At 39.5% G+C, this 72,089-nt stretch overlaps 4 protein-coding genes and 1 long non-coding RNA gene across 11 annotated transcripts; 2 read left to right on the top strand and 3 right to left on the bottom strand.

Annotated features, from left to right (window-relative positions):
• Positions 1-21,223: 21,223 nt before the first annotated feature.
• Positions 21,224-26,072, top strand: LOC107761565 (serine/threonine-protein kinase AtPK2/AtPK19). The gene is made up of 7 exons (XM_016579796.2): positions 21,224-21,427; positions 22,510-23,459; positions 23,692-23,774; positions 23,845-23,965; positions 24,182-24,355; positions 24,743-24,850; positions 25,485-26,072. The coding sequence occupies exons 2-7, from the start codon at positions 22,818-22,820 to the stop codon at positions 25,761-25,763; spliced, it is 1,407 nt and encodes a 468-aa protein (XP_016435282.1). The 5' UTR covers positions 21,224-21,427; positions 22,510-22,817; the 3' UTR covers positions 25,764-26,072.
• Positions 26,073-26,393: 321 nt separating this feature from the next.
• Positions 26,394-29,916, bottom strand: LOC107761566 (thioredoxin H4-1-like). Its single transcript, XM_016579797.2, has 5 exons — positions 29,778-29,916; positions 28,670-28,736; positions 27,499-27,624; positions 27,042-27,164; positions 26,394-26,811 (listed from the first exon to the last, which is right to left on the bottom strand). Exons 2-5 carry the CDS (start codon positions 28,688-28,690, stop codon positions 26,662-26,664), a joined length of 420 nt encoding a protein of 139 aa, XP_016435283.1. The 5' UTR covers positions 28,691-28,736; positions 29,778-29,916; the 3' UTR covers positions 26,394-26,661.
• An 11,826-nt stretch (positions 29,917-41,742) lies between these two features.
• On the bottom strand, positions 41,743-46,237 carry LOC107761564 (putative inactive receptor kinase At5g58300). Of its 7 annotated transcripts, none has more exons than XM_075252092.1 (3): positions 46,027-46,237; positions 42,648-44,079; positions 41,743-42,556 (listed from the first exon to the last, which is right to left on the bottom strand). In XM_075252092.1, the coding sequence occupies exons 2-3, from the start codon at positions 44,071-44,073 to the stop codon at positions 41,910-41,912; spliced, it is 2,073 nt and encodes a 690-aa protein (XP_075108193.1). In that variant the 5' UTR covers positions 44,074-44,079; positions 46,027-46,237; the 3' UTR covers positions 41,743-41,909. The 7 variants fall into 7 exon arrangements, with proteins under 7 accessions (XP_075108193.1, XP_075108194.1, XP_075108192.1 ...); XM_075252093.1 differs by having other exon boundaries at positions 42,648-44,076; positions 46,027-46,236; XM_075252091.1 differs by having other exon boundaries at positions 42,648-44,339; positions 46,027-46,235.
• Positions 46,238-55,849: 9,612 nt separating this feature from the next.
• On the bottom strand, positions 55,850-56,311 carry LOC107761561 (uncharacterized). The gene has a single exon (XM_016579787.1). The coding sequence runs from the start codon at positions 56,309-56,311 to the stop codon at positions 55,850-55,852; it is 462 nt and encodes a 153-aa protein (XP_016435273.1).
• A 9,160-nt stretch (positions 56,312-65,471) lies between these two features.
• LOC107792441 (uncharacterized) lies at positions 65,472-66,510 on the top strand. The gene is made up of 2 exons (XR_001649531.2): positions 65,472-65,910; positions 66,090-66,510. It is a non-coding gene; the product is annotated as an uncharacterized LOC107792441 (long non-coding RNA).
• The last annotated feature ends 5,579 nt before the right edge of the window (positions 66,511-72,089 follow it).

Below are 72,089 nucleotides of genomic sequence, written 5' to 3'. Positions count from 1 at the left end.
GATGAAAATTAATTTGGAGAATTTTTTTATTAACAAAAGAATTGTTTACTTATTTCATGATATTGGGCTTACAGCCGTTCTACATGATCCATGCTTAATTATATTATTGGTATATTAATTATAGCCCATAGTAAATGTCCGAGTCGACCCCCCCGTCACTACTTTTTCGAGGTTAGGCGGAGATACTTATTTGGTACGTGTTGATTTACGTACTCATGCTACACTTGCTGCACGTTTTTATGCAGGTGCATATATGTCTAGTGGCCTTGTAGGCGTAGAGGCGCGGTTATGGCGGGGATTTAGGTGAGCTGCATTCTATACTACGATCCGCAGCCGTAAGAGTCTCCTTTAGAGTACTTACATTTTTCCTATCCAATTTGTATTCCGGACAGCTGTTGTATTTTATTTTAGATTCCTAGTAAATGCTCATGCACTTGTGACATCGGGTTTTGGGATGATTATGGGATGTTATGTATTGGAATTGTTAAAAATATTATTAATTATTTTGTAAATTCATCTTTTACCATTTAATTGAAGGGAATATGATTTCAAAAATATTAAAATGAGAACCAAATGGAGTATTTATTATTGGCTTTCCTGACAGCGGTGTCCGATGCTATCACGACCTTTAATGGATTTTGGGTCGTGACAATATGGTATCAGAGCACTAGGTTCACTTAGGTCTCACGAGTCATGAGCGAGTCTAGTAGAGTCTTGTGGATCGGTACGGAGACGTCTGTACTTATCATCGAGAGGCTACCAGGCTGATAGGAGCACTTCCCTTCTTGATCCCTCATCGTGCGATTCGATTCCTTTAAGGCTTATGCCTTCATTTCCTTCCTATTCAATCTTACGCGACGCGAAGCGCTTGTTATAAATTGAAAATCGAGGAATTTTAATGGTACTACAGATGTGGTGCATGATGTTTCTCCCTGCATATTTGATTGAGCTATTGTCGTCGCCTTGCGGAAGGTCGTTCTATCGTTGCAGCTCGGTATCAGTATTACCTAAGTTTTTGAGGTTTGGCATAGATTGTTATGACGATTGGTGCGTTGCTATCACACCATGTTTGTGTAATAGTAGGATGCTTGTATATGAGTCGAAGTAGTGAATGACTTAGAAAGGAGGTTTACTCAGTGCATGATTCAGAGATCCAGTATTTTATTTCCGGCGAAGGAAAGGCAATTGGACTATGAATATTCAGGTTTGGGTTGACGGAGTAACGAGACTTGGTATTTCGAGCATGGTGGAATTTTCATCTGTGATTTGGTGTCATCGCCCTTGATTGAATGTGTTAAGTTCGCCGGTGTTATGGTCTTCATCAATTTGCCTTCAGGGTAGGGTATTGTGAAATGGTGTCGGGGAAGCGACTATTAGAGATCGCAGTGTGCGGTGGTTCAAGATTAAATCGGTGGTCCGGGTGTTGAGGGCTCAAGGAAGATCATCTTCGGAAAGGTTTAAAGTTGGTAGCGATCTGTTGGTTCAGGTGCTACAGAGATGGATTTTGATTTAAGGCAATAACTGGGTAGCGAAGGATGAGTAAGAACATGTGGGAGGTGTCTTGCGGTAGTTAAACTTCTAGAAGGCCAAGTGTGAGAAACAGAAGTCGAGTAGTTGCTTAAAGGAGAGGGTTTGACCAAAGTGGGAGAGTGGCAGAGTAGCATATGGGTTCTGTGGTAGGATGACTATACGCCTTGGGAAAAGTTTAGAGTGATTGGGGTTCATGGTGGACAGTGACTAAGTCTTCGAACTTAATTTGGAATATTGGCTGCTATACGGAGAAGGGTTGGATAAGACGGAAAAGAGTTGCATAATATGAAGAAGGATACATCATGACTTTGGATTGGGATGTGTTATCGCACGTTTAGTTAATGCCAATGGGGAGTGAACGGGCTTGTACAATTGGTCAATGAGCACAAGCTCAGGATGGTTTGTTGGCTTCGTGGTAATTGTACTCGGTGCAACGTGGTTGGAGGATGTCGGCATGGAATTTCCACAGATGGGATATCTCCTGTGAGCAGATTAGCGGTTACGTGGTGTTGATGAAGTTTCTATGAAGAATTTTACTGGTTATCCAGTAAGAGGTCGAATATGTGAATATGGCTAGTGATTCAGAATGTTCATGAAATGTTTAACATAAGGATTTCGAGGAAATTTGGCGGGTTGATTGTGCAAGATCATGTCAATTGATAAGGAATCTTGGTGGGTTCCAGGGTTATGCAATGGTAGCTTCAGGCTAAGTGGGAGAGTCGCACCGTCTATGATTGAATTGTGTAATTGTCAACTAGTGCGGTTTCTGGTTATCAGTGTATTGATGGGTTGCCATGACTAAGGGAAGAGAACATCAGCGGTAATTTGAGCAAAGGATTTGAGGAATGTGTGCTATATTTGGCCTTATCGATTCGTGTTCAGGTTTGGGGAAGACTCAAAGTCTAGGCTTCGTGTGGAAGTGGTGTATAAGGAAAATGATTCAGCCGAGTGCTTCTTTGAGAGGGCGTTCATGTGCTAGTGGAGCCTTGGAGATTGATTATATTCGTGACCAAGTCAGAGTGGGTGACTCTCAACAATGGTCCTAGTAGGTTCAAAATTTAAGGTGCGGTGCCTAAGGATTTCGAGCTCGTGGTATGGTTAAGTACCGAGTTTTGGCAGCGAATTATGGAAAAGGGGACTTGGAATATTCTATGTTATCGTCGGTTTGCGGTGTGAAAATTGAGGAATGGGAGAAAATAACTTCGGGTTCATAGAGGGGTTTCCAGAATGGGTGTACCAGTTGAATACGCGAATATGCGCACAAGGAGAGTATGAGATGGTTCGTGGGTTTTGGGGAAAAAGTGGTCTCGTGAAATGGGGTCAATTAGGATGAGTGCGGATTGAGTTCGTTATATTAATAAATGAGCTGCTGTTATTTCTAAGGAAGATCCGGAGTAAATTAGGAGAAGTCGAGTTCGGTTAGCAATGGTTGAATTGGCATGATGATGGCAATGATCAGCTCCTTCAGCGTGTTGAGTTGTACATGTAATTTGTGGCGGTATGTGCGAGGCTTGACGACCGTCGTAATTGATTTTATTTGGGGGAATTCGAGTATTATGGCATGTTTTGTGTAGATGGAACCTGGAAGAATTATGATGGTTTAGACCACTACTCGAGGTTTGTATTTTGCTGGGGTTTGGGAATTCAGTCACGTGTGGCAATGGTTCTCCTGAAATGAGTTAAGTGAAAAGTTTCTATATGATGAAGTGTGTACCCTATTGGTGGTTCGGGAGTTATGAAGGAATTCCGGTACTCTTGCGTATTGGTATAATAGGTGCAGCGAGTGGCATGGGAATTGGAAGTTGAGGATCAAGGTTGCAGTTGATGTCGACAAGAATATCACGAGCTCGGATGAGTAGGGAAGAATTCATATGTTTAGCGTAAGCTGGTATTATTTTTTTTGCGTCACCTGAGATCGGTGTCCTGTGTAAGAGGCTCTGTGTACTGAGTTGCGGATTCTTGATTTGCTTTACAGCATTAGAGTGGCCGGCAGTATGGAGGTGTAGATTTGTTACCTGGTGCGGAAGGTCTTAGGGGAGTATCCCACGGGAAAATTGTATAAGTGTGACATGTAGTCACTGGATTGATTAAATATTTAAAACCAAGTATGAAGATTGTGGTACTATCGCTAATGTGAGAATTTATGCGTGAAGGGCACTCAGTTTGTTTGATTGTGGACTGTGGAAGTTTGTTCCGGATTTAACGACTGTTACTTATGTGTCGTAAATAGGTCAGTGTGGGTCCTTGAGAGGCTATTTAGCCAAGCATGGTATGATCAAAATCGGTTTGAGATTCGTGGATGAATCTAAATGTGAATGTGGGCTCTATATCAGGCCGGATGTGCTTATCTCAGCGTAGCATTATTTTTGGAAGGGTCTTTGGGCCTTGGATGTTATTTCTGTCGTCAATTATTCCGTGTAATCTATATTATACCAGGTGGGTTGTGAGGTGGTTTGATTATTCACACTCGTATTGAGATCCCGTATGGTTTGTAGTATTATGTGAGCAGGATGGCTCTCGAGATGTAGATCATATATCGCACCTTAGTCGTGCTTGAGTTTGATAGTGTATGACGCTACCCGTCTCCCAGGATTTGTATTATGCGCTCGGCGTGCTTATGGTTGATATTTGGGCATTTCGTGAGTATAAGCGTTACGGCTCGATGTGTGTTTTCCTTAGATTATTATGTGTGGATCGGGTGGTACGCAACCACGAATATGTTTATTGGATCAGGTGGTACACTGCCACAGGTATCATGGTTGGATCGGGTTGCACGCCGCAACGGTATCATGTGTGGATCGGGTTGCACGCCGCAACGGTGTGTTATTGAGTACAGTTTCCCATATCTATTATTGCGTGTTTTTCTTCTTATTTCCTGAGGAAGGTTCATAACATCCTTTTGGTTGTTTAATTAGTTACGTGGGTTGAGTAGTACTTTCCAGAGTTCGTTTGCTTATGTGTCACATTCAAGTCTGTATCTTTTAGCACATTGTGGCATCATATGAGGCTTTTGCAGTGTCTGAGGTGGCTTATTGCCTGAGCAGTTTGTACTGGGGTGAGACGCGATTATTGGACTTGGGACCAGTGCAATCAAATTATATTAAGCATACTAAAGATTAAATATTGTTATTCAGTCCAGAATGAGGTAATGATTCTTGTCGGGACGAGAGACTCCACAAATTGTAATTTGGCAGGTGGCTATGAGTTCCACACATCTTCTATGTCGTGGAAGTATTGCGAGAGTTTAAGCAAGGCTTAATTGGTCATGAGGTACACTACGGGCTTCGGTCAGTGGAAATTTTAGCTGATGTGATTTGGAAAGATTGTCTTGGGCAAGTGAATTACGGGGTTCATGGTAAGAATTCAGTGAGAGTATATAATCATGTATTGGTACGTCGTGTGGTGATTGAAACGGTGTTTGTATGTTAGAAGCAGGCCTAGTAGAGAATTTCAGACGTTAGAATTTCACCCTAAGGCTTATTTGCCTAAATAAAGGGGAGGATCTTCAGATTTGCTCAAGCTAATATGCTCAGCTGGATTGTGGTAGCACAGGCAGGTGCACGGGGTGTTAAACAGTGATTTCAGACAACTCTAGAATAGTTCTTAGCACGTTCGAGGACGAACGTATGTTTAAGTGGGAGAGAATGTAACGACCCGACCGGTCGTTTTGACCTCTAGCGCGTCATTCAGCAGTTTGAGACCCTGAGCATCTTCACTTCAGGTATTATGACTTGTACGTATGGTCGGAATTTAATTTCGGAAAGTTCGGAGTTAATTTGGAAAGAAAATTCTAATTTAGGAAGCCTTAAGTTGGAGAAATTGACTAAAGTGTGGTTTTTGAGTTAACGACCTCGGAATCAGGATTCGAAGGTTTCAACAAGTTCGTATGATAATTTTTGGACTTGGACGTATGCCCGAAGCGGGTTTTGGATGTCCCGGGAGCGTTACAGAGCATATTATGAAAGTTGGCATTTTGGAAGAATTTCCTAAATTTGAGTTGAAGTGCATTTCAATGCTATCGATGTCCGTTTGGGATTCTGAGTCTGGGAATAGCTCTGTATGGTGATTATGGTATTGGAGCGCGTCCGGATGTGGATTTGGAGGCCCGTAGGTCATTTCAGGGTCATTTGGCGAAAGTTAGAATTTTGAAAGGTTTTGAGAAGTTTGACCGAGAGTGGACTTTTTGATATCGGGGTTGGATTCTGATTTCGGAAGTTGGAGTAGGTCCGTAATGTCAAATGTGACTTGTGTGCAAAACTTGAGGTCAATCGGACGTAATTTGATGGGTTTCAGCATCGAATGTAGAAGTTTGAAGTTCTAAGGTTCATTTAGCTTGGATTTGGGTGCGATTCATGATTTCGATGTTGTTTGATATGATTTGAGGCCTCGAGCAGGTCCGTGTTATGTTGTGGGACTGGTTTGTGTGATTGGACGGGGTCCTGGGGGCCTCGGGTGTGTTTCGGGATGGTTTCGGATCATTTCAGGATGTTTTGGACTGTTGTTGCTAGTATCTGGTTTCCTTCATCGCGAACGCGAAGGGTGTACCGCGTTCGCGAAGAGGAATTTGAGGCAGCTGGGTTTTGGCCTTCGCGAACACGAAGAAGAAAAGTGGAGTGGGGCCTGGCCTTCGCGAGGCTTTGATCGCGAACGCGAAGAAGGGCCTGGCCTGGGCAGATTGTTTTAAAGACGGGATTTGGCCATTTTCCCTCCATTTTTCATTTGGTTGGGTGATTTTTGAAGCTCTTGGGAGGGAGATTTTCGTCATCTATGTCAAGGTAAGTGATTCTCATCTATTGCAAGTTAAATACTTGGATTATATACGGATTTAGACATGAAAATTTGTAGAAATTTGGGATTTTGAAGAAAAACCTAGAAATTGGTATTCTTGGATTTTGATCATGAATTTGGGGATGAAATTGGTAATAAATTATATATTTGAGTTCGTGAGGCTATGGGTAATGGTTATCTTCGAAATTTTTTGGAAACCAGGCACGTGGGCCCGAGGGTGCTTTTATCGACTTTTCGAGCGGAGTTGAAAATTTATTGTAAATTGATTAATTATGAGTATTAGAGCATATTTTGATTGGGTTTCATCTTATTTGACTAGTTTTGGAGCGGCGAATATCGGTTTGAGTTGTTGGAGCGGCTTTGGAGCCGGTTATGGAATTTTGGAGCGAGCTAAGTCTCCTTTCTAACCTTGTAAGAGGAAATTTCGGGGCTACGTACGCACGAAATGACGAGAGTCCGTACGTAGCTACTAGCTATGCTTATATCCGGGTAGTTTTAGGTTTACATCCTACCTTGTTGATATTGTTATTTGATTTGTGGTTATTGTTTACCTTGAAAGGAAGCAAGATTGAGGCTTGTGTATTAATTGTCTTGAGAAGAATTTAAATCGAGGAAATTAAGTTTTCAAAAAGTTTTCATTTGGACTTCGTATTTTCGAAAAGAAATTTAGGAATATTATAATAACTTAATAAATTTATATTTGACCGCGTCGCATGTATGATCCGCGAGCGGGGTAAAAGCTTCGAATCGAATTGTCTTTATGTTGAAAAGAATCAAGAAACGGATTATGATTTACTGATAATTTATATTTGACCGTGTCACATGTATGATCCGTGAGCGGGGTAATAGATGCATGATTTATTGATAAATTTATATTTGACCATGTCGCATGTATGATCCGCGAGCGGGGTAATAGATGCATCTATTGTTCGTGTCGTTTGACCCTCGGCAGTGCATAGTTTATATTTATATGTTGGATCGGGCCGTACGACCTCGGTATGACTTGCGCATGATTGTATTAATTGCTTTGGAAATTATAATAATTGATACTACTTCATTGGCGTGAGATATAAATCGTTAAATGATGAAAATAAATTTGGAGAAATTTCTTATTAACAAAAGAATTATTTACTTATTTCATGATATTGGGCTTACAGCCGTTCTACGTGATCCATGCTTAATTATATCATTGGTATATTAATTATAGCCCATAGTAAGTGTCCGAGTCGATCCCTCGTCACTACTTCTTCGAGGTTAGGCGAGATACTTATTGGGTATGCATTGATTTACGTACCCATGCTACACTTGTTATACATTTTTGTGCAGGTGCATATATGTCTAGCGGCCTTGTGGGCGCAGAGGCGCGGTTATGGCGGGGACTTAGGTGAGCTGTATTCTATACTATGATCCGCAGCCGGCAGAGTCTCCTTCAGAGTACTTACATTTTTCCTGTCCAATTTGTATTTCGGACAGCTGTTGTATTTTATTTTATATTCCTAGTAAATGCTCATGCACTTGTGACACCGGGTTTTGGGATGATTATGGGTTGTTATGTATTGGAATTGTTAAAAATATTATTAATTATTTTGTAAATTCATCTTTCACCATTTAATTGAAGGGAATATGATTTCAAAAATATTAAAACGAGAACCAAATGGAGTATTTATTGTTGGCTTGCCTTACAGCGGTGTCCGGCGCCATCACGACCTTTAATGGATTTTTGGTTGTGACAGAGATGATAGTCTATGCCTGCTGAATAATATGAGCAACCCCTACCTTAAGGGAGTTGCGAAGTATTATTTATGTTGCACGGGGTAATCCTTTAGGCTAAAAATCTTAAGACCCCCCCTCCCTTTTTTATGTATTTTACACTCAGTGGTGACACGGGCTAGTCAAACAGAGTTATTTGCAAATAGGTGCCCTAACGCACCTCAAAATCGTTAGGTAGCGACCCTTCTCTTTTAATACCTATTTAAAAGAGCTGTCACACGTCGAAACCCGCTTTCGTGAGAAAATGGGGCGCGACACCATGGCGACTCTGCTGGGAAAATACTTAGGCTTTTACCACAATGAACTTGACTTATGTGGATTACTTTCTTTTTCTTAATTTGGTTTAAACTGCTGTTACATGCACATCCTTTCCTTTATTCGCCTTTATCTGTTTTAAATTGTTATGACATGCACATCCCTCCCCTTATTCTCCTTTATTTGCTATGACATGTATGACCTATATCCATATCCTCCACCTTGTCTAAGACTGCTATATTATGACTCTCTCATCCCTATTTCCCTACCTGGTTCATTACGTTCTCGCACATATTTTCATGAGCTAAACTGACTTCTCTCTTTTGTCTCTCTTTTCTTTTCTCTTCATGTTCACTTTTGCTATTTTATTTACTGCTTTTACGTACTTTTATCTTGAAAATACTTGGCAGTGTGTTATTATTTTTGCATAAAGCATGCTTCGCATCATACTCCACTCGTGCCAATTATCAACATAGTTGTGCTTGATGATTATCTGTGCTTTCCTGAAATCACCCTTTTTAAATCGAAAAGGCTTATTTATTTGCGGTAGACTAGTCGATCAGCGGTGCAGTCAACAGTCCCATGCCTTTCCCTCTCAATTTGTCCACTTGGGAGTACCGGTCTAGACCCTTCTAGAAACCCTACTCCAATTTGAAATGTACATGCATCATGCTAAACCTAGTACGGGTTGAAGCGTTGTTAACGTAACAACCCGCTAAGATGAACCTTGACCAAAGTCCGACGGGATTTCCACAATCCCAATGGACACTATCATATTATATGCATTACTTGGAGAAAATGTGCCAATGTGTTGATCATTATTGCGTAAGTAGTCAAATCTGGAGAGGGGAAGGGCTAACCTTTGTTTGTTTGCAGAAAATGAAGCACGAAATCCCCAGGTTTGGTATGGTCCAGAATATCCCGCCTATGCTACTTGACTGGTGGAAAGACCTTGCGCCTTGTGACAAGAATCATATGAGGAGAGTACTTGGTGACCTTCCATCTTTGTTGAACATTCAACCAAATAGGGAATTGATTGAGGCCGCTACCATATTCTAGGATAAGAAACGAGCTATTTTTCGGTTTGGAAATATAGAAATGATTCCTCTCCTAGAAGAAATAGGAGGTTTCGTCAAGTTACCATGGTATAGTCAGGGACTGCTAGTACCAGAGAATCGCACTCCCTGTGGTTTCCTGAAAATGTTGGGTTTTATGAAGAATGACGAACTGCTATGTCTAAAGAAATCATACATCCCTTTTGAGTTTCTTTACGAGCTTTATGGGCATAGCAAGTCATATTATCTTCATCATGATGAACTAGCCATTACTTCTTTGGGATGGGTGCATCAACGGGTTTATGTTTTCATTGTCTGCTTCATGGGGTTGTTGATCTTTCCAATGAAAGGAGGAAGAATTCATACTCGCTTAGCCATGGTTACCAGGACCTTAATGGATGGTATCGAAGGACAAACTTATACTATCATCCCAATGATCTTAGCTGAGATGTACTGCGCTCTAGATCGGTGCAAGCATGGATTCAGACACTTTGAGGGTTATAATCTATTGCTACAAGTCTGGCTACTGGAACACTTTCAGAGGGTTGAGTATCGTCAACAGCTTCTGGAAATGCTGTAATTTGGGTGCGTTTCTTTAGCAATATGACAGATGAGTAGGTGCATTGGATGTTTGAATGGTTTCCTAGTAGTAAGTTCATCATCAGATCTAAGGGGACTACTCACTTAGTGCTGATCGAGCTGCGAGGTATCTACCCTTATGCTCCTATAAGGGTAAAGAGACAAGCTTGAAGAAAACAAGTCATACCTCGGGTTTCTAATATGGTCCAGTACAAGGCAGATTTCAAGGTAAATGTCATTCTGTTCAAGTTCGAAGCACAAGACATGCGGAACTAAAAGATCATTGTGAAAGGAGAAACTATTGAGACAGACAGGTATCACGCCGGTCATATGTACTACTATCTATCATGGCTGGAAGACGACGTAGCGGGGGACATCAATCCAGGAGTCAATCTGAAGGATAGGATCATAGATGAAGTGGCTGAGGCACAGGTTAAGTACAAGAGGCTGCGTAAAAAGGTGTTCGAGTCCGAAGCTAAACCTTTGGAGCAACACAAAGTGAACATGGAGGCGATAAGGGAATGGAAGGAGATTGCCACTAAGTCAACAGAAAGATTGGAATACCTTGAAAAATGACTGATGGAGCTAAAAGGGAAGATGAGAAAGATACTCTCGGATTGTAAAGGCATAGACGACGATGAAGGAGGAAATCTGGCAAAAGCTTATTTACTGTTAGATATGTGCGATCTAGGAAACCTGATTAATGGGGTCAAAAGAGCCAAGCATGGAGAAGGTCCTTCAAGGACCCAGTAGATTAGGAGATGATGCTCTTTACTACTTTCTAGCTTAGATTAGATTTCGATGTAATAAGGCTAAATTCCATTAGTGACTTTATTATTATTGTCGATTTAGTGAAAGTTTGTTTTGGATCATTTTCGCATTAATGAAATGAAGCAAATGTTGGCACCAATTTTCACCAAGTCTATGTGTCGCTTAGGCCTACCTCAGGCACAATGGGGTCCCCAAATTAGGATGTGAATTATTGCATGACTTTGTGAAACATGTTTAAATATTGCGAATAATCTTTTATTTCACCTTACTCACTTAGTTATCTTTTACTTTTTCTTTCTTTTCGATTACTCTCGTTCCCAAAGGTTGGTTCATGCATACTGGCATCATCAGCATACCACACTAGATCCAGAGGCCCTCCACCTCCTCCTCCACCGAGTGACCCGAAAAGCAAAACAAGGGCAAAGGGAAAATGGATGATTTAAGTGGTATCCGGAAAGATAACGCTGCTGTGGCGGAAATTGTTGAAACTTCAGATGGCAGAAGTACTCCGGGGTAGAATGAGTTGGTCTTACGTATGGAGCAGAAAATCCTGGAACTACAGGGGAGCTTGAGCAGGTCCGAAATCTGGCAAACCTATCCCTTACTCTTAATGTTCCTGACATCAACCAGCAAAACCCGACTACCCAGAACCAAACACCACCACAAAACACACAAAATCAGAATCCACCACCTATAGTTCTGAATCCTCCCGCACAACACCAGTATTATAATCCCGCACCTCCCCAGAACCTTAACCCACCACCAGTGCAAACTCCTCAACAACATCACCATAATTCAGCTCATACCCACAAGCCACCAATTATCACACTACCCAAAATGCACCACAAACTACTCCCGATCCACAAAACTCGACCAACGACCACCCGTATACCCAAGTTCCAGGAACTCATCAAAGCAATGCGATATATCTGGAAGGACCTACTCATTAGAAACAAGGCAGAGGAACTCAAGAAGCTCACAGGGAGAGGTGGGAAAGGCGTTGAAGGTATAAACTATGAGGACATATTTATTTAGCCGGACGTGGAACTGTCAGAGGGTTACAAACCTCCCAATTTAGAAATGTTCGATGGTACTGGTGATCCGAAGGTGCATCTGAGAACATACTGCAACAAGCTTGTAGGAGTGGGTAAAAATGAACAAATCCGCATGAAAATGTTCATGCAAAGCCTTATAGGAGACGTTTTGTCTTGGTATATCAGTCAAAACCCAAAGAAGTGGGTTAATTGGATGAGTATGGCATCAGACTTCATGGACATATTTAGGTTCAATATAGAGAACGCGCCGGACATTTTCTACATTCAAAACCTTAAGAAGAAGCCGACAGAAACCTTACGCGAGTATGCTACTCGTTGGAGATCATAGGCCGCAAAGGTAAGGCCAACACTTGAAGAAGAATAAATGAACAAGTTCTTTGTTAGAGCTCAAGATCCGCAGTATTACGAAAGGTTGATGGTCATAGAAAATCACAAGTTCTCCGACATCATCAAATTAGGGGAAAGAATAGAAGAAGGAATTAAGAGTGAGATGGTAACTAATTTCGAGGCACTACAAGCCACGAATAAAGCCTTACAATCAGGAGGTATCTCAAAGAAGAAAGAAGTAGGTGCAGTGATGGTAACCTAGGGCCCTAAGCCTCCCCTAACATACCAAACACCTCCACCCATATATCAACCATCACCACCAAAATACCAATACCCTGCCACCACCTACCATACATAGAACACTCAACCTACGTATTACCATTCGCCTCCACCCGCCCGCCAAAAATACCCAAAGCCACATCCAAATTTCGACCGTAAACCACCTAGACAATACACCCCAATTGGTAAACCCATAGCCCAACTATATGAGAGACTGAAGGCCACCGGTTATGTCACCCCTATTCATACCGTTGTTGTGGAAAATCCTTCCCAATGGATCAACCCCAACAAAACACGTGCTTATCATTCAGGCATGAAAGGTCATACCATTGAAGAATGCCGCACATTGAAAGACAAGATTCAGATGTTGATCGACACTAAGGTTATACAAGCAAATAAAGTTGCACCAAATGTTCGCAACAACCCTCTCGCGGATCACAGAGGTGAGGGGGTAAACGTGATAGAATCTGATGAGGAGTGGGATCGGGAAGGGTATATTGGACTCATTCGAGAGGGAGACACTCCTAAAACATCTCCAGTCACCCTCACGCTAGTTGTGGTACAAACCCAGGTGCCATTTGAAGTTGAGGTAACCACACCCTTCACTGTAATGGTAGCTACCACACCATCTTACAAGTCTGATGATGTCCCGTGGGATTATGTTGTACAAGTAAGAAGAAAAGGAAAAGCCAAAATGGAAGAAATAGGTGTCGCCCAAGGTATGACCAGAACTGGTAGAATTTACACACCCGAGAATCTGGGAGGAATGAGTAAGGAAGCTGTACCTAAGCTGCCTGTTGTTGAGACTGGCACTGACGATATTTGGAGGAAGATACAAGCAAGAGAGTACTCTGTTGTTGACCACCTAAACAAGTCTCCTGCTCAGATATCCATCTTATCATTGTTGCAAAACTCAGACGCACACATGAATGCTTTGATGAAGGTGTTAAGTGAAGCTTATGTACCCGCCGGCATCACTAGTGGAGAGATGACTAACATGGTTGGACAGGTATTGGAGAGCCACAAAATCACTTTCCACGAAGATGAGTTACCATCAGAAGGACTTAGTCACGACAGAGCGTTGCACATCACAATGCAATTTGAGGACAAGTTCATCGCTAGGGTCTTGATAGATGGAGGTTCGAGTCTGAACATATGCCCACTGACCACTCTAAAGAGATTGGGTAAAGGCCTGCACGAGATATGAATGGAAAGCATAAATGTGAAGGCGTTTGATGGATCTCAGAGAGCCACTATCGGAGAAATCAACTTCGATCTATAGATGGGTCCGACTTGGTTTGATGTTGAGTTTCAAGTGCTAGATATATCTGCTACTTACAATCTACTGTTGGGATGACCATGGATACATGCAGCTGGGGCAGTGGCTTCAACTCTGCACCAGGCTGTGAAGTTCGAGTGGAATCATCAGGAGGTGATCATTCTTGGATATGGAAGCAACCTCATCTACACCAATCAGACTGTTCCAATCATCGAAAATAAGAGGAAGTTGGGTGGAGAAACATATCATCGCATTAAATGGGTTAACGCGATTGAAAAGGACCGATGGTGGAGCAAGAAGATAGAAAGCATATTGTTGTGGACGGGATATGAACCAGGCAAGGGTCTTGGCAAAAAGCTTCAGGGAACCACCAAACCCGTACAACCACAGTATAATCGCATGTCCGTTGGACTCAAATATGAATATACATGGAAAAATATCAGGATTGGACACCACCATGGCACACCCTTTATTAGCTGCTGGAACAACACATACCACCCCTGCACCAGACATTCCATGAGGCTGACATGATGTGGGGATCTGAGGAAGATGAGATTTTGGACGGTATGAGGAAGCTGTTTCTGGACGAAGAAGACATAGACTGCAGTGCAATTGTTAAGGAGGAGGAGGAAACCCTTACCATTCAGACAATGGAAGAGGGAGTTGTTCTCAAGAACTGGACCGCTGCACCATCCCGGGCTCGCCGAGTTCCTGGGTAGCCTGGAAAATTAGCATGAATTATTTTCAAATAGTTTTGAGCATTCAAGACATTTTCAGTATTTTGTTTTGAAATAATTACTCGAGCCATCGAGTCGTACTTGTTGACATTTTAAAAGTTTTATTAATGCATTACTACTTTTCGTATTTATTACTATTTTTCTATATTCTTTTCAACATAATTATTACATATCATAATGAACCTACGATTGTGACATGTAATGAGACAACGCAACATAAGGACAGTGATTCGGAAGATCTGGAGGATGATATAATACCTGAGGAAATCGTCAAAGAAGTAGAGAATTTTGAAAACAAACTGAAGTCTAATTTGGAAGAAACTGAGGCCGTTAACTTAGGGGATTCTGAAATAGTCAAGGAAACTCGTATAAGCATTCATCTATCACCGTCAGAGAAAGAAGAGTATATCAGATTCCTAAAGGAGTATGAGGACATATTTGCATGGTCCTACGATGATATGACTGGTTTGAGCACATCCATAGTAGCTCACAAGCTACCCATCAATCCCATGTGTCCACCGGTAAAGAAGAAGCTCAGAATGTTCAAGCCAGATATGAGTTTGAAGATAAAAGAGGAGGTCACCAAGCAAATCAAAGCCAAGGTTCTCCTAATGGTCGAATACCCGACCTAGTTAGCCAACATTGTGCCAGTTCCAAAGAAAGATGGGAAGGTTAGAGTGTGTGTCGATAACCGAGATTGAACAGAGCAAGTCCTAAGGATGATTTTCCGCTACCTAACATACACATACTGATTGACAACTGCACCAAGCATGAACTCCAATCCTTTGTGGATTGCTTCGTAGGATACCATCAGATTTGGATGGATGAAGAGGATGCCGAAAAGACCGCCTTTATCACACCGTGGGGGATATATTGTTACAAAATGATGCCATTTGGTTTGAAGAATGTTGGGGCCACCTACATGAGGGCTATAATGACTATCTTCCATGACATGATACACAAGGAAATAGAGGTGTACGTGGACGATGTTATCATCAAATCTAAAAGGAGTTCAAATCACATAGCAGACTTGAAGAAATTTTTCGACCGGCTTTGAAAATACAATTTGAAGTTGAATCCTGCAAAATGTGCCTTCGGAGTCCCTGCTGAAAGATTATTAGGTTTCATCATCAGTCGCTGAGGTATTGAGTTAGACCCATCAAAAATCAAAGACTCGATTTTTCTCCTAAATTTATTCTGAATTGATTTTGCATGCTTTTCTTTCCTTATTTTTGTGTTTGATTAATTATATTTCCTTGTTTCTTAGTTCAATTTTACTACTATATAAATCCTTTCCATAACCCCTTTTAACGGATCTGAATCACTATTATCCTCTCATACGCTCACTCACTCGATACTATTCTGAATCTATTATTCTTGGCCGGCTGAAAGCCCAGGCCATCGGAACTCTCTCTAACGACCTCCCTAGTGCGAGCACTGCTCAGGGCTCATTTGAGGCTCCTGTGAACTCTAACGCACTAGCATTTGGGTCTTTTGGTTGTTCTCTTTGCTGGTGATATTCGAGTTGTTTCTGACACTTAGCCTTCTCTTCTATTTTTGTTTGTTGAATCTACAAACTAGTAAGTATCTTGACTTTGCAATTCTATCCTTTTTTGCTTGTTTCCAGTGCTTCGCAGATCCATGTTGTTCTAACCAATATGAATCCAATATTGTGTTGTAATCATTGGCAATTTTACTTGCATTGTAGCTATTCTGTAATTCTAAATCTCCTAGTATCACAACCTGCCTAATTCTTTAAACTCCTATGTGTTCAGCTTGAATGACTTTGTATCTTTAAGTTTGCTTTGTTGTTCTGTTGTTTATTGTGAGTTTGTCTTATGCCTTGTTTTGGATTCTCGCACTGAAATTCCTAGGGAATTCTCTCTTACCCAGAATTTGCCTTAATGAACTTTTAGTGATAATTCCTTTATGTGAACTCTGTTTTTTACCTGCTTACATGAACCATATTTGTTGTCGCAATGTTTTTACCAAACCTGTTGCTTTGTTATGGTGCTTGGTCAATCCTGCATTCTTTGGTATTGCTTATGCTTCTAGTTGAATCCTAATCCATTTAGGTTCTATGATCATGCATAGTCGACTAACTTAAGTTCTGAGTCTGCCTGTTCTATTTAACTTTAAGATAATATGTCTTCCTGCCATGACACTTTTGGACTTTGAGATCTTTGTGTTATACTCAGCATGATTAGGCTTCTCATCGATTACTTGCTTGCCTGTTTGTCGTATGTAATTATCATTTCCTGAATATGACTCTGTCTGACCATTCATGACTTAGACTCCTAGGTTTTAAAATCCTTTTAGGCCAATGCTCTATTCTGAACTCATTCTGGAAAAATTAGCATGTTCACCTCGTATGTGCCTTGTATGTTCACCTTGTTAATCTAAAATGGCATGTCTCCTTAACTCTCATAGTGTTATGTCTATCTTTAGCATGCTATGAACTGCTTAATGATATAACCTATGTTGCATTTACCATGTTTTAAGTCGAGACTATTGACTCTCCTGATTTCCTGTTCTTTGTTTAATCAATGATGTCACTTTTGCTTCTGAAATGCCAATGTGTTTATGAATCCTGCTAAACATCATACAACCCTGTCTCTATGAGGTATTGCTTTAGAACTATTTGGTTGGTTTCCATGTATGGTCTATTAATTTATTTGGTAAATTGGTCAATATTGGGTTGGATATGGGTCCATGTGTGGCTTTGGGCTGTGCAAATGTGCATACTCTCCTGTTTTTGGGAAGTGTTTGGATTCGGGCCTGCTATCCGAATGAAAGAGTCTACTGAAGGCCTAGGCAGTGCTGGGGCTAACTCTTCTTAAGTCGACCCTATTTGTTGGGCATGTAATCATCTTGGTTATGTAATATTCGAAGTCTGTTTCTTTCCTTTCCTTTTTTTTTTTAAATCTTTGGTCATGTAATAATTTGAAAACAAACGATGGAGGAGATTAGTGAAAAAGGCTGGGGTATTTTAACGCTAGCATAAAAAAGGTATAAAACATGCCTATAGGGTCTATGTGTTCTATTTGCTATTTCGTTCAGTATGCGTTATATGTTAATTAGCTTAGTGTGTTGTACACTAATAGAAAGCATGCTTATAGGAATCATGCACACACTTCACTTAACTTGTCAAAATATGTTGGCTCAATTTCTATATGTACTACTAGATGCTTCTAGATAGCATGCCTATAGGATACAATAACACATGTTTTGCTAATGTCCACCTAAATACCATGTCTATAAGGTTTCAATTAATTAACCAATCAACTGCTTCTATTGCTCTTAGCACACCGCTCCTTTAGACATCATGACTATATGATCTTAATCAATCAATTGACTACTTCTGTTACTTTTATTATACTTTCCCACCTAGATGACATGCCTATAGGGATGAAGTATTATAAAATCAAGTTCAATTGTCAATCATGCCTATGTGATATTATCACTCGTCTAGAAAGCATGTTTATAAAATCAAACGTCATTAATTCTGAGCTTTCAACAGTTTTACTGCCCCATTGCATAAACAATTTAGAGATTATGCCTATAGGAGCTCTTTAACACCTTTAATCTACGAAATCATTATTCAGAAACAATAATGATGTTTGTGTGATGCTGGAGATCAAAATCGCCTAGAAATTATGCCTATAGGATTTGACAACTCTAATGCGTATTAATTCCCTAAAATATGTACGGCCTAAACTGTCCGCGTGCATTGGTTGTTTATGTGTGGAAGCTAATTTGAGCCTTTAATTGTCTTTACGTGAAGGCCTATCTATTTTGAATGCCGCCTAGTTTTTATCATTTTGAGCAAGCTAAGCTGAGTCTAGAACCACCTAATAGAGGTCCAAAGCCCCCTGGACCATAGGCATGGGACGGGTTGTGCATGCATAGGGTACGATTTAGAATTGAATTAGAGAGCCTTTAAGTAAACAACTTCCACATAGTAATTGGGTAGCAGGAGATGATAGTCTGTGCCCGCTGAATAATATGAGCAAGCCCTACCTTAAGGGAGTTGCGAAGTATTATTTATGTTATACGGGGTGATCCTTTAGGCTAAAAAACTTAGGATCCCCCTCCTCCCCCTTTATGTATTTTACACTCAATCATTTAACATAAATCAATGTAGTTGTATCCTTGTAGTCATTAAGATTTATGCCGATTAACGTATGTCCTAATAAGACTCATCGACTTCTAAATTTTTCTTTATTTATTTGATCACCTAGCCTAATTTCATAATCCACATAACTTAAAGTTCGGCCAGGACCCACAGCTGTGGACCTCGAAGAGTGCCTAATACCTTCCCTTTGAGGTAATTTGAGCCCTTACCCGATCTTTGGTGATACAGGCTAGTCAAATAAAGTTATTTACAAATAGGTGCCCTAACGCACCACAAAATCATTAGGTGGCGACCCTTCTCTTTTAATACCCATTTAAAAGAGTTGTCACACGTCGAAACCCGCTTTCGCGAGAAAACGGGGCGCGACACCTATATAAGTCCTTCTAATTTAATTGAGATTTTATTCATTAAAATTCAGATAATATTATTGAGAACAATAGAATAAAATTTAAAATAAAAATTATTTCAAGAGTAATAAAATATTATATTATATTACAAAAATAAATTAGTAGACAAAAATATTAAACAAAGTAATATGCTAATAATATTTTTTTATTAACAATGCAATTATACTAAACATTGGATGATATAATAAAGAAAAATACATCACAAAAAAGTTATTATAAGTCCCTTTAATTTAATAGATATTTTATTCATTAAAATCCAGACAATATTATTGAGAAGAATAGAATAAAACTTAAAATAAAAAATTATTTCAAGAGTAATAAAATATATATATCTTCTATTATATTACAAAAAGAAAGTAGCAGACAAAAATATTAAACAAATGAATATACTAATAAAAAAAATTATTAACATTGTAATAATACTAATATATTGGATAATATAATAAAATAAAATACAGAAGAAAAAAGTTATTCAGTGTCTATATAAGTCCATTTAATTTAATAGAGATTTTATTCATTAAATTTCAGATAATATTATTGAGAACAACAACATAAAATTTTAAATAAAAAAATATTTCAAAAGTAATAAAATATATATCTTCTCTTATATTACAAAAATAACGAGAATGAACAAAAATACTAAACAAGGTAATATGCTAATAAAATTTCTATTAATAATGTAATAATACTAAATATTGGATAATATAATAAATAAAAATATAGAGCAAAAAAGTTATTCAATAACTATATAAGCCCCTTTAATTTAATAGAGATTTTATTACTGGGTATATCGTATTGACAAATAAGATGACAATTGAAATTTATTAAAGCAATACGATCTAATATGTTCAAACAAGCCCAATCATAATTTAATTTAATTAATATTGACCGTGCATCGCGCGGGTATGACAACTAGTGAAAAAGGAAAAGAAAATTCCTTCTTTTTGTTTCCACTAAAACAATAAATTTCATGTTGAACATGGGTGGCTCGACTATAAGGTCAAGCAATCACTTGGGGCCCCAACTTTTTGGGGGCCTCATTTTTTCTTAAAGATTATTGTATATGTATTACTATAAAAAAAATGTGTACATTTAAATTTAAAGAGAATTTTTGCAACGAAAGTACAATAACTTTAATGTGATGATCGTTGTAATAATTAGAGAATGGAATAATTTTTAATAAATTATTTTCTTGCATGGGTAGTGTGGCTATTTTTTTGCCTCATTTATATCCTAACAACTAATATGGGCCCACATTATTATTTTATATTTATCTTTTTCATTCTCTTTTACTATTCTTATTCTCAATATTGAAAAGTCTCTCAATCTTGAAAAGTCTCTCAATCGGCAACTTCCCGCGGCTTACAAGTTGTCTTCTTCAAAATATCAAGCATTACAACAAGCAATCGTTATATTGAAGCAATACAACAGTTTTCGATATCATTATATCAACTTATCTTGCTCTATAATTTCTTACTCTTTGATTTCTGTTACTATCTATTGTTTCTTGTACTTCGATTATCTTATTTATCTGTGATAGCTATTGCTCCTTTTTAGATTATTTTATCATGACTTATTCGCTTTCGTTACTTTCATTTTCATACTGCATTGAATATAATTGATTGTCCTTACCTTACCTTTTTTTTTGCCATGCTTTCTCTTGAGCCGAGGGTTTTTCGGAAACAATCTCTCTACCTCCCAAGGTAGATTTAAGGTCTGCGTACACTCTAGCTCCCCAGACCCCACTTTGTGAGTTTTCACCGGGTATGTTGTTGTATATCAACTTATCAAATTCTTGAACCGATTTTATTATTCTACCTTTATTTTATACTTTTTTGTTAAAAATTTATTTTTGATATTCTTACTTGGGCCTCTCTCAGAAATTGAGCTTTAGGCTACCAATCTTGTTGGGATGACCCTGATGTTGAAATCCAAAATCTTATCCAAGCTTTAGAAAAAGAAAAAACAAACAAACAAACACACACAAAACCAAAGCAAGTTTATAGTCCAAAAGCCATCAAACTTCAATTTATTTAAAGTAGAAAATAGAGAAGTCGCTAAAAGAGTTATTCTTTCTTTTGGTACTCACATAAGAAAAGGGTTATACTTTCCGGGAAGTGGAATATGCCACAAATCCAACTACGAATATAACGAATAATCTCCATTCTCCACTAGACGCGACGCGAGGGTATTAAAGTAAATATAATAACTCTTTAAGATTCCGTGAAGAAGTAATCCATTGTTGAGTTGGCAAACACGAAAAGAAGAAAAGGGTTTTTTAGAAGCAAGCCTGTCTTGACTCGAATTCAAATTCGAAGAAACCACTCAAAACGTGCCACGTAATCCAGAACCGCATTTTAAACCCAAGTTAAATTACAGTTCAAAGTTGGTTATAAGCGGCCACGCCACCTTCATCATATATATTCTCTCTCTTTCCATTCCTTCCGCAATTTCATTCAGGTAAATTTCCTTCCTTTTCTGAATGAATCATATGATATGATTAATTTTTACTTCCTTTTTTCATTGCATGTTAAGTTAGTACTGTTAGGGCTTCGCCGAGTTGGACTTTTAATTGTTATTTAAACTGTTTTATCAGTTTTTTTGTATTTTGCTGTATTCCGGCCATTAATTTCTTGTTTTGTACTGAACTAGTGATTTATTTGTTGAAATTGGAAATTTTGGTGGAATTGATTTGATCATCTATTACGATATTTATGTTTTTTCTTTTGTTTCCTTAAGCTAAAATTTGAACTTTGGTGCATTATGCAACGCTATTTCTATTTAGAAATCCTGATTCAGATTGGGAATCAGGAGCTCTAGGGTGAGATTTTTATATGTTTAAGGGTTTCTATTGCGTGGTAAAGTGTGTACCGTGATCAGATCAGTTAATCAATTGATACCGTTTAAACTTTTTGGTTGTTCATATTGAGCTATCAGCATAGGTACTGATTAACTGTTAAGATAGTTTTGCCTATGGGTTCAGTGGCAAAATCGGGAATTTTGCAAAGGGTATTCAAGGATAGATCAAGATTTAATATATATGAATAGCTTTGAACTTGTATCCACAATCTAATTTTCTGGCCAAGTGTGATCATTGGAGTTCCGCCCCTGAGTGTTGGAATATCAACTCCCAGTTGAGGGATTCGTTTTGTGTACATAAGATTGTAAGAGATTTTAATGTGTTCTTTTGCACTTGATACAGATTTTAGATGTTCTGCTTTTAAAAAAAGTGGAATTGCATTTAACTGAATCTGAATAATTGCTAGCTCTATTATTTTATCCAGATGCAAGGGAAACTTTAGTTTTTTATCTTTTCCCCTTTTTACTTATGAAGATTGAAGATTTGTCTCTTGTCCTGCCTGCTCTGAACAAGTGAAAGAAAGTTCTCTGTCTACTACTTATTGACTCTACTTTCCTTTGATTCCCTTCCTATCTTGTTCTTCTTTGTTTTAACGTTCAGTGAAGTTTTTTTAAAAGTTAGGTTTCTAGTCAATGTTATTCTGGTTCTGTAGAGACGCTGACAATTTTCTTTGATCTTCCAGGGTCTTAGGCGCAACAAACACCTCCTAGTTTGCATGTTCTTCATGAATTCGAGAAGCACTGCTGCAGCCACTCTTTCCTGTAAAGCGGGAAACGAGAGCAGCTCCCTTTTCTGGATTCTAGTCTGCCTCTTCCCCAGATATTTTGGAGCACTTGTTGCATTTGAGAACTTCCTTCTTTTCAAGGCTATCGTGAGGTGTCCTTCATCCATTTTCATTTTTGGACCTTCAAGGATAGTTCTCTTGTAGCCGTACAGAAGTCGGGGTTGATCTGCTATACTCCCTCCCTCCTTGTGTAACTTTTCGTAAAAATGGTTTCCGCTCAAATTTCGCAACCAACTGGGAAGCCTATCCACAACCACGTGCTGCTCCCATTGCAACACCCCAATGTCATATCACTGGATGATGTTGATTTGGATTTCGCCGACATATTTGGTCCAGCTCCAGCTCAAGTTTTGAGCTCTGAGACTGTTGCAGTGTCAGAAACAAATGGATTCATATATGAAGAACCAGCTGTAATTTATAGCCGCTCCCATTCCTTTGTCGGTCCAACAAACTATGTCAGTCAATTGTTGAAGCTTAGCAAACTCACACTCTGTGAGAATGAGCACTTGCTGGAGCTTGTGGAGGGAGATAGTGGAGAGACCAAAGATCATCTTGAGGAAGCTACTCTTGAGACCGCTGTTACTGGTAAATCTGAAGTTCATGCTGATGTTAGTATCCCAAGGTCTGTGGGACTTGATGATTTTGAAGTCTTAAAAGTTGTTGGGCAAGGTGCATTTGCAAAAGTATATCAGGTGAGGAAGATAGGGACTTCTGAAATTCTTGCAATGAAGGTTATGCGGAAGGATAAGATTTTGGAGAAAGATCATGCTGAATACATGAAAACAGAGAGGGATGTATTGACAAAAATAGATCATCCATTTGTTGTGCGGCTCAGATACTCTTTCCAGGTGATTATGTTGCTACAAGTTTATGTATATTGATCTTTATAATAGAAGCTGTTTGGAGTTGCAGACATTTTATGCAACTCCAGCCCGCTATGATGAGGAAGTTAAAACCTCAAAGTTGGCTCTTGACTGTGAACTCCATCCTTTGTTTCCTTAATATATATCTGATTAGGTTACACTATATAACACTTCTAAGTATTATTTATTTATCTTTATGCATTTTCTCTTAACGCAGACCAAACACAGACTATACCTTGTGCTTGACTTTGTTAACGGGGGACACCTTTTCTTTCAACTCCATAGGCAAGGGCTATTCAGGTATAATACCCTTTCAGAATAATCTAGGAATTCTCTGGTTCAGGCAACTAGCTAACTGGCTTCTTTTCAGGGAGGATTTGGCGCGCATCTACACTGCTGAGATTGTTTCAGCTGTTTCTCACCTCCATTCTAATGGCATAATGCACCGGGATCTTAAACCAGAAAATATCCTTTTGGATGCTGATGGTCATGTAAGATATCCCTTTTTTCATCTCCCTTATTTAACACTGCACCCTGCTTTTTGATGGTTTCTGATTACTTTCTTTAGTTTCCAGCGAAAGACCATCAACTAGGTTTTAGTTCTAGTAGTGGATAAACGAAAGAAACTTTGAGGTCTTTGTTTCACAAGGATTTTGAAAAACTTCTTGGCGGTCCTCTATTGACCTTATGTAATACTTTTGGGGCAGGTGTTACTGACTGATTTTGGCCTTGCTAAGCAATTTGATGAGAACACGAGATCCAACTCTTTGTGTGGAACAATTGAATATATGGCACCTGAAATTGTTCTTGGTAAAGGTCATGACAAGGCTGCAGACTGGTGGAGCGTGGGAGTTCTATTGTACGAGATGCTAACGGGAAAGGTTTGTTATTTTGTTTAATATTGCAATAGTAGTTTTAAATATAAGGATTAAGTAATCGGCATGTTAAAAGATATGGAAATTATTGGTCTAATCTTATAGACTCATCATCTGAAGTTTAGAGTTGACCAGATATAACTGTAAAATCTGCTGGATACCAGATCATCATGCCACTTTTTACTCTTTTTGCACCTCGTCCTTGCAAATATTTTATACCTCGGTCGTCTATTTTATTGTACACTAATGCATTTGTCTGGCTTTAATTAAATTTTCTTCTACAACTTAATTAAGAATCTATATTACTAGCTTAATATGACATTCTTTTTATGCTTAACTTTGTATAAGTTGTATTTCATTAATCTAATCTTTTCCTCATGTGACTTTTTTCAGCCTCCATTTGTTGGTGGGAACCGACAGAAAGTTCAACAGAAGATTATCAAGGATAAGATTAAGCTGGCAGCATTTTTGTCTAGCGATGCACATTCATTGTTGAAAGGGGTAAGCTACATTTTCATTCTACGATATGAAAGTGTACCTTCTTACCGATAATCATTAATGGTAGACACTTCTTTTTTATAAGATAATAGACACTATATGTCTTGATTGTCCCTTTAAATACTTTTCATGTCACATAAGAATTATGTTATTATATGTTTGTTTATGCTAAAAGGATGAAGCTGTTAATTATATTAAGATGTTGCGTCATGTTTGTTTTCCCAGAAAAATGAAGAGGTATTATAAGAGGAAAAAATGTTATATGTTGATATTTTCTTTCAAATTGATATAAGTTGCAAACAAAAGTATGCTCTGAAGTATATCTTTATGTGCAAGTTAATTAATTAGGGGCAGTATAGGAAGTGAAAATATTCTAGAGGGGTTCATTTTGATCAAAATAGTGCTACTTTCAAGATATTTCTAGCATAAGAAAAGTAACTTCGAAATAAGAGTTTAAAAGTGTGCTTTCATGATTTACTTGGGATAATTTGGAAGCTCCTACTGCTTAGATAGTGTTCTGAATCAATTAATGTATAATACCATTCATCATGCTATATTCTATTTATCATATAGTCACTGGCATTCAGAACTTGGAAAGTGGAAACTAGACGATTCTTATGTGTTTGTATTTCTACAGCTGCTACACAAGGAGGCAAGCAAGCGCCTTGGGAGTGGATTAAGAGGTTGTGATGAGATAAAGAGTCACAAATGGTTCAGGTCTATCAATTGGAAGAAGTTAGATGCTCGGGAAATTCAACCAAGTTTCTGTCCCCAAGTATCAGGGAAGCTGTGTGTTGCCAATTTTGAGGAGCAATGGACCAGCATGTCTTTGCTAGATTCCCCTGCTGCTAGTCCAAAATCTGGTGAGAACCCATTCAAGGGTTTCAGTTATGTGAGGCCTGCAGTTGAAGAATAAAATCATCACGCTAGCTGTCTCTGTTAGCCCTATAACGCATTGGATGTTTCTTTAATTCCCCTGCTAATAAGGAATGCGCTCACATTGCAGTGGATATTTAATTATGTTGGAAATATTTGCTTGTACAAGAACCCTACCAGGATTTAGAACTCTATGTTTGTCATCTACCTTTCTGCAACACCAGGAAGTATTGCGTAAGAAGTGTCTATATTTTGATTTACTTTGGTGGTATGTATATAAATGAATGACATCAACAATAAAGTGTGTTCTGCATTGAATTGTTGAAGTCATAGCCTATTATTTCATCGTCCCCTACTGAAAGTCACATCCTTGCCCTCATCCTGTGTTCCTTTGTCCACTGGCTTGCTTTGTCGAAAACATCAAATCCTCTATCTTCTCCTGAGATATAACCTTTCAAAGAGGGCAACATCAAGTGATCTTCCACGCCTCCACGCTATAACCTTGGATTTGAGTATGTGTTGAAAACCACGATACGTAGTTTCTGTATGGATCTCTGCCCATACGGAAGAAGAAATCCCAGCAGTAATAGGTTCTCATTTATTTCAGATTTCTTAAATTCTGGAGAGTAAACTACAGATTGAGGATAAGTAAACTACAGCATATATGTTTCTCTTGGTAACTGACTAACTGTATTGGTATTGCCATTTACTTCCTCGCGTTTGGGGTAACAAAACTATGGTGTAGCCCCATACGAGTTCCCTTTCCAAGCTGCAAATTTTACTTCCTTTAAATATCCCAGTACTTTGCTTAATATGCATAGACACATGTAAAAATGTTGTTGGAGCAGTAAAACGCAAAATTAAAGTGACAAAACCAGAATTCTTATAATAGCGTTTTCGTGTTCATATTTTTCCTACTGCAGCGAAGCAACAGTAAATCAACCCAGGGACCTTGTAGACTCGGCGATATTCGCTGTCTTCTTTTGTAGCTCTTGCTTGTTGCCACCTACTAGTTTGTCCACTTGCCGTCCATCTCTAAAGAAAATGAAGGTTGGAGTAGCTTTTATGTCCCAGGAAGTACTTAACTCCTGCAATAAGCCATAACCAACAGTTTACAGTTTGCCAATATTTGTCTGTAATTAGAGGAGATGGTTTCTTCCAACATGTTTTGCAGGAGATGGATATAACAAATCCATACCTTTAAATAGTTATAATATGAAAACTACTGTAGTAGTTGTAGTAGTTATCATAACTAAGGATGCTATAAACTGAGATCATCCAAATAAAAGACAATGATTAGAAGGAACTGGACACTTACAGCTAACTCATCGACATCCACAGTTAGAAATATTATTGAAGTGTATTTATCAGCAAGTTCATGATAGGCTGGTGCTGCTGTTCTACAGGGGTTACACCATGACGCACTGAAATTTACCACCATCTGTTGGAAGATAGAAGTAAAGAATAGTGTTATTCGACGAGAGCAATATATTCTGAAGATTAACCAGGCATTCACAACAGAAAGGCACAACTAACCAGTAAAAGGGACAAAAAGAAGGGTGATTTTGATTTGACATATTTGCAGGTTTTGTGTAGAATTTATACTTGTGTAAAGAAAATATGCAGATGAAATATGATGCTGGATCATGAAACCGAGAATGCTAACTGAAATTTGAAAACAAAGATTTTGTGCTGCTATGGCATGTATCTAGATATGAAGTAAGAAAAGAAAAAACAAAAAAGAACATAAAGCCAAAATTGATCAAGAAACTTACGATCTTGCCACTGTCACTGGCTTCAGACATCTTTTCTTCCCACTTCTCCATTGATTTCACAAGGAAAACGTTTCCACTAGCAAGCCCAAAAGTGGGAGGGACATCTTCCTTCTCTTGACCGCATGCCTGCAATAATCACAAATTTAACTTTGCGACATCAACATAGAGATAGTTATCTTAACTTGCTCATGAATAAAACAAACAAAAGCAGCGCTAGATTGGGAAAGAAGGGTGAGAGCATTACTCTAAGAAAGAATTGAAGAGATTCCAATTAATGCAAAGTAATTTGCCAACTGAACACAAACATAGAACTCTCTCCTCAGGAAGAAAAAAGGAATGAAACACCAATAGGAACAGCTGGGATGGATGTTCCGAAACCACTGGAAATCTAAAAAGGCAACTCCCCGAAATTCTTCTGTTGTCCTACACTAGATGTATGTTCATATCCTAGGAATGTAAATGCAAGTGAAACAATTGTAAAGCAAAGAGCTTGTACTTCTTCCAATCGGATATCATCGATCATGGATGTATAAAAGAGCCTAGCATAAAATTCTCGAAAAACCAGAAGAGTATTCAATATCTTAATTGTATTTAAAAGTCAAGGCAGACCAATACAAGCTTCAGTCATAAGCACTTTAGGAGAATAAATTTATCTGGTGACCAAATTGTTGGCTCCACACAAATGTAGTTCAACTAAGCTTTGAGCCTCCCATTTAAGATCAGCAAGTATCCTCCTGGAACACGGAGAATCTTCGAATCTATCCCAAATGTCACTTGGTACTACTCTTTTTTTAAATTCAACTAATGGTAGTGCTAGGGTCAGCCTGCACGCACCTCGACTAATCTACCGGAGTAATTTTGCACATCAAGGCTACTACAATAACAAGGAGATTTTGCTAAAGTTTGCACCTTAAACATTATGATAATGTTTTGGTCACCTAAAGTTGAAAGCCTGGCCAACTGTTAAAGGTACACACACACATATATTTCCCATTATAGTGGAGACAGTGACAAAAAAAAAAGAAGTAACAGAGAAGGGTGAGACTGAAGCACATATAACAACCATTCAAACAGAGGACTAGAAATAAGTTATCAAGCAAATAGAAAAACAAAGAAGAACAGACGAACAAATATCATAATGAAATTTAAATGACCTCTTTCCATACATTACCTTAGTCCAGCACTGTCCCATGGGGCGGTGGGCAACTGAACCCGAGTGAAAGAACTACAACAGCGCCCTACAAGTATGGAAATCCTGTGAGTAAATGAGACTTGATGCTTGCCCAATATTGGAAAAAAAACTCATTAATAGACGCTAATGTGCAAATATAAGTCCATTAAATACATAATAAGCCATGATATAGATAATGAAAGCAAAAGAAGTCAGTTTCTAGCTGAGAACTTTGGCCGAAGCCTTGAATTGCATGTACCAAGATAACTTGCTTTGATCAACTTATCAGATTTCCCTAAACAACAAATCAGCTCAAGAGACTTTCGCTAATTCAAAATGCAGCTGTCATTCATTGTCTCCTACATTGTCCAAAATTGCTCAACTTATTTTTTCTTTTTTAAAACTGAAAAATCACCCAGGGTCGGTGGCTCATAGTTCGAAACTTGGTGGATAATGAACCCGTCCCTCTATATTTCTTCACTTAGATACCAAGCTTTTGTCTGTGGCAGGGATCAAACCGGTGGCATGCGTCTAACCCACACATCATGCGTTGACTCTTACCACTAGACTAAAGCCTGGGGCTCCAAATTTGCTCAATTTCAAGATACAAAATCACCTTACCAACTAATTAGTCAATTACTATTTTTATCGGGATTAATTATTCGATCATCTTTTAAAATCTTGTAGATTCAAACTTCAAAGTAGTGCCTATAATCCCTATTACAAATGGCAATATCAATCTCTTAAAAACTGATCATATTCATACTTAGATTAAAATTTCTAGTTCACCCCGACTTCCACCAAAATGGATGGTATTCACTATTCATTATGTTCTGCACCCCCACGTTAAACCAGGGGGTGGAATTTTGTGGGCTTCGGCGAGGGGCTCTTCTGATTAATAGGAAGAGAGGGTAATTTTCATAAAATTAAACCAATATTCATCCTCTGCTTCCTTTATATTTTTATCCATAAATTTAAGTGTATTGAGAATCACATGCAGGGAAATATGTTCATACCCTATACGCAGAAACAGAAGAAGATGCATATATTATCCATTGTAACAAGAGTTTAGACGAGAGAGTGGAATCGGAATATTTTATTTGGTTACCTTGGGACCAATTGAAGCGGAAGTCTCTGCTAATTCAACAGTTTGCGGCGAAAATGGTGATAAAAAACAGAAGACCCATATGAAAAATTTGCGGAGAATGTAAGAAAACCATAGGAGACGTTGCTCTGTTATCCAAAAGGAAAAATAATGAAAAGAAGAAGAACAACGGCCTCCCTGAGTTGGTGCTTTTTAACCATAATAACTAACTCGTGCCAAAATTGCAACAAGTCAACCTCTTTTTTTAACTTAGAGAAGCTACTACTCAAAGGGCTTGTTTGGTTTTTCTTATAAGAATAAAATAATAATGTCGCATTACCAATACGTTATATGATTTCGATATAAAATAGTATTGCATAACTAATATAATATATGCAGTTTAAATACTGGACACGTAATATATGCATTGTAAACATAAACTTTTAATTTTATACATGATAATCTTACATATTGTATGCGGGTGAAATCGAGCTCGTGGTGCATCCTAGCCTCCAACATGGTGAGCCAGGCTCAAGACATGGCAATAAAGGATCGAAGATCGACCCCAAGTCTCATCGGGCTAGAACACGGTGGCAGAACGCCTATCTTCTAGAATATTGAAGCCATGGTCCCGGAATTGGTCCTAGCCTCGAACGACTTGGAAGAAACGTTGTCGGCATAGTCAACAGGAGAACGAAGTATCTGTGACCGACCGGATATTACGGCGGGGATCTCGGCACGTATCAATAAGGAACCGGCAATCAGTGAATCAAGAGATCTTTTACCTTTTATAGAATTATACATAAAGTAGGACTCCCATACTATATAAAAGGGTTCTGATAATTCATTTGACACATTGTAACACGCATTCCAAGGCAATATACTATTATTTTTTATGTTATTAGTTCTTTTGCTTTCGTTCGTCAGTGCTTGTTGTTACGAGCCCGAATCGAGGGGAGGTATTTCAATAAGACTTAAATCGTCTTACTCGCATGGTTTGAGCTTACTTCATCCTTATTTATTTAATTTGTATTATTTATTTACTTCTTTGTGTCAAATAAATCTGTGTATCCTTAAAACCACTTATAAATTTAATTGTTATCCGATTTTGAGGGTAAACAGATTGGTGCCCCACCGTGGGGCTGAGGATAATAGTGGCTATTTTATACAAATTTCTATAACACACACTACTTTACATTTGTTCTTTGGAGTATCTCTAATTTTAGGTTAAAGCTCAAAATGTCAAACTACCAGTCAGCACTTCTACATGTTGACGATGAGTCCGGTCATCACGGCAAAAATAACAACATAGTGCCTAGTGGCGAGGTACCACCTGTTGATCCCATCGGAATTCCGGTCGCTGACCCGATTGACGCCAACTCGCATGTGGCCATCAACGCAAATCTGTCTACCGACCCCGAGAATAGCGTCCGTAGTGAAGCTCGATCAGCAGCCCGAAATACACAAGACATTGGAGGGGACAGGATCAATTTACGGGTGATCTTTGAAATGTTGGAGGCTCAACAGGCGGCGATAGCCCAGTTACAGAACCAAAACCGCGCGCCGAGCAGAATTAAACTCGACCATCCCGGGAAGTCACCCGCATAAATGAATTGATCACAGAGAGACCGAATGAAAATGAATCAGGGACTAACCTCAAGATCATAAAAATGCTCAAGGAATTGACAAAACAGATAGAATCGGGGGAGAAGAAAATCAAAGCATATAACAAAAAGATGAAAACCTACAATTCCAAGGTCGACCAAATCCCAGGAGCACCCCCGATATTGAAGGGCCTGGATTCCAAGAAGTTTAATCAAAAACCTTTTCCTCCGAATGCAGCGCCAAAGCCGATCCCGAAAAAGTTTCGCATGCCCTAAATTCCTAAGTACAATGGAACGACCGACCCAAATGAGCATGTGACCTCCTATACATGCGCCATCAAAGGAAATGACTTGGAAGATGACGAGATCGAATCTGTCCTGTTAAAAGTATTCGGGGAAACTTTATCCAAGGGAGCTATGATATGGTATCACAACTTACCTCCTAATTCTATTGACTCATTTGCTATGCTTGCAGATTCCTTCTTAAAAGCACACGTCGGCGCTATCAAGGTCGAGACCAGGAAGTCATACCTTTTCAAAGTAAAACAAAAGGATAATAAGATGCTCAGAGAGTTCGTGTCTTAGTTTCAAATGGAAGATGATTGGGCCATTCAGGCTTTCACCCAAGGACTCAATATTCGGAGCTCGTTGGCTTTACAACAGTTGAAACAAAACTTGGTAGAATATCCGGTTGTCAGTTGGACCGATGTCCATAACCGGTATCAATCAAAAATCAGGGTCGAAGATGATTATCTTGGGGCCCCTTTCGGGTCCGTGTATCCCGTCAGAACCTTCGACAGAGTTAAGAGAAACGCGATCGTGAACCGAGATCAAACAAGGATCAGTATCAGCCGTACAATGGAGACCGAAGAAGCAGTGGGTCTGGGTGGAACCCTATGAGAAATGAAAGGAGAAATGACCGAGGTCAAAACAATCGAGGACTCATGAGCAAAAACAGCTTCGACAGGCCCGCCGAGCCTAAAGAAGCGCCAAGATTATCAGAGTACAATTTCAACGTCAATGCCGCCGCTATCGTATCTGCCATCCGACGGATCAAAGATACCGAATGGCCTCGACCTCTACAGTCCGATCCAACCCAAAGGGATCCTAACCTAATATGAAAATATCATGGCACTCATGGCCACAGAACAGAAGACCGCCGACAATTAAGAGAGAAGGTGGCCTGGTTGTTCAACAACGGACATCTCCTAGAGTTCCTGAGTGATCGGGCCAAGAACCACTTCAGGAACAGAGATTCTAATAAACAGACTGAGCAGGAGGAACCTCAGTACGTCATTAACATGATAATCGGTGGGTTTGACATTCCCCAGGGGTTGATGCTGAAGCGCACCAAAGTATCCATCACAAGGAAAAAATGAACTCAGGATTACGTACCGGAAGAAACCTTGTCTTTCAACGACGAAGACGCTGAGGGGATCGTGCAGCCCCACAATGATGCACTGGTAATGTCGGTACTCATAAATAAATCTCAAGCGTGTGTTAATTGGTCAAGGCAGCCCAACCAACATCATCAGATCGAGGGTCGTGGAATAACTCGGCCTACAAGATCAGATCGTACTTACGGTCCGAGTCCTGAACGGGTTCAACATGGCATGTGAGACCACTAAAGGGGAGATAGCATTACCGATGAGTGTCACCGAAACCATTCAGGAAGCCAAGTTCTATGTAATCGAAGGAGATATGAGATGCAACGCTTTGTTCGGGAGGCCATGGATTCACCAAATGAGAGAAATACCCTCGACACTGCACCAGGTGCTGAAATTCCCAACACCCGGAAGAATCAAAATAGTTTACGGGGAACAACCGGCCGCCAAGGAAATGTTCGCGGTCGATGAGGTGATCCCGGTATCCACACTCTCGACATTATCGATACCAGCTGAGTCCGAATCCAAAGATGATTCTGATGGCCAAAGACGAGGCCAAATAGCAATTATCGATACCAACCTCGACAGAATCGGAGAAATAAGGGGTAGACGAGGACGACGATTATAGAGTTCCCAGATCTTTCATAGCCCCCGACGATTCCAACGCTACCAAATCAATGGTTGAGGAACTGGATCAAGTCGTACTAATCGAACACTTGCCCGATCGAAAGGTATACCTGGGCACGGGGTTAAGCCCCTAGCTTAGGAAAAAACTCATTCCATTTCTTATAGATAACGAAGATTGTTTCGCTTGGTCCCACCTTGATATGACAGGGGTCCCACCGGAAATAACCACTCACAAGCTAAGCCTAGACCCGAAGTTCCACCCGGTCAAGCAGAAGAGGAGACCTAGTTTGAGGTCAAACGTGCTTTCATCAAGGATGAAGTATCTAAACTCCTTAAAATAGGGTCCATTTGGGAGGTTAAATACCCGAATTGGTTAGCAAACGTAGTGGTAGTCCCTAAATAAGAGAATAAATTAATAATATGTGTAGACTATAAAGACTTGAATAAGGCATATCCCAAGGACTCTTTCCTTCTGCCCAACATCGATCGCATGATCGATACAACGGCCGGCCACGAGATCCTCAGTTTTCTCGACGCTTATTCCGGGTACAACCAAATACAGATGAACCCGAGCGATCAAATAAAAAACCCCTTCATCACTAAGTACGACACCTACTGTTATAACGTGATGCCATTCAGACTAAAAATGCCGGTGCCACTTATTAACGCCTAGTAAACCGGATGTTCAAGGAACAAATAAGAAAATCAATGGAGGTTTACATTGATGATATGTTGTTTAAGTCCCTGCAAGCAGAGGACCATTTGAAACATTTGCAGGAAACCTTCAGCATATTGAAGAAGTACAATATGAAGCTGAATCCAGAGAAGTGTGCATTTGGAGTCGGATCCAGTAAATTCCTCGGATTTATGGTATCCAACCGGGGAATCGAGACAAACCCTGATAAGATCAAAGCCATTGAAGATATCACTATTGTGGACAACGTGAAGGCCATACAAAGATTAACCGGGCGCATAGCCGCCGTGGGGCGATTCATCTCGAGGTTTCCCGATAAGAGACACCGGTTCTTCTTACTATTGAGAAAGAAGAATAACTTCTCGTGGACCCCGGAGTGCCAACAGGCCTTGGAGGAGCTCAAGTGATAACTGTCGAGCCCACCGCTGCTTCACACGCCGAAGACAGACAAGCGACTATACCTGTACCTGGCAGTATCGAAGATAGCGGTAAGTGGAGTCCTAGTCCGAGAAGAGAAAGGTACGTAATTTCCCATTTATTATGTTAGCAGGACTTTAGGTGAGGCCGAAACTAGATACCCTCACCTAGAGAAATTAGTGCTCTCTTTGCTAAGCGCCTCTAGGAAGCTGAAACCGTATTTTCAATGTCACCCCATATGTGTTGTGACTACTTACCCATTGAGGAATGTAATGCATAAACCCGAGCTCTCGGGACGGTTGGTCAAATGGGCCGTGGAGATCAGCGGGTACGATATTGAATATCGACCCCGGACCGCCATTAAATCTCAAATATTGGCAGACTTTGTGGCTGACTTTATGCCGGTCCTAATACCCGAGGTCGAAAGAGAGTTATTGTTGAACTCGAGAACTTCTTCGGGGATCTGGACCCTCTTTACGGACGGCTCCTTGAACGCAAAGGTGTCTGGACTTGGCATCGTATTGAAGCCACCAATAGGCAATGTAGTTAGACAATCTATTAGGAATGTAAAATTGACTAACAACGAAGTCGAATATGAGGCCATGATTGCAGGTCTCGAACTAGACAAAATCTTGAGGGTGGAGGTGACCGAAGATAAGTGCGACTCCCTCCTTATGATGAACCAAGTTAATCGGATGTTTGAGGTCAGAGAGGAACGAATGCAAAAGTACCTGGATAAGTTGCAGGTAACTTTACATCAGTTCAAGGAGTTTACTCTACAAAACGTACCTCGGGATCAAAACAGTGAGGCCGATGCCCTTACTAACTTGGGTCGTCGATCTAGGATGATGAGTTCGACTCGAGGGCAGTCGTACAACTCATGAGATTGGTAGTGGAAGAAGGCCACGCCGAGATAAACTCAACGAGCCTAACTTGGGACTGGAGAAACAAATATATAGAGTATCTGAAGACCGGAAAACTGCCCTCGGACCCTAAGGAATCGAGAACTTTACGTACAAAGGTGACCGGGTTCATCCTGTCCGAAGACGGTACACTGTTTCGGAGAACGTTCGATGGCCCAATCGCAATATATCTAGGACCAGGAGACACCGAGTATGTTTTGAGGGAAATCCACGAAGGCAACTACGAAAATAATTCGGGCGCCGAATCATTAGTTCAGAAAATAATTAGATCGGATACTATTGGATCGACCTGGAAAAGGACGCTAAGGAGTTCATACGAAAATGCGACGAATGTCAAAGGCATACTCCGATGATTCATCAGCTCGGGGAGCTACTACATTCGGTCTTGTCACCCTGCCTATTCATGAAATGGGGGATGGACATCGTCGGCCCCCTTCCATGGGCACCCGGTAAGGCTTAATTAATATTGTTTATGACTGACTATTTTTCTAAATGGGTGGAAGCCCAGGCGTAAGAGAAAGTCAGGGACAAGGAAGTCATCGATTTCATTTGGGACCACATAATATGCCGGTTCGGGATGCCGGCCGAGATCGTGTGCAACAATGGGAAATAGTTCATCGGCAACAAAGTAAGTAAGTTCCTCGAAGACCATAAGATCAAATAGATCCCATCAACACCCTATCACCCTAGTGGGAACGGGCAAGCGGAGTCCACCAATAAAACCATACTCCAAAACCTCAAAAATCGATGCCAAAGGAAGATGAAAAGAAATCTTGCCCGAAGTCCTATGGGCATACCGTATGACCTCGAAATCCAGTACCGGGGCCACCCCCTTCTCGTTGGTTTACGGCTCCGAAGCCCTAATACCGGTCAAAATCGAAGAACGGAGTCTCAAATTCTGATATGCGACCAAAGAATCGAACGAAAAGGCCATGAATACGAGCTTGGAGCTGTTAGATGAAAGGCGCGAAGCCGCCCTTGTTCGGTTGGCCGCCCAAAAACAGCGGATCGAGAGGTAATACAATCGAAGATCCAACCTTCAACACTTCAATGTCGGGGACTTAGTGTTAAGGAAGGTCACACTAAGCACTCAAAATTCGAACGAAGGGAAGCTGGGGCCGAACTGGGAAGGTCCGTATCAAATTATCGAGATCACCGGAAAAGGGTCATACAAGCTCGTAGCAATGAACGGTGAGCAATTACCGAACAACTGGAACATAACTCACTTGAAAAGATTCTACTGCTAAGGTATGATCCAATTCATTCCTTTTATTTATTCACGTTATGGACTAACATTTGCAGGTGACTGGCAAAAAACGATACAATTTTTAGACCTGAAATCACGCGTTACACTATTTTTCCCTTGAACTAGTTTTATCCCAAATGGGTTTTCCGGTAAGGTTTTTAATGAGGCAACAGTAAATCGTGCTAACTTAGAATTGAAGGGCGTCTATGAACCGGTGTCAAAGATCATGACAACAGTATTCTAGGCTTCTCTATGATCAGCCTCAAACACTGGGGGACATCACCTTCGGATAATGACTTTAGCAAGGAAAGGAACTTTGTGATCGAATAGTCTCGGCTCGATCGGTAGGATTTACTGTAAGGGTCAAACGGTCAAATAAACCATGCCCACATAGACTGCTCGAACCCTGACATAAAGCTTGTACACATGTGTAATCGTATATATTATGCACAGAAATAAAAAGAAGTTTCTACCTTGCGGATAAATATCTTGTCCCTTAAAATATTTTTCCTTTTAAGGATTTTCCTACATTCGAACCCCTAAAGATATCGAGCCCAAGGGTCGCCTTTATCTGAGTTCAAAGGATCGCTCTCACTCCGGGACTGCCGTCCAAAGACAAACTCGGACGGCCCAGGCTATCAGATCCCGGGGGCACAAGACCTATTAGGCAGTGCCCGAATCTTAAAGGCTACGGCCATCCCCATTCGGGGACTGTTATCTTGGGCAAGCCCGGATAAACCGGGGTAACAAGCCCACTGAGCAACACCCGAACTAAAAAGTCTACGACCATACTAAAATGGCTCAGAGACATCCGAGACCCGTAACAAAAAACAAGGCCTTCAAAATTTCTAAACCAGTTCAAAAGGCTACCCTCGGCAAAATTATCATCTAAAATGTTCTAAGTATTTTGGGGAAAGTTTCAGATCATACCGAGCCCCCACGAATTGTAAACAAAATAATATCAAAAATACCTAATTATTACATGCTAAGGCATTTCGATATCTTTGCAGTCATATAGAACAAAGCAAACCAATGAAAAGATGGAAACTACAACTCGTATATTCAAGACACACACACACACACACATATATATATATATATATATATATATATATATATATATAGAAAGATCTTTACAGAGGCCAAACGGCCTTGACAAAAAAGGTACAAAAGTGCAAAATACAAAAACAAAGAAAAATATACAAAGTACTTAAACGGCTTGGTCTCCACCAGAGCCCGCCTTGTCACCGGGACCATCGGAGTCACCTCCGTCCTAGGATCCGCCCGATCCCTCGGAGTCTTCTTCATCCTCGGGGCACGCCAACTTCTTGGCCTCGGCCTCGAACCCCTTAGCGGTCATAATCTCGGCTAACACATCAAAACCCCGAGCATGAACCTCCTCGAGGACCTCCCTTCGGGACTGCCACTTTGTGTATTCAACCATGTCCCTTAAGCGGTCCTGGGCTGCTTCGGTGTCGGCCTTATACTGGGCCACCATATAGTTGGCATCAGCTCTGGTCACTTCAACCACCGACTTGGCCGCTTTGAGCTCTTTGGCAAGGGTTTCTCAATCGGAGACGACCGAGCTTAGCTGAGAGTGGAGCTCCTCAATTTTTTGGGCCTGCACCTCGGCCTTTTCCTTTGCCGCCCGAAGCTGGACCTCTATCGATGTTAACTGCTCCCGAGAAGTCTCCTTTTCTGAGGCCAGGCAGTCCATTCTACCTCTCTATTCTTCAGCCTCAACCTTGACTACATCCATCTCGGCTCGGAGTTGGTCGATCCAATCAATCTTCTGTTGGACCTACGGGTTCCGACCATTAGTCACTGTGTCTAGCTCATTGTCACTAACTTCAAATACTTTTACCTGTTCAACCAAGTCAGCGTGTTCCTTCCGAGCCACCTCCAACTCATCTCGAAGGCTTTTAGCCTCTCCTTCACGTTGCTCGCTGAGGAGTTTGTAGGTATCTCTCTTCTCAGTGAGCCTTCGGACTTCGGCTTCAAGCTTGTTCAGCTCGTCCCGATACCGAAGGAAAGTTTCATGGTGAAGCACTGAGTCCAACAAATACAAAGAAAAATGTTAGGATTATCTATGGATTAGTTTGAGTATAAAAAGAAAAATTGAAGTCATTGAGAGAGATATCTGAAGATACCCGGTTCAGCGCCTGTTGTGCTTCGTTGAACTGGCAGAGCGTGTCTACCTCGTTCATCTTGGCTTGGTCTTTCTCGATCACCAGGCACCGAAGGTAACTGGCCACCCCTACGGGGGCGGAGAGGACCTACAAAAAGAAGTAAATGGAGTGAGGACTTAATGATAAAAGAGGAATCCAAATATCACTTACTCAGGAAAAGAGTCTCACCGTGGGAACGGGCCTCCCAATGGCCCTTTCCCATGAGAGCTCAGAGTAGGGCATCTGTGATACGATACCCTCAACCCACTCCTTGAGTCGAGGGACAACATTCGGGCCCCGAGCGACGGTTGCACCACCATAAAACACCGATAAGAAAGAAGGAAATAAGTATAAAATCGACTTTCGAAAGTAAAATTATACTTACGTGAGGTATTCCACTTCTCGGGGAATAGCCTGCACTCGACTAGAATTAAGTCCGAAGTCTTTACTCGGACAAAACGGCCTTGCCATCCCCGATCCTGGTCCTCATCAATACTTGAGAACGGGGCTTTACTGGCTCGTCGCACAAGCTTTATCAGTCCCCCCGAAAGATTCGGGGATTGTATAAGCATAGAAGATGGTCGATGGTGAACGAACATCCATCGATTTTGTTTACAAAGAACCGGAGGAGGATTACGATCCTCCAGAGCGATGGGTGAATCTGGCCTAGGCACACGTTGTACCTTCTGCAGAAATCCAAATGACCGGATCCACTGGGCCCAATATAAAGGGATAAGCATAAACACTTAGGTATCCCTCGACATGGGTGGTAATGGCTTCATCGAGGTCGGGGACCACTATGTCCTTATCCGCCCAGTTACAGTCTTTTCGGACCGTGGGGATGATTTCTTCAGTAATCGAGCAGATGTTTCTCGAGACTTCCTCATACCGACCTTGTACGGATGAAGGTTTTTCAACCTTGATATCGGCGTTGACCGAGCATCCTCCGGGGATGAACATTTTCAAAGGGGGTTCAGGTACCGGTTCGTTGACAGCATCACGCGAAACGGTCTCCTCGGCTTCAGTAGCCGGCCGCGAAGTAGAAAGGGCTTCTTTCTGGGGAACAATTTTAGAAGTTTTTGCCATTTCTTTAGAAATTAGAGGGAAAATGGGGAAGGAAAGGAAGTTGAAGGATTGTACTTGTTGGCTTGAGGTGAAGATGGACAAGAGTTCTTGCAAAGGATCTCAAATAACCAGAGTAGAAGTGCTAGAAAGTATTGAAATCTTTAAGGTACGAGGGTAGAAGGTTTAGATGTAAAGTTAAAATGAAGGAAGGGGTATTTATAGTATTTCAGCGGCGGTTCGCATCCAGGAATTTCGACCGGTGGTTGACATACATTTAATGCCATTAAGACTTGACTGGCGAGACGTTTCAGTTGTTTTGTCGTTTCTGTCGCGGTGTATCGAAGTAAGAATCGGGAACTCGTGTCGTTTCTCGTCGTCTACTCTCCGAAAAACGAGAGGACTATCTGTATGCGGGTGAAATCGAGCTCGTGGTGCATCCTAACCTCCGACATGGTGAGCCAGGCTCGAGACATGGCAATAAAAAATTGAAAATCGACCCCAAGTCTCACCGGGCTAGAACCCGTGGGCAGAACGCATGTCTTCGAGAATATCGAAGCCATGGTCCCGGAATCGGTCCTAGCCTCGAATGACTTCGAAGAAACATTGTCAGCATATTCAACAGGAGACCGAAGTATCCGTGACCGATCGGATATTACGGAGGGGATCTCGGCATGTATCAATAACGAATCGACAATTAGTGAATCAAGAGATCTTTTATCTTCTATAGAATTGTACCTAAAGTAGGACTCCCCTACTATATAAAGGGGGTCTGATAATTCGTTTGACACATTGTAACATGCATTCCAAGGCAATATACCATTATTTTTTTCTGTTATTAGTTCTTTTGCTTTCGTTCGTCGGTGCTTGTTGTTACGAGCCCGAATCGAGAGCAAATATTTCACCAAGGCTTAAATCGTCTTCCTCGTGTGGCTTGAGCTTACTTCATCCTTATTTATTTAATTTATCTTTATTTACTGCTTTGTGTCAAATAAACCTGCGTATCCTTAAAACCACTTACAAATTTAATTGTTATCTGATTTTGAGGGTAAACGCATATAATTGTTGCAGAAAACATACCTGAAGCGGAAGCCATTATCGCGAAACGGAAGCGTTTCCGCCGCCTTTAGTGATGGAAAAGAAGAATAGAATAGGTGGGTCCATCAAGTAACCGATCGAACAGACGATATTTGCTCAATAATTAAATATTAATTACGGGCCTTAAGCCTATTGGGCCACCCATATTCATAGGAAAATCTTACATGCCCAGTATAATCCCACTAGTGGGGTCTGGGGAGGGTAGTTAGTACGCAGACCTTACCTCTCCCCCAGGGTAGATAGATTGTTTCCAATGGAACCCTCGGCTCCCTCCCTCCAAGAACTCCCCACCTTGCTCTTGGGGTGACTGAACTCACAACCTCTTGATTGGAAGTAGAGGGTGCTCACCACTAGATCAACTCACTCTTGTCTCTACGACTATGCATCGTCGATCTATATATTTTTTGACTTCATAACATATTATCTAGAGAGAGAGTATGGCGAGGGACATGAAAGTTCCGCTTTGAAAAATAAAATTTGAGTTTTTTTTTATATGTAGTCAAACTAATAATAGCCTTAAAGTGATTAGACTTGTTTTAGTAAATAAAGATAGAAATCATGAAATAGGGAGTATATATATCTAGTGCATTTGGGTGTGCTGTATCCAATCTAAAGCAGTAGAGCGTCAACAAGTTCCGTTTGTAAACAATTTAAGATCTAATTATTACAATTGCTAATTTCTACCTTAGCATTGCCCTAGGCACAGTGCTGCATTGGCCACTTGATGGAAAAGAAAAACAGAAAGAATCCAAAAAGAGAGCTCCAAAAAGAAAACAAAGGTTCTCATTTATATTGAGCTGATAAGTTTCTACACAGGCCAGAACAGGATATAGCATCAAGATAAAAAGCACTTATATGTCCAATAACATGCAAAGCTGGCAATGGAGATAAATTGCATTCTTAAGTTTCTCTAGAATCAAAAAACTAACTTATTAAATTACTAGGTTCAGATCAGGGGTTTGTGCATTAGAATCCTTAGACCTGTTGTCCTCAGAGGAAGGCCTTGTCTCGCCTTCTGGTTGTCGAATATCTTCAATCATTCTAACCACTTCTCCCATACTAGGTCTCATATCAGGTACCTTTGCTACACAAGCAAGTCCAATCTGAAGCATCTGCACCATCTCTTCTTCAATATTCTGGTATTTCAACAGCTCTACATCGAAAACTTCAGCAGTCCATTCCTCTCTAACAACCGACCGCACCCACCTAGGCAAGTCAACTACCTCATCATGTCCTGATAATGGGATAGGGGATTTGGCTGTCAGCATTTCTAGGAGCAACACTCCGAAGCTATAAACATCGGATTTTTGTGTCCCTTTCCGCGTTTCAATCACTTCTGGAGCGCGGTAACCAGCACATCTATACTTAAATGGTATGTAGTTCATTAGAGGTGTTAAGCCAAAATCAGAAATGCATCCATCTTGGTCTCTTGTGAGAAGTATATTGGAGGACTTGATGTTCCCATGAGTAAATTTCACTCCACCTTCAGTGTGGATGTGGGCAATTCCTTTCGCTGCTCCTAGAGATATCTTCAATCTTGTATCCCAGTCTAGTGGAGTTCTACCAATACCGCTATTACCTGTACTCATTATCAAGATTATGTAAAATTAAAGCAAAAAAGTATGAATCATTACTGATAATCAAAAATCAAAGCTTTAAGTAAATTGTACCATGTAAGGCGGCTGACAAGCTACCAGCAGGCATGTATTCGGTAACAAGAAGTTTCTCATCCTTGGAATAATAATATGCACGGAGTGGCACAATATTAGGGTGCCTCCCAACCCTTCCAACAATCTCCATATGCTGTTCAAACTCTTTTTTAGCAGCACCTACTTCCCTCAGCCGTTTCACCACCACAATCGTCGCCTCATCCAAGACAGCTTTGTAAGCTGTTCCGTAACTCCCTTTACCAAGAACCTCTGCGGAAGCTCTAAGAAGATCCTCCAGATTGAAGCTGTAAGTGCAACCTTCAAAGAATACCAACTTGTTCTTCTCAGCATCTGGCACCCCACTTCCAAAGTCCTCAGTCTTCTCGCTCCTTCCCCCATTAGCCAGTGCCACTTTTTCTTTAATCGTGCTAGTGTTGTCACTTACTTTCTTTTTCAAACAGCAGAAGGAGATAGCTAAAACTAGGAGAAAAATCAACGAAGAAGCCACAACTGCGATGGCAATGATGGTTCCAGTACTTAGTTTCTTAGAGTTGACAGTCTTTGGTCTTTCAGGTGGAGATAAGCTATCTGCTGCTGGAGAAGGTGATGGAGAATTCAAAGAACAGCTAGTTAGAGGTGTCCCACATAAACGAGAGTTTCCCACGAATGATGAAAGTGGAAACTTTTGGAGGGAGTTCGGAACTGAGCCATTTAGCATGTTGTAACTCAAATTCAAGTGGTTTAACTTGAGGGTGTCAAGGCTGGGGATTTCTCCTCTCAATGAATTGAACTGTAGGTTCAACACAGATAATCGCGACAAGCTCTTGATCGTGGCGGGAATTTTTCCAGTTAAAGAGTTGAACGATAGATCTAGTACACCAAGTCGAGGAGATAAAGAAACAGGAATATCACCAGAGAAGTTATTATGCTGAAGGTAGACAGATTGGAGGGAAGGAATTGAAAAGAGATCAGAAGGAAGACTTCCATTAAGATAATTGGCTCTTAAACTAAGGACTTTAAGAGCGTCTAGCTTTCCTATACTGTTAGCCGGGATAGGACCAAAAAGTCCAACAGCAGGTAGATGGATTGCAATGACTCTGGTTCCATCTTTGTTGCAAGTGATACCAGCCCAAGATTTGCAGATAGGGATAGTCAAATTCCAGTTGAGTTTTCTTATATGAGGAACAGAGTTTGCAAACTCGAGTAGAGCCTGTCTATCGGAATCAAGATCAGCTATAACATGAGGAAAATTTGATAGCAAGGAAATAAGAAAAGCAACAGCTGCCAATAAATATTGGAGCTTCATTATGTTTTTACTGATCTGGCTCGCAAACATGCTAAAGCAAGATTTTAGTTGCAGCAGCCCTTCACTTCTTGCTTTTCTGCGTAATGACTTTGAGGAGAATGAAACACAATTAGCTGGTTCCTCTTGGAGGAAGCAGCTCATTCACTACTGTGAAAGGGAGATTAATCAGTTTGCTACAAGAACTGGAAGAAACATTAACATATTCAGGTGCAAGAAAACTATATAATCAAGAAGCAGTATCAGCTAAAGAAGTACAAAGAATGAGAATGCCAAGAGGAGGAAATTCATTGGTTACATGACAGAAAGAATAAACAAAGATTATGCCTTACTGACTTTTAGTTCTATATATATGGCACTCAAGTGAACTGGCTATGTGGAAATTGATTGAATCCTCAAAAGTCACTTACCTATATATGATATGCATGAAAAGGAAACTTGAGTTAGTTTACCTCTTCACATTGAAAATGAATCAATCAAGGAGGCAAGAACCATGACAAATACTGATTGAAGTATTCACTGAAGACAGATTTTGAAAGGGGGTGGGGAGAGAAGATTTATTGCATACTTTGGTCTAAAGTCCTTTTGGTAATAAAGTCATTCTTTTTCTATTATTAGCCCACTAAAAAGCAAGGTGCCAATTACTTTTTTAAATTCCTATAAGCTGTTCATTATAAAGCAAGAGCAGAAAACTTGAAAGTCTTTCTCTAAACATGGATGATTATCAGAATTTCTTATAGAATGAATACACTCTAGATTTTACTCTTTATCCAGTATTCTATCTATATAATCGGAGGGAAGATGCATTGCATTGCCTTTAGTAATGGACTCGGAATAGTCCTAAAAAAGATGCCCACTTATAAAAGATTACCAGAATCAGAAGATTTAGGAACATAAAGATAATATATTACAAGATAATAAGGAGTTGATATTGTACATATAAAACAAATGTAGCATCAAGTCAAAAGTTGAAGCTTCATTATTTAAGCAAATTTGAAAGAGTTCAATGTTGTTCATGACCTTTTCAATGTGGAAAAGTAAAATTGGCATATAACAATGATAGAGTATTGTCAGGCCCAGTAATCCAACAACAAATCTTGTATATTATGCATTGGAAATTATGTTCTGTTGATAGAATTATCAATTTTTTTTAAAAAAAGAAAGTATACTAGACTAAGGAAGTGTAATGCTAAAGAGTGTCACAAAAGGGAAAAAGAAGAAGTGATCCCCACATTTTAAAGTGATCCCCAGAAAGCAAAAAAGATTCAAAATAAAGAAAAAGCAAAAGTTGAAGGGGTTTCTCCTTTATTCAAAGAAAGAGATGGAATTCTATGCTAAAAAGCATTAGGTACCACTGATGTACACCCACAAACAAAGCACCCCTCTTTTTGTGGCATTAACAAGGGGGGCTTTGTTAAGCAACACATATAATTAATTGCATTCCTAAGAAAAAAAGCCATCAACCAAACCAAATTTTCTGATGTCAAAACCTGAAATCATACTATGGACGATTAATGAAGAGAGTGAAAATCATGAAAGATTATAGTTCAAGCAAAGATAAAAAAGATTAGGCTGTTTCTTCTCATTTGTCTAAAATTTCGTGGACAAAGTTATCTATTACCAGTACTAGTATGAGATGACAGATGTCCCGCGGAACCGTGCAGGTAAAACACTTCACACACCCAGGGTAGCGGATGAACCTCCTTCCCAGAAAATTATATTGTTTATACAAGGTTAAAATTAATTTTTATGAATATACGTAGATTTTGAATCACCAAATAATAAAAAAAACATGAAATCTAATTGGTAATGACATGTAAAGCAGCTCATTATTAGTTTGTTACCCGCTTACTTCAAAATGATTAGCAAAACAGCATCCCTTCGCGATACGAATAACAACAATAACATGCTCAATGAATTCCCACAAGTGATGTTTGGGAAGGTAAGATGTCCACAACCTTACCCCTTTCCTAAAAGGGCGGAGAGACTGCTTCTGATAGACAATCGACTTCTTTCACGATACAAATGAGAAAAAAAACACAAACAGATACGCTTATTTGTCACATATAGAAAAAGGAAAGACAAAAGAAAACTCACGAAAGACAAGCTTAATTCTTGATGTTGAAAACACCAGAATGGATGAGGAGCTGTTATATCTGAAAAACACTGGAGAGCATCAGTTTTAGTAAAATAAAAGGAAGAATAGAATTTAGATGGTCAGTTTCAACAGCTCTTGTGTAGGTATAAACAGTGAGAGAATTTAGCTGTTTGATTTTGGGAATTTGAAAATGATGATTCCAACGGTATTCTTCTAACCAGAAAAGGAATTGTGGGAAGTTAAAGGTCTCTCATTTAATGTGGTTATTATTAGTACACTAGTAATACGGATTTAGCAGGTCATTAAAACAGAAAAAAATGCAATTTTTATTTTGAGTTAATACTGTTTTTAGCGACTCGCTCGGCACCCACATTTCAGGCTTTAAATTTTTAATAGTAATGCGTAGCTGATTATATAGTAAAGCTAATGAAAATGATCGGTACCTTACTAAATGCTAGAGATGGGTACCTTACTAATGAAAATGATCAGTAACTCACAATATTAGGTTTAAAAAAATTTGCAATGCCGTTATATATATCAATTAGTTTTTTGGCTTTTTACAAATTTGTTTTTAGTTTTATGATGTTACCTTTTTTTTATACATGAGAGATTTATTTTTACACATAAGAGATCTGTCTTTTATAAATAAGGGATCTAAAAAGATCATTTTCTTAAATTCAAAATTGTATAAAAGGCAAAATTGTACAAATAGCACCCAAAATTAATAGTAATGTATATAAATACGGGTTATTTATGTAAATTTCATTAAAACACACTAAAAATTAGAAATTATTGTATACTTGGCAATATCCAGGTCGTAACAAAGTGAACAGTACTATTTGTAACGGGTATCTTCCTACCAACGCTATTAATGCTGGACGCGGTCAAGGTTAACGTCATGTATTAACGACGCACTTCTTTTCCGTTTTGTCGTTGTCGTAAGATCTTGATGTACAATTGCGTCACCGCTAGCTGTTTAAAATTCCCAACGGCTGTAAATTTATGTTTCGCAAGTATAATATCCCTTCTATCTTTTCGTACTACTCGTAGTAGACTAGTAGTTACTATCTTGAAATTGAAAATCTACCAAATAAGATGTGTACGTTAGCGAAGTTCCAATGACCATGCTTTTCTTGCAAATAATTGCACAGAAAAGGCGTAATTATAATGTATACCTACAACAATTAGTACTTACGTTTCTAACTCTCCCAACGTTTCGGTGATAATTATTATGTCTCAAATTCAAAGTTAAAGATTTGATTCTTACAATTAAAGGGTTGTTCGATATATAAAATATTTGTGTTTGACCAATTCAACTAATTAAATTTATACAAACAGGGGTTAATTTGAGTTAATAATAATAATATCTTAAAGATAAAATTCTCGGTATGGTGATAAATAACATGTATATCTATTCCAAAGGTTACGATGGTGCACAATAATGACAATATTCAAAGACCCAAAAGGAAGAAACATAGCATTAAATAGTGATGAATAGTAATAAATGACATTTATGTAAATAAAACGTATAGGTCACCCGACAAAGGATGAAATCAGTAGATGTTCTTTCTGACAATGATGAATGATAGATCAGCCTTTGAATATTCGAATTATTCTTGGATCAAGTGGAGAAGTGTGGATCAGAATCTTAGTAAAAAGGTTATTTTCTCTCAATAAAGTCAAAGTATATTTCACAAATGAATATTTTATGTCTCATATCATTGTGTCTCTTTCTATTTATAGGGAACATGTTCTTAGAAACCCTAACAGTACGAGTGCAGAGAATATCCACTAGAATATACGCTTTAATGTCCTATCTTGGAACTAGCCGTTATAACTCTGTCAAGGGTATTCGACCTCGGCCTCGATCCTTGACAACTCTTCGACCTCAGTTCTTGCTGACTCTTCGACCACGACCTTTGTTGTTTCTTAAGCCACTTCGATACATGGCGGCCTGGGAGTGTTTCGCTAATGCCATCCTGACTTAAGTATTCTAGAGACAGATTTTGGCCCATATAGTTAGTCCCTCCGCTCATCGAGGTCGTCCCCGCTTAACGAGGTCGATGAGTGGATAGTGTCGTTTGTGATACAATTTTATCGAGCTGGCTATATAGGTCGTGGTCGTGGAGATAGGGCAGTGTGGCCTTCTGAGGCCCGCACATTTTGAATTCTTTGAATTTTTCGGGAAATCTGTTGGATCCATCTCGTCCAAGAGAAAAGGTGACATCGTGACATCATGCGTCACAATGACATCGTTTCTCGATGTGTCGCATCGATTCAAGTGTGACCCTCGATTGGCTCTGTCGTTTCGATATTCGTGCTAATCATGGCCTGCCGTTTCGATTCTGGTGCCCCCAAATCTTATAAATAAGGGATGGTTTGTTGATTTTGAAACTTTTTTCAAATTCCTTCTTCTTCTTAACCAAGAGCTTCTCCTTCATCTTCTTCACAGAATCCTTGCAACTCTCTGTTGTTTTCGAAAATCGTTTCCTTTGGCTTTACCATTTTTTTCTGCAACAATGTCCTTGCAATCATCAGATATTCATATGGAAGATCACTCTGTTGCATTAGACGTTATTTTTCCTGATCAAGGGGGAAGATGGCGGAACTGTCGCCGAGGAGGAAAGTTTACCCACTGTAGAGGAGATTGTACCCCAATATCCAGATGCCAAACCGGACTTCTATAAGGCACCAGAAGTGGTGATGGAGCGGTTCAAATCTGCGATGATGGTAGAGCGATTAGCCGAGCTCAAGGTTAGACTCGGCCTACCTGGTCATGTAGACTTGATCCCAGCGGGCGATGATGAGGTTTGGGTTCACCGTCCCGGCTTCTGCGCCCTTTACGCATACCTATTCTTGATTGGGTACTCGTTTCCTTTACCGCCGCTGATAGAAGACTTATACCGGTACTACAATGTGTGTACGATGCATCTTTCCCCTTATATCTTTAAGGTGGCCATGATGTTGACGAAATTCGTTGAATTGCCCGATGTTGACATTACAGTGCGCCACCTGATCCATCTCTTCGCCCCTTATTTTTATCGAGGGACCTTGTTAAATCTTTGCTACCACGGAGGAAAATGCTTGGTGGTGAGGATGGATGACAAAGCTAGTTGGCACTTCTAGCTCGACTACTTCTATGTCAGGACCGAAGATGTAGTGTCCACCGTCGCAGACTTCCCCGAGGCTTGGAACCCTACTCGTGAGTGCTCGTATCAGATTAAATACTTTATATTTCTAATGTTCTCCTTGTTAGCGGTCGGTTAACCGGCTTTCTCCTTTTTGCAACTATTATTCGGCCTCTTCAGATGATAACCCACATCGTTTATTGGGTTAGACAGATCCTCCCTCATACAGTGGGGGTGCGTGATTGGTCGATCTTCTCACAGAGATTTCGGCCATCTCCTCCTTCGGCATGTAACCTTTTCCCTACCATCAATGCCTTGATTTCTTTGCCCGTTTTCCTTCGCTGATTTTCCTCTTTCCCGTTTTTCCTTAGGTTCGGCCAAGGGGTCTACAAGGAAGTCGAGAGCTCCCACGCCCTCATTCGGGAAGAGGAAGGCCATTACGCCCTTAGTTTCTGCCCCTGTTTCGACTGCGACTGATCCTATTTATGTTCCAACTCCTCACGTCGTCGTGCCCAACTTTGTTTCCACTTCGGCCATGGAAATTTTAGCTCCTCCTCTATACTCTCTTATCGACGAGGATGATGAGACTTTGCCTAGTGATGGAGATCTCCAACATCCAAAGAGGAGGTCCGTGAATGCCGGTGACGAAGTCACCCTGGCCATTGATGCGGCGGAAGGGGACTTTTTGTTGCGTGAGACGGCGACAATTCTTGAGGGAGATGATGTCGAGTCGAGTCTCGAGGATTCAAGGTCGGTGAGAGCCGATGTAGATGTATATGTTCATTCTGCGGTGATGGAGACCTAAGGGGCGGCTGCTGACGTTCTTGACCCTTCGCAGCCAGAGGAGGCATCGACTTCTCAAACAACCATAGATACCTCATTGCCTGCTAACGAGAGGGGAAAAAGCACTGCTGAAGAGGGCGATGAGTCAGGTTCCGATATCTATGTGGACGACCTAGGATGATCGAAGAAGGGCTTACCCAGCTTGAGGTAAGGTTGGAGGGGTCTACGAGGACTATCTCGATCCCTATAGATCATGATATGTTGGTGAACACAGAGGAGGTAGTCCCTTTCCTCGGTCCTCTCTGTTCCGAAATAAAGGGTAAGACCCTTAAAAAAATAAATGATGGCGCTTTGTCGAGGAGCATTGTTGGCCTTGATCTTAGAGTGAGTGTTTGTTCTTCGACCTTTCTTTCTATTTTTCAGGGCGTCTTTGGTTCTGACTTCTTTCCTCTCTTTCCTTTTTATGATTGCAGACGGTGATTTTGGAGATTGAGAGCGCCCAAAGAGAGAAGAGGTGTAAAGTAATCTTTGTAAAATTGAAAGATAAATACTTTTAGTATCGCGGCAAGTATAGAGATCTCCGCAGGCGATTTTGAGAAGGCGGCAACATGCAGGCCCTGCGGGACGAGTTGAAAGAGAAGGACGATGAGCTGGTGCAGGCCATCGAGAAGTGTAGCGTCATTGAGGGGACATTGAGGAACAGGGAAGAAGGGCTTGAGGTTAGCAGGGGCGTGGAGGCCCAATGCAGTGATCTTCAAGCTCAAGTGGTCGAGTTACGAGGGTAGTTAGAAGAGTGCCGAATTCAGCTGGAGGCCCTCAATAGTGAGATCGTCGAGAAACAAAAGGAGCTTGAGAAGGCAGAGTCCTCTCATTTGGATGCTCGGAGGAAGACAAAGATACTTGAGTTGGAGAATAAGACTCTCCGATCCGAGCGGGAAAACGATCAACCAACAGCAAGAGCTAAGGAAGATCGGCTCGAGGAGAGGATCGGGGAGCTGGAGAAAGACAACTCCGTCCTTCATAATCTAATGACCGCATTGGAGGCCGAGAAGGCTCAATTACTTGCACAACCGTCCTCTTCCCATGCTTCTAATTTTCCCAATGTACCTCGTGAGTTATATGAAGAATGGATCCATGTTGAGGCCCAGTTAGATATGTTTCGAGATTTGCATGCGGCGGGGTCCGTTTTTTAGGTTGCCCTTGGAGATGCTCGGGTTAAGACTCATGAAGCTAAAGTCGCTTGTGGATATGATCCCACTATGCCTCATGCTGATGATGAGGATAGGGAAGAGGGTGTGGACCGACTCGAGGAGGACGCCTAGTATGATACCGCTTATCCCCAAGGGGAAGGTGGCGAGGGAGACGAGTGTCGAGATGGTGAGGTCGCAGAGGCCCATGATGGCGAGGGCCAATAGTCTTTTTCTTAGAATTCTTTTGTATTTTGTCTTCCTCTTTAAGAGCCCTTGTAATGAACTTTGCAGATTTTTGTATATGGGAACTTAAGTTGTTTGTGTACCTTCTTCTATACATGTTACTTTTTTTTGTGCTCATGTACTTTTCCTTTGTCGTTTTCTTGTTTACGACTTCTGATCTTTCTATTATCGTTGTCATCTAGTTGGTCGTAGCCTTGTTGACGGTTATTTTGGGCCGTGTCCACCTTTTGTTTATATAAGTCGAGTATGCCTCTTTATTTAGATTAGGCTAATAGATGTTGTTTGAACTTGGCTGATTTTGGTCTTTTTACAAGTCGTGGCTGAGGGCTAAGGGGTGTTGTTCGAGTTGGGTCGAACTTTACCCTTTATTAAGTTGTGGCCGAGGGCCTATCGGTGTTGTTCGAGCGTAGTCAAATGTAACCTTTTATTAAATCGTGGTCGGGGGCCGATAGGTGTTGTTCGAGCGTGGTCGAACATAACCTAGTATTAAGTCATGTCCGAGGGCCGATAGGTGTTGTTCGAGCATGGTCGAACATAACCTAGTATTAAATCATGGTCGAGGACCGATAGTTATTGTTCGAGCGTGGTCGAACATAACCTAGTATTAAATCATGGTCGAGGGATGATAGGTGTTGTTCGAGCATGGTCGAACATAGCCTTAACACAAAAAAGTGTCATGATAAACGTAAGTTTCTTATTACTTCGACGTTGTTGTTTTGGTTACATACTTGGAGAGAGTTACAAATTTTGGGATGTTGGCTGGCATTCCAGTCCCAGTCTACCTAGTCCCTTAATTGTTTGACTTGGAGAGTATCGAGGAGTCGAGCAATGAAAGAGTAAAAAACAGTCTTTCCCTCGCGTACTTTGACTTGAAGTGTTCCCTTCGTCGCCTCATTAAAAACTTCCTTGAGAAAACCCAAATGGGAAAAAACTCAAGTGAGGGAAAAAGAGTACGACTTGGGGGACACTTTTTCTCTTACAAGTTGAAGTATTTGGGGTGGTTGTTGTTCCAATTGTTTGGTAGTAGATTTCCTTCCATTGTCTCTAATTGGAATGAACCCTTGTTTGCTTTGGCTGAGATTTTGTACGGACCATCCTGGTTTGTTCCCAGCTTACCTTCCCGTGGGTCTTTGCTCGCTTGAGTTTTGGCTTTTAGCACGTAGTCCCCGACTTTAAACAGTCGAACCTTTGCTTTCTTGTTGTAATAACATTCTGCTTGATGCTTTTGGGAGACCATCCTTACGTACGCTATATCTCTTCGTTTATCGATTTCGTCGTGTTCCTGCCTTCTACTCTCATCATTACTCGTACTGCTTTCGTGGGAGTACCTTAGGCTGGGTTCTTTGACTTCGGCCGGTATTACTGCCTTGGTCCCATAAACCAAAGAGTAGGGCGTCTCTCATGTGCTCGTCTTCGGAGTTGTTCGGTACACCCATCATACTTCTGGCAGTATTTTCGGTCATAGTTCCTTGGCGTCTTCGAGCTTTTTCTTCATGATGTTTAGTATGGACTTGTTGGAGGACTCTGCTTGTCTGTTACCCGCTGGGTGATATGGGGTTGAAAGTATCCTCTTGATATGCCATTTCTCGAAAAATTAAACGATTTTCTTTCCCGTGAACTGGGATCCGTTGTCACAGCTGCTCTCCTTGGGTAGGTCAAATCGGCAGATGATGTTCCTCCATATAAAGGTGATCACCTCTTGTTCCTGTATTTAGGCGAACGCTCCTACTTCCACCCATTTAGAGAAATAGTCAGTTAAAACCAAAAGGAATCGTACATTATATCGTCCTGTTGGGAGGGGGCCCACGATGTTCATTCCCCATTTGACGAATGGCCACTGGGAGGTGACCGAGTGGAGGTGTTCGCCTGCTTGGTGAATCATTAGGGCGTACTTTTGGCATCGCCCGCCCGTATGAGACATCTCACTAATGCTCGATTGCCAGAGTGAGCACCGCAATGGCCTTCATGTACTTCTTTGAGGACGCGCTGGGTCTGATTTGGGCCCAGCCATTTCTTCATAGAGCCGTCGTAAGTTCTCTTGTATAGGTCTCTATGGAGGAGATTGTATCTGGCTGCTTGCATTCTTAGTTTCTTGGCTTCTTTTTTGTCGTCTAGGAGTGTGTCGTTCTACAAATATGCGATAATATGATTGCACCAATCCCAAGTTAAGTTTACGGTTCTTACCTCGATTTGGTCTAGTGATGAGTTGAGGAGGTGGACTACGCTTTTTTCGCCGGTCGTGATGCTTTTGGTAGTTGCAGCCATTTTGGTGAGGTCGTCCGCTTCGGCATTCTACGCACGTGGTATCTGGTCGATCTGGCATTCGTAGAACTCAGACAGTAGCTTGCAGATCTCGGTATGATATTTTTGCAACCTTTGTTCCTTGATTTGGAAAGTCCCTGTGACTTGGTTGACTACGAGATAGGAATCACAACGGAGTTTCAACCGCTTCGCCCCATACTTGAGTGCTAGCCTTAATTCTGCAATTATGGCCTCATACTCGGCCTCGTTGTTAGTCATATCCGGGCACCTTATGGACTGGCGAATTACTTTACATGTAGGGATCTCGAGTACGAGTCCCAGTCCGAATCCTGATGTGTTGGATGTGCCATCGGTGTATGGGACCCAGAGGTCTTGTGTTTGGAGGGAAGCTTGGATGGCTTCCTTTTTTACTCAGGCATTATCTCTGCGCTGAAGTCTGGGACGAAGTCGGTGAGCACTGCGACTTTATCGCCCTTCGCATCTGGTATGTGATATCATGCTCGCTTAGCTCGATGGCCTACTTGGCAAGTCTCCCCGGTAGTTTTGGTTTATGCAAAATGCTCCTCAGGGGAAAGGTTGTAACGACCGAGATGGGTTGGCACTGGAAATAGGGTCTAAGCTTTCATGAAGCTACGACCAATGCTAGGGCTAATTTCTCGAGGCGTGGGTACCTCATCTTAGCATTGACAAGTATTTTACTGATGTAAAAAATAAGAGATTGTATACATTTTCTTTCTCAAACCAGGACCATACTCACTACTACTTAGGAGACGGTGAGGTAGATGAGGAGGTGTTCCCCTGGTTCAGGCTTCGAGAGCAGAGGTGGTGATGATAGGTATGCCTTCAGCTCTCGTAGAGCTTGGACGCACTCGAGAGTCCATTCGAGGCTGTTGTCCTTTTTGAGTATGCCAAAAAAAAATATGACATCTATCAGACGACCGCGAGATAAATCTCGATAGGGCAGTGATTCGACCAGTCAACCTTTGGACTTGCTTCTTGGTAGTCAAGAGTTCTGGTATACCCTCGATAGCTTTGATTTGGTCTGGTTGACCTCAATCCCCCGTTGTGACACCAAAAAACCCAAGAACTTTCCCGAGGCTACGCCAAATGCGCATTTCTCCGGGTGTAGTTTCATTCTGTATTGTCTTAGTATGTCGAAAGTTTCTTTCAAATGATTGATGTGATACTATGCCTTTACATACTTGACCAACATGTCATCTATATATACTTCAATGGTCTTGCCGAGCTGGTCTTTGAACATCTTTGTGACCAATCTTTGATATGTAGCCCCCGCGTTCTTCATCCCAAACGGCATGACCCTATAACAATACGTTCCTTGGTGGGTGATGAACGTGGTCTTCTCCTGGTCTTCTTCCTCCATAAGTATTTTGTTATAGCCTGAGTACACATCCAAGAAACTTAATAGCTCGTGCTCGGTCGTTCCGTCGATGAGTCATTCGATGTGGGGTAACGGGAACGAATCCTTCAGACATGCTTTGTTCAAGTCTGTGAAATTCATGCACATCCGCCATTTCACCTCTTTTTTTTTACCATCACTACGTTGGCGATCCACTTGAGGTACTTCGACTCCCTGATGGAGCCATTTTCTAATAGTTTTTCCACCTCCTCGCGGACTGTATCGTTAGTGGCGGGGTTGAATTTACGCCCGGCCTGCCTTATTGGGGGGTAGAATGGGTCGATGTTTAATTTGTGTGTGGCGATTTCCCTGGGGATGCCCGGCATATCTGCATGGCTGAAGGCAAACAAATCTGCATTAGTTATTAAGAATTGACTGAATTTACCTAGTTCCCGAAGTTTGCAGTCGATGTAGGCCTTTTTGCTACGGTCATTGAGGTCCAATTGAATGGGGTCAAGGTCTTCTATGGTCAAATTCGTAGCCTCGACCATTTCGGGATCCACGATGACATCCCTGGTCTCTTCTTGCGTCGACCTCGGCCTTGTTGATTGTTATGCCTATTTTTCCTTGTCTTTTTTTGTTGGGTTGTCATGCTGTCTAAGGTAATGCATTGCTCTTCGCGTATGCTGAATATTCCCCATAGTATTGGGAATTTAATTATTTGGTATAGGCTGGAGGGGATGGCTCTCATAGGATATATCCATGGTCATCCCATTATGGCATTATACACGGTGGCCTAGTCTATGATGTGGAATGTCATCTCCAGAGTCACGCCGGCGGCCAAGACGAGGAGTGTAATTTATCCTGATGTCCGCTCAACTGCATTATTAAAACCGGTTAGCATGATACAGCGCGACACTATCTTGTCCTCGCGTCTCATTTGGGTGAGGACTCGGGGATGGATAATGCACGCTCTACTTCCATCGTCCACCATGATACGTTTGACATCAATATCTAAAATGCGTAAAGTAATGACGAGGGCATCATTATGAGGGAAAGTCAAACTGTCGGCATCTGAATCATCGAAGATGATACTTTCTTCGAGTCCGTCGTACCGTTTGCAGGTGATAGACCACTTGAGCTTGTGAGTAATGGTGAACTTCACACCGTTGATAGAGGTGTCGTCGCCGCCGCCGATGATCATGTTGATAGTACGAGCTGGTGATAGAGGATTCGGTGGGCCTTGGGGTTCACGTCCTCTGGCGAAGTTATTTCTCCCATTGTCGTTTAGGAGCTCTTTGAGGTGTCCATGCCGCAACATGTTTACGACTTCTTGCCTGAGGGTGATGTAATCTTCTGTTTTGTGCCACGTTCCGGATATAACTCAGAGAGGGCGTCGGATTTTCTGGTGTTCGGATCGAATCTCATCTTTGGAGGCCACTTTACCTTTGTTCCGAGTTTCTCAAGAGCATAGACTATTTCTCTAGGTGACACACAAAAATTATGAGAAGATAATAAGGGGCGTACCTCTCTCGTTCCAATGAGTCCCTGTCCTCGGCCTGGATGAGCCTCTTCATAGCGGAGGGAAGGTGTGGCGGGTGCCCTGACGTATGGCTGGTGTCATTCAATATTGGGTTGTGAGGCCGGGTGATCCCTCATGATGTTGTCTCTTCGTTCTTTTCTAGATTCGATTTGTACCGAGATTAGCCGATGAGTTGGTCTGTTGAGGTCATCCTCTTCTGTTCGGACTTCGGACCAAGAAGCATTATGGATTTCGTCCCAAGTGGTTGGAGGATATTTCATCAATCGGCTCAACAGTTTTCTAGTTGCTCTTTAACCATCTCTACTCAACCCGTTCTGGAAAGCTGTGACTGCCATCCCTTCGGACACGTTCGGCATGGTCATCCTCACTCTGTTGAATGGGGCGAGGAAGACCCTCAGTCCATCTCCCAAGGGCTTCTTGACAACGAATATCTCGTTTACTCTTGTTTCGGCCTTCTTGGCTCTAGCATGTGCAGTTACGAACTTATCGTCCATTTTCTCGAAAGTTTCTACGGAGTGGGCTGGTAGCTGTGAGTACCATGTTAATGCCCTTCTCGTAAGGGTTTTGCCGAACTTCTTCAGCAAAATAGAGGACATTTGTTCCTTGGCGAGGTCGTTGCCTTTCACGGAGGTGACGTAATGGGTCACATGATCTTCGGGATCGGTCGTTCCGCCGTATAGTTAGGGCGACATTTTGAAGGTCTTTGGTATGGCATGCGGGGCTGCTTTGTTGCTGTACAGTTACTCTACAAACCTACCGGCGTCCCTTTTTGGCAACAACTTAGGAGCGCCTAGTATCTTGTCGACTCGTTCTTGGTGTTCTTTCATCTGGTCTCGGAGTGTTTTTGTTTTCATTATCCATTTCCTCCATCCTCCTTAGAACGGCAGCGAGGGTGTTGTCACCTGCACTGTTAGTAATATTGTGAGTTATACCTATTGTCGGAGGATTTGGTCGGTTGCATTATTTGTCTGCTCGTTGTATCATGCAAGCTCTTGCGGTTTCTGTGGTCGTGCCTGAAGCGAGCTTATTGAGCACGCTCACTAGCATTTCGATCAGCCATGCTTCGAGGAGCTTTTTCATAGCTGGGGGCATCCCTTCTTCTACGGATGTGGAGGCCTCTTTTTCACTGGGTTTTGTTATGCTACAATGGGGGGAGGCGACCTCTCATGCCTAGGGGAAGCGGCGGCCGTCACGTCCACGCCTACTATTTCATAGCTCTCGTTGATAGCATTCATGAGGTTGCTAGGGAAATTGCCTGTTACTTTTTGTAACACCACGGAAAATTTTGAAGAACTTAAGTGTAAATCCCGGTAAAATTTGCAAAGAAAATAATGTTTCATGGTGCCGAACTAGGATTACGTGTTTGAGGATTGTAGAAATTCTTCGCGATAAGCTTGCGAGCTGCGGCTCGGACCTTTTGGGTTTAACAATGCACGGGAAAGTAAAGAAAAAATTTTGGCAAAAAAGTGCATTTTTGCGGTCTATTATGCGACCGAAGAATCACTCTGCGGACCGCATAATGGCCGCAGAGTGAGGCAGTTAATTGGGCCAATTGGAAGCAATTATGCGGTCGACTATGCGACCGCAAAACTGTTATGCGGTGCATTATGCGACCGCATAATGGTTATGCGGACCGCATAGTGACCGCATACACATGCAGTTCTTTTGGATATTTTGTAACCAACTATGCGACGTCCGCATATCAGTTATGCGATCGCATACCTTGTTTCGGAGCTCCATTTTTGGATTTTTAAAACCCGACCCTATTTTGTTAAATATACTCTTTGGGTCATTTTTGAGGTATAATCTGATATTTTAGAGTGAGAAAGAGTGCCCTAGAGTGAGAAGGTGTTCCTCAATAATTGATTCTTCAATTCTTGCTCAAGTTTTGGAAGATTAAGGAGGGAAACTCACTAAGTCTTCATCCTAAAGGTAAGATTCTACACCCTAGCCCTCAATTTCGAATTTTGTCTAGAAATGGGTAATAAGCAAGATAATTTCTGGACAAGAGAGTTGTTTATTTTACATGCATGTGTTATCAAAGGGTGTAGAAAGATTGTTGAGCTAAAAATGGTAAAGATTGGGTTGTGGGATGATGGAATTCTCCATAAAAGGACCTTGAACCTTAATCCATGCTTAGTGTTTGATAAAATGCTCAAATGAGCTAAGACCATGAATATCTTCCTAATTATGGTTCAATTTTGTTATGTCTCAAATAGATTGGGATTGCTAGAATTTTTGAAACGTTGTAGTAATTTAAGGAAAGCTCAATTGAGGTATGTTGGCTAAACTTTCTCTCTTAGAATTGAATTCCATAATGTTTCCGTGAGTTTCAAAGTATGGGTTGCGTATTAAAATGTGGTGGCTTAAATCATATTTCAAATGAAAGCTAGTATGTCAAATTGTGTGAGAAAATCTCAATATTCTTAAGACTCTCAATTGCTCATATGTGTACCTAAAGTCTTGATTGGGAATGTCTTATTGGTGATAACCTATAAAGATGGTTGGAAGTGAAATCAGTAAATTGGGAATATAAAGTGTGGCCAACGTGCCAATAGTGAAAGTTATACTTGTGACCAATGGTGCCAATGAAATGAAATAATGTGAGAAAGATTATGAAATGAGCTTTGACTCAACTATTCTAAAATTGACTTCGACAATATAATCGGCTAAAAGTTTATGAACTCAAGTGATGCCCATATGTGGATGTTTTAGCTAATGCTATGCTTTATAAGTAATTTTTAATGTGTTTTACGTTCTTACATATTCGTGAGTGAAAATTATGTATGATTTTAACTTGTACTTCGATTGCCAATCATTTTACTCCATTTATTGAAAAGAAATCGATTGTGTTTAAAGCCTTCATTACTAATGAATTTAAAGTTGTGGTTTCCGGAATATTCTACTTATTGATAATTATGATGATGATCTATGAAAGAGAAGAAATGAAAGTGTAGAATATAAAATACGACCATTGCGCCATGAATAAAGAATCATATGTATGGCCAAGAGAGCCAATGAAATAATAATGTTGTAAGTAGTTGAAAGTGCGGATTAGGTGATATGTGGTGTGAAAGGTTATGAGATGTACGTATTTATATTTTTGTTTTCAATGTGTTATGAAACCCTATGGACGGTCTATGAAATGCATAGGTATATTGTGTTATGAAACCCTATGGACGGTCTATGAAACGCATAGGTATATTGTGTTATGAAACCCTATGGACGGTCTATGAAACGCATAGGTATATTGTGTTATGAAACCTTATGGACGGTCTATGAAATGCATAGGTATATTGTGTTATGAAACCCTATGGACAGTCTATGAAACGCATAGGTATATTGTGTTATGAAATCCTGTGGGCGGTCTATGAAATGCATAGGTATATTGTGTTATAAGCTACATTGTGTTATGAAGTACATTGTGTTATAAAATCCTGTGGACGGTCTATGAAACGCATAGGTACATTGTGTTATGAAATCCTGTGGACGGTCTATGAACGCATAGTAAGGGTGGCAAACGGGCCGGTCCAGGCCCGGGACCGGCCCAGGACCGCGGGCCAAATGGGCCAAACGGGCTAAATGGGCCAGGACCGTTTGTCCCGGTTTTAGCGGGCCTAGGCCGGTCCTATGATTTGGGCCCGTCAGGCCCGAGACCGTTTAGCCCGCCAGGGCCCGGGACCGGCCCGGTCCCTTAGCGGGCCAAACGGTCCCAACGACTATTTATAAAATAGCCATTTATTTATTTTTTATTACTTTATTAATTAAGATGGCTTCCTTAAAAAAACTTTTTGGTAAAAATAAGGGAAAATCCAAGAGTGACGAATCTAGTGCTCAATTTGTTCCTCCCCACTGCCCGGGCTCCCCGAACCAAACTCCATATTTTTTATAGAATAATTAATTCACGTCACACAAGGTAGTTTATTGCTAGCACAATTACAGATATTTGTAGATATTTTTGCATTAGTGATAAAATAATGTCAATTCCAATGGATAATGCTACTAGTAACACAAATGCTATAGCCTTGCTTACCACAACGCTAAATCCTACATTTAGTGATATTTTTCATGTTAGATGTATTTGTCATATTTACCATTTAATTGTGGGTGATGGTATGAGAATTTTAAATATTGAAATTGAAAAGGTTAAAATGGCTCTTAACTGGCTTTTTATTCAAACCGTAGAAGTAGACTTAGAGAATATTTTAAAAGATGCGATAAATTTGGCCTAAGAGAAAGAAAGGTTCCTAAACCTTGTCCAACTAGATGGAATTACATGTATGAAAGTTTGGTTGTTACACATGAATATAGAAACCCCATAAACTCAATATTTAATGCACATGTAAGTGATGATGATGAGCATCTTATAAATGGGGATTGGGCTAATGTTAAAATACTTGTAGAATTTTTAGAAAAATTTCATATTGCTACAAATGAATTTTCTGAGCAATATTATCCTACTATTTCTAACTGTTTAGTTTATATTGCAGAACTTGCAAATTTGTTTGCTTATTTTTGAGAGGGTGGGGAAATTTATAAACTTGCTATTGATTCTATGAGAAAAAAGTTTAAAAAATATTTTTCCCCTATTTTCCCTATTTATGGTGTTTCTGCTTTGTTAAATCCTTGTATGAAATTAGGAGGTCCTCATTTTTGGTATGAAACTGTTTATAATGGTTTAGCACTTAAAGATGAGGAATTGTCTCAACTTTCGAAAACAATAGCCTCAATTAGAATAAATGCTCAAACTATTTTTAATACTTATCAAGTTGCATTAAATCATGCTAGACAAAATGTTCCAACTCATTCTTCTTCTGATTCTCAATCATCTAAAAGAACTGCGGGAGTAAGAGCACTTAGTGCTTGGGCGGGTTTTAGGGGTTCTCAAGGTTTAACATCCTTTTGTCTTTAGATGTATATATAGCTTATCGAATATAGCTTATATATATATATATTTTTACAATATATATACACATCTTATATATATACTATATATACATTTAATATATATACTATACTATATATACATCTTATATATAGTATATAAGATGTATATATAGCATATACTATACTATATATACATCTTATATATATATATATATACTATACTATATATACATCTTATATATAGTATATAAGATGTATATATAACTTATCGAATATAGTACATATATATATATATATATATATATATATATATATATATATATATATATATATATATATGTACTATATATACATTTAATATATATATACTATACTATATATACATCTTATATATAGTATATAAGATGTATATATAGCTTATCAAATATAGCTTATATATATACTATACTATATACATTTAATATATATATATACTATACTATATATACATTTAATATATATACTATACTATATATATATCTTATATATAGTATATAAGATGTATATATAGCTTATCGAATATAGCTTATATATATATATACATCTTATATCGATATACTATATATACATCTTATATACATCTTATATACTATATATACATCTTATATACATCTTATATACTATATATACATCTTATAGCCCACTTAGTCCGTTTAGCCCGCGGCCCGGGACCAAACGGTCCCGGTACCGGGTCGGTCCTTAGAAAAGCCCGTTTAGGCCCGGGCCCGAGACCGTTTGGACCGGCCCACTTGGCCCGTTTCGGCCCGGGACCAGCCCACTTGCCAGCCCTAACGCATAGGTACATTGTGATATGAAATCCTCTGGACGGTCTATGAACGCATAGATACATTGTGTTATGAAATCCATTGTGATATAAAATCCTGTGGACGGTCTATGAAACGCATAGGTACATTGTGTATAAGAGGTATAGATGTATGGTATGAATAAACACTATGGACGGTCTATGAAACGCATAAGTGTATAATATGAAATGTGAATACTAAGGACGGTCTAATGAGACACATTAATAATGCAGACAATAGGTGCCCCTTTTGTTGTCCTTGTTTGTACAGGTTGTTTCAATTATATTATATTATGTGTTTCACATATAGATCATATGGGCATTCTATTTTGAAAGAGGATTTCTAGCTATACATACTAGTGCTATTTGACAGTACTAACGTCTCTTTTTGTCGGGAGCGCTGCATCTTTCAATGTATGCAGGTGGTTTCACAACAGGAGATATTGGTCAGTGATAGCAGTGCACCTTCTTCCCAGCTGACTTGGTGAGCCCCACTTCATTCCGGGGTCATGAATCTTTTGTACTTTGTATATTCTGTTTGAGGTATAGCCGGGGCCTTGTTGCCGGCATTATCATTGTACTCTTATTTATCTATAGAAGCTCTGTAGACATAGTGTGGGTTGTGTATTGGTGCTAAAAAAGATAAACTATGCTATGTTGTGGTTGTATTACTTGTCCATTTGAGACTTTAAAAATGGTGAAACTTATGGTAAGAAATTGGTAATTGCAGACATGACCACTTTATTGTTTAATTAAGAAAAATATATACTCTCTCTATTCATGAATGAGTTTGGGTAGAAGGAATCTAACAGGCTTGCTCGGTCGGGTTCACTCGGTTGAGTGTCGGTCGCGCTCCTCGATTTTAAGACGTGACACTTTTGTCCTTTCTCCTTGGTTACATGCCATGTAAGTTTTTGTACGTACAAAGAAAGAAGAAGATCTTGGGGTTTGTGGGGTTAGTGACTTGCGTTAGCTATAGATCTAACGGAAACTAAAAAATTAACTAAGAAATCCCCACAAATGACGCCAAATTATTTGACAAAAAATATAAATCTTGGTTCAACTAATTAAATTTATACAAACAGGGGTAATCTGAGTTAATAATTATATCCTAAAGATGAAATTCTCGGTATGGTGATAAATAACACGTATATCTATTCCAAAGATTACGATAGTGCACAATAATGACAATATTCAAGGACCCAAAAGGAAAAAATGTAACATTAAATAGTGATGAATATCAATAAATGGCATTTATATAAATAAAACGTATGGGTCACCCGAGAAAGGATAAAATCAGTAGATGTTCTTTCTGACAATGATGAATGATAGATCGGCCTTTGAATATTCGAGTTATTCTCGGATCCAGTGGAGAGGTGTGAATCAGAATCTTAGTAAAAGGTTATTTTTGTATGCATGTAATAAGGCCAGATTCTCTCAATAAAGTCAAAGTGTATTTTACAAATGAATATTTTATGTCCTATATCATTGTGTTTATTTCTATTTATAGGGAACATGTTCCTAGAAATCCTAACAGTACAAGTGTAGAGAATATCTACTCGAATATTTTCTTTAATGTTATATCATGGAATTAGCCGTTATAACTCTGTCAAGGGTATTCGACCTCAGCCTCGATTCTTGACGACTCCTCGACCTCAGTCCTTGCTGACTATTCGATCACGACTTTCATTGTTCTTTAAGCCACTTCGACACGTGGCGGCCTGGGAATGTTTCGCTAATGCCATCCTGACTTAAGTATTATAGAGACAGATTTTGGCTCATACAATTCCGAGTTCACCCAGGATCCAGAAAAGGACCGCAGTGATATATGCCGTATATCCTGATGTAAACAATATTGATTGATTCCATGAGTTTAGTGCTTACCAACTATTGGTAAGAAATGTAGGGCTCACGACATATAAGCTACCTTGGTTTCCTAAAAAATATGATTTGTTGATCCCAAACTCAAATGTAGATGCATTACCATTCTACATGAGTTGACTCTAAACCTATTCTGCATCAATCAATCTTATACCTATTCAAATTAACCAATTTCGTGATTTGAAGATATTGATTGAGGGTTTTTGTTTTTCGTCTTGCCTTTCTCATATGTTGATCAGGAGCGGACCCACCTTATAAGAAGGGGGTTCAGCTCGTCAAAATAATAATTATTTTTTACTTGTGAATTTCATCGAAAAAACATAAAATACGTACATATAAAAGACTCTGAGCCCACTTGACATAAATAGAAGGCGTAGAGTAGCAATCAAGCGGGTTCAAAATATGACAAAGATCGCAAGTTAGATCATCTGCCAAAGCATTGAACTCAGATAATTTTTTGTTTGTCTTTGTTTTCCTACTTCTCTTTATGATTTCTTTTCTTTGCTTAAATCCAATAGAAGTTATTCTTGTTAAACTCTATTTTACTATAAAAATTCAAATTTTTCTACAAAGTGAATTTGGTTATCTCTTTCATAATTTTTGATAAATCATGAGAGTGCTTTATCAGAATTACTTGTAATCTTTTATTTTAATTTAGTTTAGTTTATGTTGAAATTATTAATTTGTGTTATACTAAAAATTTTAGCTTGGTGTAACATTCTTTTTCTTTAATTATTTATATTAATTAGTTTAATTTATAACTCTCTTTTTCACTTTTTTTTTTGTTTGTAGCAACTTTGTTGGTCATGTCTCTTAGATTTACCGTATGATTTTTAAGTTGATTAAATATTTTTTATTAAAATTGCCAAATTTGTTGAAATGAAGTTTGTTAATTTATATAGACAATTTTTAAATTATAAAAGTGAATAGACTTTTTTTGTTACCTTTTTTTTGTCCCCAACCTTTTTTTGAAAAATAAATGAAATCATTTTGATGTTATATGATGAACAAAAAAGGGTCGTGCTCAAATTTGGTACACTTGTACAGTTGATTATCATGATCTTTTATTGAACCCACTTAAAACCTTGGGTCCGTCACTGATGTTGATGATGAAAAATGAAAATACTCTAGGGATTACTTCCTTCAAGTAATAATTTTTACTACTAGAAAAATATTAATTTGCGACCGAAATTTTTGACTGATATTGAAGCAGTCGCTAATGCGACTACTTTTGTGACTGCAGTAGTGGGAAACAGATTGCATTTTTATTACTTTTAAAAAACAAGAAATTCGACTATTATTATGACAAAAGTAGTGGGAAAACAGCGCACCAATTTCCCGCATTCACTTTTGTGACCAATTCGGTCGGAAGATAAAAAGTCAATAATAATAGTTGATCAATTAAGCGACTTCTTCGGTAGCAAAATTAAAATTAAAATAGTAAAATAATATTTTAGTGGGTTTGCGACTGTGGTAGTCAGAAAGGTAAATCTAATATTTCAGGCCAAAACCCTATTTCCCCAATTTCGGCCATATTTCCCCAATTTCCTCTATCTCTATCTCTCTATCGATATTTTTTTCTTCTGCGATTTCTCTTCCATTCCATCAGTGTTGTTGATTATTCTTCGATTTCTCTTCAACTCTACCTGTGCGGCTGACGGAGGCAAACGACGGATGGCAATTTTCGGCTAACGGCAGAAATTTCAAGCCTATTCTTCGACTCTTGAAGACCAATTCTGCTCCAATTTCTCTTCCATTCATCTTTTCGGTCAGTTTTTGTCTATGTCTCTCTTTTTATTACCTAGAGATTTTTTGGGTTTAGCATTATCCTAAAATGAAAAAGCATATCAACAACGTTTGGAGGAATGACGTCAAAGTCAACCCGATTCCGAGGATGGTAGCTCAACCCAAGTGTCACTCAATGATGTAGCTTCAATATGGGCGCAGGTGGTTGGTGGCGCAAAGAAAGGTAGAACCTACGGTCTTGGATCACAATATTCTGTAGGTTGTTCTATGATATTGTTGTCTGGTAATGCGAGTTATTTGCAAAATCACGAAGAGGTGGAAGCATTACAAAAAGAAGTTGAAGAGTTGAAGGAGGAATGGAAAGAAGATCGCGCAAATTTAACAAATTACAAAGTCTAGTGGAGAAATTTATGAGCGGACGTCCATTTGATCCTTTGAATGGCAAGGATGACGGGGACAATGAGTTTTAGTTTGTTGTGGTTATGATGTTTGAGATATTATTATTTGTTGTGGTTAGATATTTAGACTTGGTAATATTTACACTTGACTATGTTTGTAATGTTTTAGACTAGATTGGATGGTTCTTGAATGTTTAACTCTTTTTGGATGTTTTAGTTATAAATATTTATGTTTTCTATAATTGTTTGCATTTTATGGATTTGATTAGTTGAAATAGTGGACTAATTAGTTGGAATGGTGAATTGATTGGTTAGAATAGTGGATTGATTGGTTGGCATGGTAGATTAATTATTTAATTGCTGTATATTTGAATTAGTAGGTGGTGCTGCTTTAAAAGAGCTGGAATCTGTCAAGAAATTTCCTATTTTTCGACCACAGTAGTCGCAAATCGCTTCACCGGATTCAGACATATCTGCGACTCATGTAGTGGGAAAGTTAAATAAAAAAATAATATTAAATTATATTTGCGAACACAGTAGTGGAAAATATAAATAAATAAATAATTTTAAATTAGTTTTGCAACCACAGTAATGGAAAAACTCAAATAAAATAAAAATACTTTATATTATTTGCGACCACTCCGGTAAGAAAGATTAAATAAAACTATAATTATATATACCGTTTGCGACCGAAGTAGTGAAAAAGTTAATATAAAATTAAAATTTAATTTAAATTATTTGTGACCGCGTCAGTCGGACAGTTGACGACATTTATTAGTCGTTTTTCTATTTTGACTTTCCAGCTGCTGTAGTCGCAAAATACGGACGGATTCGGTCGCAAACTATTTTAGACCAGTTATTTTGTGACTACGATTTTGCGGTCTGAATATAATCGAAAAATAGCATTTTCTGATCGCTTTCCGACCGTTTTGCCAGTCATAAAATAGCCATTTTCTAGTAGTGTTTTGTTTTGAGCTTTAGCATGGGATGACCAATTTCCAAGATTTTTAGCATCAAGAAACAAGGATTGAGGATTGGAGCGTTGTAATCGATTAATACTACTAGGTGGCAAAACCATAATTGTGTTTTTGAGATCCTATAATATAATTAACAGATCTAAGATTACTTATCCACCTGCCTATATGTTATTTGACCATCTTATCTTATTTGTCTTATTAAAAAATGTCAATTTTATCCTCTCTGAAGTCTTGTACATTTTGTTTAAAGCTGCCAAAAGGAGACAAGGAATAAAGGTAACATAACAAAGAGGATTTGACTTATACTTGGTTGTTGCAAAAACATCTCTCTCTTTGTATGACAAGAGTGAAAATTGAAGTTGAATAATAAGTAATTCCCTAATAGTCGTCAACAGATATCTGGGACTTAATACTGGATTAATCTTTAACGTTGTTAAATCACTTCAATTAAAAAAAATAAAATTATTGAGTTGATTTCATCTCCTTAGTCGTATCCCAATTAGTGGGAGCTTGCTAGTATACTTTTAGTCGGAGAACTCATTCATCATTTTGGGTTTTGAACGATGGAGTTATAACCATATGATGAATTCGGCTGGAACCCAAAATATGGCAATGATGAATTTAAGCTCACCTAGAATGTATTTGGGCCCTAATTTGGAAAGGAGCATTAAGCCCATTACTTTGCAGTTGAGCCCAATTACTTTGGCCCACAAATCATCTGAACTCTGAAGTCCGAATAAACATGGAATTCTTCATATTTCCGTTTGGCAAATTCTTACATTGGCTTGTTGTAAAACTAATTTAAATAAAATTTGTAATCAAATTCATATATGTTATAAAATAAAAACTGTAAAGTAAAGACAAGTATATATAGAAACTAATATATTATTCAACTTCAAACTGATGTACATAATGAACTGAAAACTCCTCTATTTATAGATGAAAGGAAACTGTTGTGTAAGCTGCTTGTAAGTTGCTACTGTAAGCTGTTGTGTAAGCTGCTTGTAAGCTATTATTGTATCAGATATAGATAATCTTCTACCGGGGGTAATATTTATCCATAACGGAGTACCGAAAGGATAAACTCATTGTACCAGATATAGATAATCTTCTACCGGTGGTAATATTTATCCATAACGGAGTACCGAAAGGATAAACTTTTTCAGTAGGCTTATTTTCAATAGAGTACTAAATAGATAAACATATTTACGGCGGAGTCACATATGGATAAGCTTCTCCAGGAAGCTTCTTCAGGAAACTTCTTTATAATGGAGTACTAAATGAACATTCATAATATAATATATTCATAACACTCCCCCTTGGATGTTTATTAAAAGATAATATGCCTCATTAAAACCTTACTAGAAAAAAACCCGTGGGAAAAAATCCTAGTGAAGGAAAAGAAGTACATATATTTAGTAATACGCATAACTAGTTGTCTCATTAAAAACTTTATAAGGAAAACCCTGTGGGAAAAAACCCTAATAAGGCAAAAAGAGTATAGCGCGTATTTTACCCCCCTGATAAAAATCATGTTTCAAATATTTGAGTTTACGCATTCCAATCTTGTATACCATCTTCTCAAAAGTTGAAGTTGGCAAAGATTTAGTGAATAAATCTGTCGGATTGTCACTTGAACGGATTTGTTGCACATCAATGTCATCATTTTTCTGAAGATCATGCATGTAGAATAATTTTGGTGAAATGTGGTTTGTTCTATCTCCTTTTATAAATCCTCCTTTTAATTGGGTTATGCATGCAGCATTGTCTTCGTATAAAATTGTGTATCTTTTATCACATTCCAAACCATATTTTTCTTGAATAAAATGAATCACTGATCTCAACCATATGCATTTTCTACTTGCTTCATGACTAGCTATAATCTCAGCATGATTTGAAGAAGTAGCAACAATAGATTGCTTTGTGGAGCGACATGATATGACAGTACCTCCACATGTAAATATGTGCCCGGTTTGAGATCGAGCTTTATTGGGATCAGATAAATAACTTTTATCTGCATAACTAACAAGATCTGCACCCATATCATGAGCTCCCTTTAAATATCGCAAAATATGCTTAATCACATTCCAATGTCTCTATGTAGGAAAAGAGCTATATCTTGCTAGTAAATTAACAGAAAATGCTATGTTAGGTCTTGTAGCATTAGCAAGATACATAAGTGCACCAATTGCACTGAGATAAGGTGTTTTAGGAGTTCCTCATTCTCTTCTGGAGGTCGGAACGTGTCCTTATTCACTTCAAGTGATCGAACAACCATTGGTGTACTCAATGGGTGTGCTTTGTCCATGTAAAAGCGTTTTAAGACCCTTTATGTATAAGTAGATTGATGTATAAAAATCTCGTCTGCTAAATGTTCAATTTGCAGACCAAGACAAAGTTTTGTCTTTCCAAGATCTTTCATCTCAAATTCTTTCTTAAGATATTCAATTACCTTTTGAAGCTCTTCTGGAGTTCCAACAAGATTTATGTCATCAACATAAACAACAAGTATAACAAATTCTGATGCCATTTTCTTTATAAAAATACATGGACAAATAATATCATTTATGTAACCTTCTTTCAACAAATATTCACTAAGGCGATTATACCGCATGCGCCCAGATTGTTTTAAACTGTACAAAGATCTTTGTAATCTGATTGAATACATTTTTCGAGATTTTGAATTTATTTCAGGCATTTTAAATCCTTCAAGGATTTTAATGTAAATCTCATTATCAAGTGACCCGTACAGATAAGTTGTAACTACATCCATTAGATGTATTTCAAGCCTTTCTCGTAAGGCTAAACTGATGAGATATTAAAATGTTATGGTATCTATAATGGGTGAATATGTTTCTTCATAATCGACTCCAGGTCGTTGTGAGAATCCTTGTGCGACAAGGCGAGCCTTGTATCTTTCAACTTCATTTTTGTCATTTCTTTTTCGCACAAAAATCCATTTATGACCAATTGGTTTTATAGCAGCACGTGTTTGGACTACTAGTCCAAAGACCTCTCTTTTTGCAAGTGCGTTCAATTCTGATTGAATTGCCCCTTGCCATTTTGGCCAATCAGATCTTTGTCGACATTCTTCGATAGATCGAGGTTCAAAATTCTCACTATCTTGCATAATGTTAAGTGCAACATTATAAGCAAAAATAGTATCCACCAATATTTCAGATCGATTTAAATTAATCTTATCACCAGTAGAACTTATTAAAAGTTCCTCGCTCACTTGAGTCTTGAGTTCATTGATTTCTTCAGGAATCTCATAACTAATCAGATATTGGGTCTCTTCAAGATATCCCTTTATAGTATCGTTTTGATCATTTGTCGATTTTCGTTTTCGGGGATTTCGATCCTTAGAACCCAAAGGCCTACCACGTTTCAGGCGTGCTTTAGGTTCACTAGCTCTCATGATAGTAGATGGTCCTGCTGGGACATCAATTTGGATAAGCACATTCTCTGCAGGGATATGTGACTTAGTTATCCTTTTCAAATCAGTAAATACGTCTAGCATTTGATTTGCTATATTTTATAAATGAATGATCTTCTGGACCTCATAATTATATATAGGGGTACGTGGATCAAAATAAGATAATGACGAATTTTTTCACATAATTTCTCTTTTGATTTCCTTTTTTTCTCCCCCTAATTGTGGAAATTTGTTTCATCAAACCGACAATCTGCAAATCTAGAAGTAAATAAATCTCCTGCCAATGGTTCAAGATAGCGAATAATAGAGGGTGATTCAAACCTAACATATATTCCTAACCTTCTCTATGGGCCCATCTTACTGCGTTGTGGTGGTGCTACTGGCACATATACAGCACATCTGAAAATTCGTAGATGGGCAATATTTGGTTCATGACCAAAAATTAATTGTGACGGAGAATATTTATTATAATGCGTCGGTCTGAGATGGATAAGTGATGTTGCATTCAAGATAGCATGCCCCCAAACAGTAGTGGGCAAATTTTTTTTTTCATAAGTAGTGGTCTTGCTATCAATTGCAGGCATTTAATAAATGACTCTGCAATGCCATTTTGAGTATGAACATAAGCTACAAATGTTTAACTTTTATCCCAACTGATAGACAATAATCATCAAAAGCTTGAGATGAGAATTCTCCAGCATTATCAAGGCGAATAGCCTTTATAGGATAATCTGGGAATTGTACCCTTAATCGAATTATTTTGGCTAATAGCTTTGCAAATGCCAGGTTGCGAGATGATAGTGGGCACACATGAGACTATCTTGAAGATGCATCTATTAGGACCATAAAATATCTAAATAGCCCACTTTGTGGGTGAATAGGTCTATATATATTCTCATGTATACGTTCTACAAAGGCAGGGAATTCTATGCCAACCTTCACTGGTGATGGTCTAGTGATTATTTTGCCTTGATAACAAGCATCACAAGAAAATTTATCAATTGTAAGACTCTTCAGGTTCTTTAATGGATGCCCACTCGAATTTTCAGTAATTCATCTCATCATTATTGATCCAGGATGGCCCAAACGGCCATGCCAAAGCACAAAAGTATTTGAATCAGTAAACTTCTAGTTTATGATAAAGTGTGCTTCAACTGTACTAATCTTTGAATAGTATAAGCCAGAAGATAAAGTTGGTAACTTTTCTACAATACACTTTTGGCCAGAAACATTCTTTGTAATACAAAGATATTCCACATTCATTTCATCTATCGTCTCAACATGATACCCATTTCGGCGGATATCTATAAAACTCAACAAGTTTCTTCGTGACTTGGAGGAGAACAATGCATTGTCTATAATAAGTTTTGTTCCCTTAGACAGAAATATA

Source organism: Nicotiana tabacum, chromosome 4 (assembly GCF_000715075.1).
Source record: "Nicotiana tabacum cultivar K326 chromosome 4, ASM71507v2, whole genome shotgun sequence".
NCBI lineage: Eukaryota > Viridiplantae > Streptophyta > Magnoliopsida > Solanales > Solanaceae > Nicotiana > Nicotiana tabacum.
Note: the sequence above shows the minus strand (reverse complement) of the source record. Positions and strands in the feature narration are given on the sequence as shown.

Bases quoted from the DNA above. Each gene is read 5' to 3' on its own strand.
- LOC107761565 (XM_016579796.2), top strand. From the start codon at position 22,818: ATGGTTTCCGCTCAAATTTCGCAACCAACTGGGAAGCCTATCCACAAC. The intron at 24,356-24,742 runs GTTTGTTATTTT...GACTTTTTTCAG, and splicing joins ACGAGATGCTAACGGGAAAG to CCTCCATTTGTTGGTGGGAA. The intron at 24,851-25,484 runs GTAAGCTACATT...GTATTTCTACAG, and splicing joins CACATTCATTGTTGAAAGGG to CTGCTACACAAGGAGGCAAG.
- LOC107761561 (XM_016579787.1), bottom strand. From the start codon at position 56,311: ATGTTGCGGCATGGACACCTCAAAGAGCTCCTAAACGACAATGGGAGA.
- LOC107761566 (XM_016579797.2), bottom strand. From the start codon at position 28,690: ATGGGACAGTGCTGGACTAAG. The intron at 27,165-27,498 runs GTAAGTTTCTTG...ATCTTCCAACAG, and splicing joins CCAGTGACAGTGGCAAGATC to ATGGTGGTAAATTTCAGTGC. The intron at 26,812-27,041 runs GTAAGTGTCCAG...GGCTTATTGCAG, and splicing joins TGGATGTCGATGAGTTAGCT to GAGTTAAGTACTTCCTGGGA.
- LOC107761564 (XM_075252092.1), bottom strand. From the start codon at position 44,073: ATGAGCTGCTTCCTCCAAGAGGAACCAGCTAATTGTGTTTCATTCTCC. The intron at 42,557-42,647 runs GTACAATTTACT...TAATGAGTACAG, and splicing joins CTTGTCAGCCGCCTTACATG to GTAATAGCGGTATTGGTAGA.